General features: G+C 42.7%; 1 protein-coding gene across 2 annotated transcripts; it reads right to left on the bottom strand.

Annotated features, from left to right (window-relative positions):
- Positions 1–24301: 24301 nt before the first annotated feature.
- Positions 24302–49953, bottom strand: HS3ST1 (heparan sulfate-glucosamine 3-sulfotransferase 1). 2 transcript variants are annotated; one of them, XM_066574640.1, is made up of 3 exons: positions 49638–49953; positions 26007–26094; positions 24302–25519 (listed from the first exon to the last, which is right to left on the bottom strand). In XM_066574640.1, exon 3 carries the CDS (start codon positions 25403–25405, stop codon positions 24488–24490), a length of 918 nt encoding a protein of 305 aa, XP_066430737.1. In that variant the 5' UTR covers positions 25406–25519; positions 26007–26094; positions 49638–49953; the 3' UTR covers positions 24302–24487. The 2 variants fall into 2 exon arrangements, with proteins under 2 accessions (XP_066430737.1, XP_066430736.1); XM_066574639.1 differs by lacking the exon at positions 26007–26094.
- Between the last annotated feature and the right edge of the window lie 22136 nt (positions 49954–72089).

The raw sequence follows: 72089 nt of genomic DNA, 5'->3' as shown, positions 1-72089 counted from the left end.
AAGGCAATGTTTCTGAAATTGATAGAGCTGATTTAACCCCTTAGGCCTCAGTCATACATTGACAGTCACATGTTCTTTCCTCCGGCGCTGCAGAGAGACGGCCGTCTTCAGGTACGTACGTCTCCTTCCTGCAGTCACACGGGCGCATCAGCGCTGGTGTACGGATGCCGATGCGCCCGTGTGACTGAGGCCTTAGTGAAGAAGTCAGTTTATGCCTTATTGACCAGGCCAAGTGATTGTGACATTTTTTCATCACATATTGTACTTTATTTAGGTCATAAAAATAGACCAATAGAATTTGCGTATATTTAGTAAAAATCCCAAAATTGCCAGAATTTATTTTTTTTTTAATTGTCATTTTTTACATATTTTGAGCTGTAGTATGTCAAATATAGTAGACATACTGTACAAATGTTTGATGATATATCTATATCCATCTTGCTACTTTATTCTGGAAGCACATTTGAATTTTTTTTTTGTTTATTGAGCAATTTAGGAGTTGTGGAAATTGCAAAAAAAACCAAAAACACATAGGTGTCAGAATGATAGATACCCCCACAAATTATCCCACTTTAAACATTATACACCTTAATGTATTCATTGAGGAGTGTCATCAGTATTTTGACTCAACAGTGTTTTTCAGGAGATAATGCAATTCATCGGTGGAAAGAAAAATCATATGTCATGTTAAAGACACTTTTTTTTGTATAGTGTACATGAAAATGAGCATGGGCACCCCAAAATTATCCCAAATGTTATGTCTGGATGCACAACGGGGCCCAAAACGAAGGGAGCACTCAGTGGCTTTCTGAACTGAAATTTTGCTTGAAGGTCTTTCAGGCCCCATTGCACTGAGTTACCAAAATGATAGAAAATGCCTATAAATTACCCCATTTTGAAGACTAGACCCCTAAACGAATTCATCTAGGGGTATACTATGTAATTTGAATGAATCTAAGCAAAGCAGATTGAAAAAAAATAATTTTCTTTTTTTTGGCAAATGTGTCATTTTAAAGACAGTTTTTTTGGGACAGTACACGTATAAAAGAAGATTTGCATACCAAAATTGATACCCCTGTTTACCTATATTCAGAAATATACACATTGTGGCCCTAATCTTACATTTGAACGCATAACAAGACTCAAGAGGAAAGAAGCACCAAGGGGCTTTCAGAAGAGAAATTTTGCTTTTAAGTGTTTTGGGCCCCATTGTACATTTTTAAAGATCTTGAGCTATCAAAATGATAGAAAACACCCACAAACTACCTCATTTCAAAAACTAGAAAAGGGTTCTTTACTGTAAGAGCAGTGAGACTGTGGAACTCTCTGCCTAAGGACTTGGTGATGGCAAAATCCATAGAGGAGTTTAAGAGGGGACTAGATGTCTTTCTAGAGTGGAAGGATATTACAGGATATAAATTTTAGGTAACCAGCATGTTGTTGATCCAGGTCTTACGGACAGGTAGGAACTATTATGGGTTGATCCAGGGATTAGTCTAACTGCTATTAGGGAGTGGGGAAGAAATGTTTTGCCCCAAAAGGGCTAATTGTTTTCTGCCTCTTGGGGTTTTTTGCCTTCCTCTGGATCAACAAGGAGGTTAAAACAGGCTTAACTGGATGGACATTGTCTTCATTCAGCCTAACATAGTATGTTACTATGTGCAGTGAATTTATATAGGGGTGAACTGAGCATTTTAAATCCAGTTTTTCTCTGCAATTGATGTAAAGCAGGTTAAAAAAAATGTATCATTTGTTTTTTCACAAATATGTAATTTTTTTGTATAAAGGAGGGAAACTAAGGAGATGCACTTCAAATATTATTGCACTTGTTCTTCTGTATTCAGCAATATCCCATTATAGCCCAAATTTGTTTGGTAATTACGGAGGCCCGCTTGGGATGGGCACATGAGGCAATAAAACTGGATAGCCCCCCTCCTCCCATGTTTGCTGCAAAAAGGAACCTTTTTGGGGGGTATTTATCAACCTCAGTGGCAGGGATGGGGTGTAGAAAGTGGCGCTCTGTAAACCCTAGCACCTCCTCAGACTCATAAGCTTGTTGAGGTGCGGTGGTCTCACACAGAAGTTTCTCAACAAGTTGCTCCTGGAACTGCAGGAAGGTGAGTGTTCCCGGGACATCTTGTAGAGCTTGTGGGCATTACAGGTAGCGATCTGAATAAGATACTGTAGAGCGCTACCTTTTTGTACCAGATCCTGGTCTTTCACTTCACCAGGTATGGCTGGTGCACCTGGTCGGACAAGTCTACACCCCTTATAAATTTGGTGAAGTCTGTGATGCAGTCTGTGCCTGTAGTAGTTCCTGCTGTCCCTTACTACTACTGAGGTGTTTGCATGCACAGTCGAGAACACATAGAAATCCGTTTTGTCATATCTTTTGACTGCAAACAGTGAATCACTTTGAAGTGCGTATGACACCCCCCTTTCCACGTTTCTGGACGCCAGGGGTTGTGGGAATCCCGCTGTGTTTTTTCTTACTGTCCCGCAGGCCCCTGCATTTGCGGCTTATAGTGATTTTAATAGTGGGACACTAGTATAGTAGTTGTCCATATATACATGGTACCCCTTGTGCAAGTACAGCACCATTAGCTCCCAAACAATTTTACAGAGTAGTAGAATGTCACTCCACACTGCTCGGTGGGAACTCGCACTACTTGCGGCTTGTCACACTTCTAGCTCTCCATACAGGGAAGAAGAATGGGTTTACCGCACCAGTAGACTATCAGCCTCTTCCATCACCTCTACACACAGACTAAAGGTGTCTGTGTGCAGGCCAACATCTGTCTCTTGCTCTTCTCTTCCAGCATTCATTCCTCATGCACCTTACATCCACATATATAAAACAAGGTTAAATGACAAACAAATAGATACATTTTCAGGCATAACCCAGACTGTAACCCATCCAGTGCTGCAGCTATGCAATACACATCAAATTCACTCACATGGAACACATTGACAATACACCTAAGCACAAGACTACATAGATCATCCAGTAACATCCACATATCAACTTCTGTACACTACACAAATATCATACAAAAAATATAGGTGTTTATTTTGGCAATGCAACCCAGTATGAGTGTATAATTTGAAATGACAAAGCAGATGACTGCATAGTGATAACCAGGTTGAGTCACGTTTGCAGTAGGTACTAAGTGAATATAAGTTAAATTAGTCATTTAATTCCTGCAGCATTGTGACCACAATGAGTCATGTGGAAGAAAGAAGCACATGAGATTGGTGCATCTAAATTTTCTGTATGCCGGTTTAAAGAGTTGGCCCATGAAAAAATATTGTTTCTAGTTAAATTCACCACACAATGGCAAGCATTTTTTGTATTTAGATGTATTCAAAACAAGTTTCTATTCACAGACTTTGCAGCACTGTTAGAATAGTGCCACCTGCTGTTTTTATTGTGTGTCCACCTTAGTAATTGTTCCACCTGCTCAGTCTTTCTTCTCTCCCTGCTCCACTTGTTATGTAAAGGGATGAAAAGCAAAATATCCAGCTCATGAAAAATGGAATTAAAATAGCAGGTCTTTTATTTCTTAATGTCTCATTAGTTCCAATAAAATTCCATGGATACAGTCCAGATGAGACACCAAAGATTGTCTGATCTGTCCTGTTTGTGGAGGGATCCCTGGTTGGGTGAGCAGCTGCTTCTGAAGTTGCTGTATCTTCTCTGGTGTCAAAAGAGATGATACGTGATAAAAGAGTGAGACAACATTACTGCAGGTAAGTGAGACCACCCGGCAATATTTACTGTGCTGGGCTGGACATAGGAAGGCTCTTCAATAGAAAGAGCGGGTGGCACTATTCTGACATTAGTCCTGGAATATCAGGGGATCTAAACAGTTTTTGTATTTACATTCTTTAAAAAGGGTTTCGAATTATCGGCTGGATTTACCTTGAAACAATATTCTTTGTGGGACACCCCTTTAAGACAGACCTATTCTAATGTCTATACTCTGACAACAAAATCTAAACCACCCTGCAGTTCTATTGCACTGAACATTAGCACCTCATCATGATCTTAATTTGTTTAGAACTAAAGGGGGTCTGGGTCTTGCAGTTATAATCATAAGATTATTCTTTAATGTACATATCATATAATGAAACCTCCTTGAGTAAACCTCAATGAAAAAATAGTCATTTAGAGGGGTGGTCCTCCCAATAAGGAGTCTAATGTGCATATAATGTAAAGCTGGCCATACAATTCAGACATTTGTCAGCTGAATGCTCATTCCACAGATAATTTTTCCTTCAGACCACCTCCTATACAACATACACACTTGGCTTCCCTGAGCCTGTATGTAATCTAAATGGTTAGAGTAGAGTAAACTGTTTCCAGACACCTCTATCAGATGTTCAACTTGCCTAAGAACAGAAGGATCAGGCAAGATGGAATCCACTATCTTGATCCTTATCTATCCTCACACCTTCAACTGAAGGTAAATCCAGAGGTCCTCATACACATTGGATAGTTGGCTAGTCCCACCAAAATCGTCAGGTTCATCAACATGCATCTAATGTATATAGACACCTGAAGGGAATGATAAATCTATCACTAAAAAATCTCATCTAGATAAAAGGGGTGTTCTTCTAAGAGATGTCGTATTTTGGTTCAAGGGATTCTGTCACCAGGTTCATGACGTTTGACTCGTAGCTGAGCTTTGAGTCGGACATGGGCTGTGCCGGCTTCTCCACACCCTCAGAATGCTGAGTGACAGCAATGGCCCCTTGAGTGCACAGGGAGAGAGCTGTCACTCTGCAATAGGGTTGGGACATCGCCACAAAAATATCGACTATCGCTGAACAAGCAATTGATTATTGTAAAATATTGGTGGGAAACTATTGATCTTTCGATATATCGACTTTTTTTTTTAAATGCTCTATAAAAATAAAACAGGTCTAGGGCTAATGAAGCAACACAATCAACAAAAAAATTATAGTTTTCTTTTAATACTTTAAACTGTTGAATTCATTATTAAGTTCTAACTGTTAATAACTAGGGATGAGCGAGTATACTTGCTAAGGCACTACTGGCTCGAGTAATGGGCCTTAGCCGAGTATCTCCCCGCTCGTCCCAAAAGATTCGGGGGCCAGCGCGGGGTGGGGAGCTGCAGGGGAGAGCAGGGAGGAACGGAGGGGAGATCTCTCTCTCCCGCCAGCTCTCCCCTGCTTCCCGCCGCAACTCGCCTGTCAGCTGCGGCGGCCCCCGAATCTTTAGGGACGAGCAGCGAGATACTCGGCTAAGGCACATTACTCGAGCGAGTAGTGCCTTAGCGAGTATACTCGCTCATCCCTATTAAATAACATCATGAAAATATATTAAAGTTACAAATGAAAATAAAAGATTACAGATGAAACATATAATTAAAATTAGGTAAATGAAAAGAGGTATTTTATCATTGGCCCCAATAATCGTTATCTAATGAGCAAAGAAGTAGCAATGCTCTCCCTTCAAAATGCTCCTTCGAGCCGACATGACCGGGAGTGCAGAGAGATGATTGGAGGTAAACACACTGAAACAAGGTCCTGCCCGCTACAAGGAAGCCAGAAGATGGCCGCTGGACCTGACGGGATGTGAGCATGATCTCTGTGTGTTTGTAGGGCTGTGTGCCCTGCCTTATTTCAACTTGCCGCTGAGGGACCAAAGGTCTCCATAGCAATTTACATACAATGCAGAGCCTAATAACGCGAACACAGTGCACCGAACGCAATTGTAATTGTATTAGATGGGTCTCCTGTCTTTTCTATGGGCACTGCGTTCGCATTAGACTATAAACACACGACATGTCACGTTTTTTTTTTTTCTGGACGCGACCTTCACGCTTTCAGCGTAGCCCTCCATCTGCATGTGGAAATGCTATCATTCAGAAAGCATCGCCCACAGCCATCGTGTTGGACGCAAGTGTTCAGAGCCTGCGTCTAACATGATGAACAAACGCATGTGGAGAAGGGGCCGAAGACCCCACTTTTTCTGAGAGTCGCTTTGCCTGGAGCAAACCTTATTGGTGACAAAGAGTCGCCTCACACTTTCCAAAAGTTTCTAGAACTTGTTTATAAGTTCATTAGTGCCGAGAGCAAAACTACATCCTGTGTCAACACCAAGGAAAGGGCAGAATGTAAAGAAAGAAAATACGGTCACTGGACCACAAGACACGGTTCTCCTTTACAAAAATCGATATTATATTGACTTATACTATTGATGTTACCGATATATCGGACATAACAATATCAATGAAAAGTATCGCCAAAGCATTAGCGACATATCGATATTTCTATCGGTTTTCGATGTCCCAACCTTACTATGCAAGCTGTGGGCTGGTGAAGGCAGCATGGCCCTTCTATGTGACTTGGAGCTCATCTCCGAGTCAAACTTCGTAAACCTACTGACAGATTACCTTTAAGTCTCCCTGTAGCACCAACATATTGCACAGAACGTCTCTACAAGCAACCAGCTCCAGGGTAATGGTGCCCTTTATTCCTACAAGGAAAACCCTCTTTTCCAAAGTTTGAACATTAAGGTCTAAATTGGCAAACACCCCCCCCCCCCCATCCTACCACCCATCATAATTGTGAATATGTTCCATTTCAAAATACACAAGAAATTTGAAAGACTAATCCGCAAAATATACAAAAAGAAGGCAATCAAAATAAAGGAGTCTGTTAGATAGACCTGTCGAATTGTACAAGAGATCCAGACAATCTTACAGAATAGATGAACTTCTAGATTTTATAAACTAGGAAGAACATTGCTTCCACCATCATATCATCACAGTTCCTATGCAGCGTATGTCCTTAGCTAAGGCTGCAGTCACCCAGGACCTTCTAAGAAAGGATCACACCACTAATTACAGTAGTTTTTATGACACTATCAGATGCTATAAATAAATTCACGCATTCAGACACCTTCATTTTCTGCTCAACCTTAACTTTGTACTTGACGATCGCAGCGACAAGACAAATAGAAAGTGTGAATTGCTTTGTGCCTTAAGGCACAGATGTAGCAGATGCTATTAGACCAATTAATGGCATGTGTTGATTATCCGTAATGTGACATGTAATGCAAGACATGCACTTAATGCTTGGAATAACTCCTATTGTCTATATTCTCCAGGACACCTGCAAGAAATTCCCAATTGCTGAGGTGACAATTTATATATCGCAGCATGAACCGTCTTCTGCACCTGCTGCATATCATTAGCCCCCTGCTGGCAGAGAGAGGCAACGAGAAAGTGACTGACTTATTAAAAGTCAGTATCACTGAACCATAGAAATGTCAGTAAATGTTATGTAATGTAGCCAGGGTGCTCAGGGACTGTAACTCCCTTCTGACGTAACTAAGGGACCGGCATACGCAATATCACTAGTTTTATGTAGCAGCAGGTTGAGGCTTTTAACATAAGGAACTTATGCAATGTTCTTCAAAAATTACAGTAATCCTCCAAAGCCAAAAATATCCCTGAGAGTTCATGATGTTTGTTTGAGTTCTGTATGATTGTTGGGACGTATAGAACTGTAATATACCATCTGGCGAAAAAAAGTCACAATCTTCTTCCATGTTTCTAAGTATAAAATCGGAGGCATACAAATATAACACAGTACACCTATAGAGGTGTGATGATTACTTGGGCTCCAGTTTAACCCTTTGCAATCCAATTTTGGATTCAGGGTTTCCTAGTTTTTTTTTTCCTCCTGCCATTTTACAATGGCACCATCTGCTGGCTACAGCCAGTACTGCAGTATGTGGCATGCCGGAGAGACCCCCGACAACAAAGCGGCCAGTAATATACAGTAAGAATACCCTGCCAGACTTCTTCCGACATCGGAGCTGTACAGGCTTCAATCAGAATGTTGCAAGACGTCAGACAGTGGATTGGAAAGGGTTAAGAGATGCTCTGTCTGCATAAATCGTAAGACAAGGACAGGGTGTCTCATCAGGAAGTAGTAGGATGAATTAGATTTCTGAAGGCTAAAATGTCAATGGATATTTACAGCATGTATCCTTCACCTGACTTAACCCTTTCATGACCAAGGGTCATTGATGCGCCTGCGTCCCGGTCACATTCTGCCGTTCTGATAAGGACATACGCTGCATAGGAACTGTGATGATATGATGGTGGAAACAATCTTCTTTCTAGTTAGTAAAATGTAGAAGTTGATCTATTCTGTAAGATTGTCTTGATCTCTTGTACAATTCTACAGGTCTAACATACTCCTTTATTTTGATTGCCTTCTTTTTGTATATTTTGCTGATTAGTCTTTCGAATTTCTTGTGTATTTGAAAATGGAACATATTCACAATTATGATGGGTGGTAGGGGGGCACTTTCAAAAAAATCATAAGTTTTTGATTTTGCTGGTGACATATCTACACGAGGGCGTGTTTTTTGCAGGACGAGATATATTTTGTAATGATATCATTTAAAGTATTATATAATGTATTAAAAGACTTTTAAAAAATTCTAAGTGGTACAGAATGAGCATGAAACCAGAATTTCATCTTTTTTTTTTTTGGGGGGGGGGGGGGGGGTTATAAAGTTTCACATGCTACTTTTGTTCAGTGGGTCAGTAGGATTACAGTGATACCACATTTATATAGCTTTTCTATACAGTAATACTTTTAAAAAAAAATGAAATACCCTTAGAAAATTATAGAATTGCACTTTATCACCATATCACCCCTTTAACTTTTTAGATTTTTCCATTGATGGGACTGTGTGAGGACTCGTTTTTTGCGTAGTGACCTACAGTTTGTATTTTTACCAATTTGGGGAACATATGACTTTTGGATCGCTTTTTATTCAATTTTTTTCTTGGGGATGGAGTGACTCAAAAAGTGAGTTTCTGCAATTTTTCTGACAGAATTAATCATGCAGTATTAATAACGTGATATTTTAATAAATTTGACCGTTATGGATGAACAACTAGGTTGTTTTTTTTTAGTTTTTTGCTTTGATGACTTTAACTTTTAATATTTCAATTTTTATAATAATTAAAATAAACAAATTTTTACTTTTTTTTTTTACTCTCCATAGGTGATTTGTGATTCTTTGATTGCTTATATAGTATGATGCGATACTATGATATTTCATTTTGCTGTATTTTAACAGTCTTCATATTAAAAATATGCTTCGGGGACATCCCTAATAGGCAAATGGACAGCCCTCCAGCAATCTTATTTGGGACATTTAAATGTCGCTGTTAAAACTGACAGTGACATTTAAAGGGTTAACTGCTGCAAGCAGAGTTATCTGATGCAGGTGGGTATCAGTTCTCACAGACAGCGGATACCCACTGTGTATGGTGTGGATTTGGCTCCTGAGCCTACTCCATATACATGCTATGTATATGTTGTGGATGGCTATAGATGCCCTAACTGCATGGGTTATATGCAAATAGGATATATATATATATATATATATATATATATATATATATATATATATATATATAGGGTGCACTGCTCAAGATTCCCGTCCAATAGCTGATCATTCAGCGTGCAGTCCTGTGCAAACGGGCCAGATGTTTTCATCAGCTGACGGGAAGAAAATGCAGGTTCTGGCTTCACTTCTATTGAAATGGAAGAGCCATGCTGCTTCTCCAGTTTTTACTCTTTGGGCTCTTTCACACGAGCGTATATCGGCTATGCTTTCACGCCCGACCGATATATACTGCCCATCTGATGGTTGGTTTACAATGCATCAATTAAGATGGGCATATTCCTGCGGCGTAAAAGCGCCCGGCCGGCCAAGATAGCGCATATTTCCGGTCTGGCGTTTTTATGCTGGCCAGAAAAGGTAGTTCAGGAACTCTCTTTCCCGTCCAGAATACGTCAGCCGCTGCATAGACTCCTATGGGAGCCTATAAGATCTGCTAAACTCCCACCCCCTTCTCTTCTCCTCTCCGCCCCTTGCTAGCTGTTTGCAATAACAGGGGTGAGGTGGGAGCTAGTTGCTAAGCTCCCACCCCCTCCCATTGTTGGCAGCCAACAAGGGGCAGAGAGGGGGCGGGAGCTTAGCAGACTAGCTCCTATCCCGTCCCGCCCCTTCCCCTTGCCGAGAGCCGGCAGGAGGGCAGAAAGGGGGAGGCAGTTTAGCAGAGCTAAACGATCTCCCCTCGCCCGACGGTATACCGGGCTCAGCATATATGCGCCGCACCTGGGTGGTCTGAACGAGCGTATAGACGGGACATTTGTGCGCCCGTTAACACAATTTTCAGTCACACTGTGGCCGTGACCGTAAGTCGCCTACGCCTGTGTGAAAGAGCCCTTTTTCTGGTCAGGACTGGATGTGATATCCCGACCAGGAGAGATGCAGAAAGTGGAGGAACAGCACGGCTCTTCCATTGATTTCAATGGAAGTGAAGCCAATAAAACCTATCAAGAGAATAGGTCATCACTGGAAAAGAGGGGACACAACCCACTTAAAGGGGTTGTCCCGCGAAAGAAAGTGGGGTTCAGCACTTCTGTATGGCCATATTAATGCACTTTGTAATGTACATCGTGCATTAATTATGAGCCATACAGAAGTTATTCACTTACCTGCTCCGTTGCTGGCGTCCCCGTCGCCATGGTGCCGTCTAATTTCAGCATCTAATCACCCGATTAGACGCGCTTGTGCAGTCCGGTCTTCTCCCTGGTGAATGGGGCCGCTCGTGCCGGAGAGCTGGTCCTTGTAGCTCCGCCCCGTCACGTGTGCCGATTCCAGCCAATCAGGAGGCTGGAATCGGCAATGGACCGCACAGAGCCCACGGTGCACCATGGGAGAAGACCCGCGGTGCATCGTGGGTGAAGATCCCGGCGGCCATCTTGGTAAGGTAAGTAAGAAGTCGCCGCAGCGCAAGGATTCGGGTAAGTACTAAACCTTTTTTTTTTTTTAACCCATCCCTTGGGTTTGTCTCGCGCCGAACGGGAGGCCTATTGAATAAAAAAAAAACCCCCGTTTCGGCGCGGGACAACCCCTTTAAAGAACTTTGTAAGGTTCATTTACTGCATATAATTTATATATATTATGGCAGGCTTAGATACAGTGGTTCAGTTCTAGTGTAAATTGAAATATTACAAGTACCATATATAACTTAGATACCAACTCTACACAGTGATATATATATATATATATATATATATATATGTATATATATATATATATATATATATATATATATATAAATAATTATTTTATAGGGGGGGTGGAGGAGGCGGCAATTCCAAGTTTTGCTATGGGGCCCTATGAGTTCTATGTATGTCCCTTGCAGTCAAAAATATTAGAGCCCCAAAGTAAACCTGCCAACCCATTAAATGAATACTAAGCATAGAAGATATACAGAAAATAAAAAATAACTATCCTAGAAATTCCTCGAATAATCACCTCCTGTCCTTTGATGCCATTTGAACTCATATTAAAATGAGACCCTTTTCATTGAGAAGTACATAAAGAACTCATCTTCATGTGTCCCAGAAGATAAGTAATTTCCCCCTCCTCTCTCTCTTCGCTGTGCTGTGTCTGGCCGGTAGGAGCCGGAACCTCAGCTCAATAGGTTCCATTAGAATTAGCCAATGTGTGTTCAAAAATGGCTTTGGCACCCGAACCTTTTGAGATGAGCGGGCAGGTACTCGCATAAGGCACTACTCGCTCGAGTAGTTTGCCTTAGCGAGTACGCTCGCACATCTCTACTTATGTGTATTCAATGCAATCTATTGCATGTAAGCTAAATTTATGTAGACTGCAGTGTTTCTCAATGCACAATTCCTGCTTAATGATCAAATATCACCAGTTACATAATCCTAATTTTAATAAGCTGTGATATTTAGTGTTACTTTCCTTTTTCCAAGGAAATGACTCAGAGACCGTTGTCGTAGTTTAATAGGCTCTGGGGCATGTCATACTTAAAGGGACATTCCTTTATTATCCCTTGACATTTCAACAATTTGACTCACAAGTGTAAGAATTAGCCATAAGCTTTGTGCCGTATTATGTAGAAGAAAGCAGAAGGCATAAATATTTAAGTGCAATGGAATTTACAAATGGTCTTCTAAAGGTCTATTATTTTCATGTCCTTCAGGCAGTGTCTAAATATGACAATTGTCTACAACTCACAATGGACAAACTACATAGTTTGGCTATACCGAAAACAGGTGAGCTGGCTATTTCTCTCTTTCTGTCTGCTTATGGATTGGATGTACTGTGCTTATTAAAACCAAAGAGAATGTATTGGTTATTACATTGCATATTGATTATCATTTCCTTTAAAGTTACTTGATGGTAGCTTGGTCCCTTCTAAGTGATCAGACTCATTGTCAAATAACTATCTGATTTATTACCTGTCCCCTGCCTCAGTGGAGCAGAGGATGATCGTAAATTAGATGTAACCTTTGCTCTGAACACTAAAAGGAAAAAACGGAGGGGAGGTAACTACAGTAAATATCACAGTTCTAAAAGTGAAGAGTTCTACAACACAAGACATTTATCATTGTCTGAAGGGGAAGCCAAAATGCCAAAAGAATGAAAATCTTGGCAAATAAAGTAAGAAAAAATTAAATATGTATGGCTGACGTTTGTTCCTTGCCTCACACTGTACAGATGCAACATCTTAAAACGGAACAATTACACTTTGTGTAGTTAAAAAGGCAGTATTACATGCTGACCATTCAAATGAATAGCCTGCCAATACATTAAAAAACAAAAACATCCCACTGTACATGTATGGTGCATGTCAGGTGTCATAGTATGGAGCAGGCTGTGGAACAGAGCCTATTCCATATACTTAGCTGTTGCAGGTAGGTGTCAACTGTCAAAGACAGCCAACACCTATGAACAGTGGCAAGTATGATCATGGTTTGGAAAGCCCCCAGAGATGCATTGACTGTTGGCCCATAAAGACGTGCTTGTGGAGCATCTTAATGTGGCGCATAATTGTTAAAAAAAAAAATAACAATTCCGAGCAGTTGTTGGAAACGAATGAAACTTTCTCTGTGCGATTGTAATCTTGATATAAGTAAGCGATTAGAAAATCAGAGCAAAAGACAGGAATTAGGTCCTACCTGTTAATTCCTTTTCTTGAAGACATCCTGACAGCATACACCTGGAGGTTGTCCGCTGGACACCTGTTGGGACAGGAAGCGGAAAACACAAAAGGCAACTCCCACCATCGGCTCACCAGTGTGTACCAAATGACTACAGTGACCCGGCTTTGCTCAACCAATATTTTTTAATACAGAAATCATAATACAGTACGTTACTTCATGTAAACTTAACTCAAGGGGAGGGAAAAGCCCTTATGCTGTCAGGATGACTTCAAGAAAAGGAATTTACAGGTAGGACCTAATTCCTGTCTTCCCCTCGTCATCCTGACAGCATACACCTGGAGAAGTGCCAACAACCTGAGGGCTTTTTTAGGGGGGGGGGACCACCGCTTGTAGCACCTTACACCCAAAGCCCATATCACGGCTGGCCCCTAAGTCCAGGCGGTAGTGTTTGGTGAATGTGTGGGTATTCGACCATGTGGCGGCCCTGCAGATTTGGTCAGTTGTCGTCTGGGCTCTTTCCGCCCAGTAACAGGCGACCGCCCTGGTGGAATGGGCCTTAAGGTTGCCCGGGAGGGAAATCCCCTGGGATCGGTATGCTTCTTCTATAGCCCGTCTGACCCATCGTGCTAAGGAGTCTTTAGTAGCGGCCCCTCCTCTGCCCGGACCCTGAAATTGAATTAAAAGGTTACTTTCTGAGGGAATGCGTGACTTCCAAGTACTTCAAGACTGCTAGATTATGGAACCTCTGTTCCGTGGTGTTACGGGGTTCCTGGCAGAAAGAGGGAAGGACTATGCTCTGGTCCCTGTGAAAATCCGTGAGGACTTTAGGCTGAAAGAAGGGGTCAGGTTTGAACTCTATTTTATCTGGGAAGACGGTCATATATGGAGTCCTGATTGAGAGGGACTGGATTTCCCCAATCCGTCTGGCGGATGTGATGGCGACTAAGAAGGCTACCTTATAGGAAAGAATCCTGATTGATAGGTCTTCCAGGGGCTCGAAGGGGTGTGCCTGTAAAACTAGGTTAAGATCCCAGGGAGGCATGGTTTCCCTCACAAAGGGGTGAAGTCTGACTGCCCCTTTGAGATATTTTCTAATTAATCTATGGTCACCCAAAGGGGAGTCAAAGAAGGCTCCAAGGGCGGCCACCTGGACCTTAAGGGTACTAGGTCTTAGTCCCATATCTAGCCCATCTTGCAGGAACTCCAATATCTGGCTAATGTTAGATTGTTGGAGGTCATGGATACTATGACCCAACCACCTAGAAAAGGTCTCCAAAACCCTAATGTATATGTCTCTAGTAGATTTTTTGAGGCTCTCGCTTAAGGTAGTTATTAACCTTCCTGATAGACCCTGGCTCAGGTATTTTATCCGCTCAGCTTCCAGGCCGCCAGCCTGAACTTCCAGACCCCGGGACATATCAGAGGACCTTGTTGTAGGAGGTCGTCTCTCTGTGGAAGATGTAGAGGGTCCTGGGTCGAGAGAGCGGCCAGGAGCGGAAATCAGGGTCTTTTGGACCAGAATGGAGCCACCAGGATGACAGAGCCTGGTGACCCCTGAATCTTCCTCAGGACTAGTGGGATTAGGGGTATAGGTGGGAAGGCATAAGCGAGGTCCCAATCCCAGACCTGGGACAGAGCGTCCGTTCCCAGGGAACCCCCGTCTGCTCCCCTGGAGAAAAAATGGGAACATTTGGTGTTCTCTTGAGAGGCGAACAAGTCCACCTGCGGTGTCCCCCATTTTTCTATAATCAGCCAAAATGCGTGCGGGTAGGGAGTCCACCCCCCCGGATCTATCTTCCTGCGGCTGAGGAGATCCGCCATGGAGTTCTCTGGGCCCCTTACGTGAAATGCTGTGACGGAAGGGGTCCGCTGTTCTATTCATCCGAGAATTTTTGCCGCTAGGCCTTGGAGCCGGGGTTCCGCGTGGATCCCTGGTGACGAATGAGGGACACAGTTGTCACATTATCTGAAAAGATTTTTATGTGTCTACCTCTGACCTCTGCCTCGAAGCCATGAACGGCCTTCCATACAGCACAAAGTTCCTTATAGTTGGAGGACTGGATAGCTTCCTCCCGGTTCCAACCCCCTTGGACTTAATAACGGCCTGAATGGGCTCCCCAGCCAGTTGCACTTGCATCAGTAAAAAGGGATACTGGGGATGTAGGGTACCAAACTGTGGTTCTGGCGAGATTGGTAGCGGACATCCACCACTCCAAAGATCTCTTTATCTTGGGGGTAAGGAGAACTGGCTGATCCAGGGAAGCGGGTAACTTATCCCAGCTACTCAGGATGAAGTCCTAGAGGGTTCTGCAGTGCAATTGGGCCCAAAGGACTACCCCGATACAGGATGTCATGAGGCCGAGGACCCTCATGCCCCTCCTAAGGGAGACTTTAGTGGAGAGAGAAAGTGCCTGACACTCATCCAGTATCGCCTTCTGCCTCTCTAGGGGGAGGAACGAGCACTGGCGGTGAGAGTCTAGGATAACCCCAAGGAATTTTTTCTTCTGTTTGGGAAGGAGGCTAGACTTGACAGTGTTGACGATCTAGCCCAAAGATTCAAACAGGCGGAGAGCGAGATCAATATGAGACCGAAGCTCTGTAGTTGATCCTGCTATGATTAGGAAATCATCTAGGTACGGGACGATCAACACTTTGTTTGTCCTTAGTGCCGCCACCATCTCCAACACTAGCTTGGAAAACACCCGAGGTGCGGAAGAAATCCCGAACGGCAGGCACGTAAACTGAAAGTGTGAGACTGATCCATCAACCACCAGAGCGAACCGCAGGAACTGCTGGAAATCTGCGTAAATGGGGACGAGGTAGTAGGCGTCCTTTAAGTCTATGGTGGCCATGGCGCTATCCGGTGCGATTAAGGGGATTGCTGACGGTACCGATTCCATTTTAAATCTTTTGTATGAGATGGATCTGTTTAGAAACTTCAAATTAATAATGGTTCTATAAGACCCATTGGGCTTTTTAACAAGGAACAGGGGGGAGTAGCAACCCCTGAACTGCTCTTCTATGGGAACCTGAGTCATGGCCCCTAAGGATAACAGCTCCTGCACCCCCAGCTGGAGGGCCTGAGCAGACGAGGGAAGCTGGCAGGGGGTGACCATGAACCTCTGAGGAGGGGAGGAGGAGAATTCGATTTTGTAGCCCTCCGTAACTAAGCGTAGGGCCCAGGGATTGGAGGTCACCTCCTTCCATTTGCGGGCGAACCTCATCAGTCTACCCCCGAGTTGTAGGTTTTTTGAGGGCGGTATCTCACCCTTTCCTCCCTTGGGGTAGGACCAGCGTCCAGTCTTTCATTTCCCCTTGTCCCCTTGTATGTCCTGGGGGGAATGAAGGATGGAGGGTAGGAGGAGGGAGGCCGCTTGAAGGACTTCTCCGTGGGTAGCCCCTGGCTCTTGACTGATGCCTTTTCTAAAAGGGTATCCAGAGAAGGCCCAAAGATCCTATGTCCTTGGAAAGGCAGAGCGCAGAGCCTGTTCTTTGATGTGTTATCGCCCGCCCAAGCCTTGACCCAGATGGCTCTACTGGCTGTATTAAAGAGGGCCGCTGAACGGGTTCTGAACTTCACTGACTCCATAGAAGCATCCGCCAGAAAACCGGTTGCTTGTTGGAGGAGGGGAAGGCAGCTGGAGATGTCTTCCCTGGAACCCCTCTGGGTGATCAACATCTGGAGCTGGTCCAGCCAGACTGTCATGGACCTTGCCACCGACGTGGCCGTAATATTAGCCTTAATGATCAGGGCTGTGATCTCCTAGGCTTTTTTCATATCTGAATCCACCTTGGTGTCAAGTGGGTCCCGCAATTGTGAGACGTCTTCAAAGGGGAGGGCTGCTTTTTTCGAAACCCTGGCCACGGTCAGGTCCACCTTGGGGGTGGTTTCTAGGAAATTGACGTCGTCAGGTGCAAAGACCATACGGTCCCTGAATTTCTTTGATAGAAAGAATTTTTGCTCCGCTTGCTTCCATTCTGTCAGAATTAATTGTTTCAGAATGTCATTTACTGGGAATGTGGGTTTTGGTTGAGGTTAGAGCCCCCGAAACAGACTATCTTGAAATGATGGCTGCTGCGGAACCTCTTCCTCCACCTGCATGGTGCGTCTGACTGCATTTAACAGATGGCCCAGATCTGCCGATGAGAAGTATTTTTTCACGTCTTTCATTGGTGGCATAGATTCTGAGGGGGAATCTTCCAAGAGTCCTTCCTCGGAGTCAGATTCCTACGTATGCATCCGCCTTGCCCTTTTCATGGGGGGGGGGGGTCGAAAGAGGAAGAGAGGAGAGAGAGGCTTCAATTTCCTCACGAATCACGGACCGGATATCCGCCATGGCAGAGGAGCCCTCTTCACGGATCACTTTCGCCGTACAATCTGTACACAGCGCTTTTGTATGGCTCTCCTCTAGCCGACGTAAGCAGACCGGGCATGTACGCATGCTTGTTTTGGCCTCTCTATTCTTTTGCACATCTTTGTCCTAAGAAATGGAGATAGCAAAGAAAACTTCCAGCACCTTAACATCTTTCCTTCATCCCTGCAAAAAAACCCACATAAGGAGGTCTACTTACAGGTAGACCGCTCTCTGTGTCCTCCCTGGCTGACATCTTGATAGTCACAGCAAGCTTCCAGCATAAGGTGTAGACAGGTGACATGCAGGGGAAATTTCAGCCTTTTAAATTTGATTTTGGCGCCAACATGCCCCCGAGTGAGGCTCCGCCCCCCATGACGCGGCAGCGCTGACGTCACGCCACTGCGCCGGACCTGGGGGATACGCTGCATACATCGGACGCATGCCAGGGAGGAACACAGCACGCTGTGACCGCGCGCACGGCTGTCCCCTCGCCGGAACCCCTCCTACTGCCATACCTTCCGCCCGGATCGGGCCTGCTGGATCCGGAGGGAGCGCATACCCGGCTGGGAGGAACATCCCTGTTAGGAGCAGATAAGATGTCCGCTTTCCACCTCCGCATTCCGCCAGGTACCGGGGTCGTTCCGCCAGCCAGCTACCCTCTGTGCAGTGTGCTGGGGAGTTTTTTCCTCATAGAAAAAATAGGTGGTGGGCAATATCCTGCGGGTGAGGGTTCCCTCATAGGGTCTCATCTGCGCAGACCCTGTCAGGCTCCGCTTGGACTGTCCTGTAGGGACAGGAAGACACTGGTGAGCCGGTGGTGGGAGTTGCCTTTTGTGTTTTCCGCTTCCTGTCCCAACAGGTGTCCAGCGGACAACCTCCAGGTGTATGCTGTCAGGATGACGAGGGGAAAGGAGAATTTATTGCGGAAAACTCAACACTTGAAGGGAGGCTGTAGTACCCTGTTGTAATGTCTCTAACTTGGATACAAGCTGTGATACAGGCCGGCATGGAGGTTATAGTACCCTGGTGTACCGCCTCCAGCTTGGCTACAAGATGTGATACAGGCAGGCATGGAGGCTCTAGTACCCTGTTGTATCCAAGCTAGAGGCGGTACAAGATGTGATACAGGTGGGTATAGAGGCTCCAGTACCCTGTTGTACTGCCTCTAGCTTGGCTGTTCGATGTGATGCGGATGGGCATGGAGGCATACGTAAAAACAGATGCCCCCTTCCCCAAAATGGTGCAATGTTTTTTTTCAATTTCGGTTAGAAATTTTTAAAAGTTTCCCAATACATTATAAGGTGTATTTTAATGGCATCATTTAAAAATACAACTTGGCCCACAAAAACATGTAGTTATGTTGCAGGAAAAAAATTGTTATGATTTTTTGAATGTGGGGTGGGAAATTAAGAGAAAAAAAAAAAGCAGAGGGTTGCGGCAGGAGGGGTTAATATTGGCTAACTAATCAACTTAAAACCAGGTATCAAAGTTATACCCCATTTATCTCTACTTTTCAGTGCAATTTTTAATTTCCTTTAGCATGGTTAGGCCTCATGCACACGGGCGGATTTGCATTGTGGAATCTAGAGCAGGAAGTCCACCTCCATATTCCCCAGCAAATGCCAATGGAAGGGTGATTCTTCATGCACAGGAATGAAGGGACAACAAAACAAAACCGCAGCATGCTCCATTTCTTTGCGGGCTCCACACGGACATCTTTCATTGAAGTAAATGGAAGCTATTGAGAACTGCAGCCTATCTGGAATGTCAATTCTGGATTGGCTGCCGGTACCCACGTCATCTCCTAGCAACAGGAGAAGCTGGAAATTCTGCACTGCGCATGTGCGACAGCCTGCAGTACAGAAAAACAAAAACACAGGTATTCAGGGTCGCTGGCCACGGTCAGGGCCAGATTCCACTGTGAGATTCCGCTGTCAGAATTCAAACCTGCCATGTGCATTCAGCCTTAAAGGGGTTGTCCCGCGCCGAAACGGGTTTTTTTTTTTTTCAACCCCCCCCCCGTTCGGCGCGAGACAACCCCGATGCAGGGAAGTAAAGAAAGTTTACCGGAGCGCTTACCTTAATCCCCGCGCTCCGGTGACTTCAATACTTACCGCTGAAGATGGCCGCCGGGATCCTCTGTCTTCGTGGACCGCAGCTCTTCTGTGCGGTCCACTGCCGATTCCAGCCTCCTGATTGGCTGGAATCGGCACGTGACGGGGCGGAGCTACACGGAGCCGCTCTCTGGCACGAGCGGCTCCATAGAAGACTGCTGAAGACCCGGACTGCGCAAGCGCGGCTAATTTGGCCATCGGAGGCCAAAAATTAGTCGGCACCATGGAGACGAGGACGCTAGCAACGGAGCAGGTAAGTATAAAACTTTTTATAACTTCTGTATGGCTCATAATTAATGCACAATGTATATTACAAAGTGCATTATTATGGCCATACAGAAGTGTATAGACCCACTTGCTGCCTCGGGACAACCCCTTTAAGATCTTATAATGTAATGTTACATGTGCATGAATAGAAAAAATATATAAAAAAGCTAGGTTTACTGAAGATGCAGTCTTTGTTTCATTGAAGACAGTATGCAGAAACCAATGACAAAAACCTCAAAGAAAAGACTTCATGTTAAAAAAGTAAAAGTTTCTTATGCAATTTTTTGCTTTCAAAATGCAAATACTGTAGAGGAAAGAGACCTCACAAGTAATGAAATGTAGTTTTTATTTCATTTATTTTGAAATGGTCACTTTGAGACATGTCCTTATGTGACAGCCACTTTGCTAATTAGCAAAAGTACAAATAATGTTATTTACTTAAAATTATGTTTTTGCGTTGAAAAGTCACTCAAGTGCTGGTCACTATAACTGAGCCTTCCTTCTCATTTGCTGCCCGCTATTGTGTGGAATCAGTCTTGTTACCTATGTTACTAGAAAGAGCAGTGGAAGTGAAAGAGGGTGAGGAATCCTGATGCCTATAGAAAGAAGAGGGGAAGGAGAGGTGCGCGCACACACAAGGCGAACTGCTGAGTTGCTGAACTACTGAATACTATTGTAGAACTAGTGAAATCATATATACTCTGCTCAGTCCTGTTGAATTATATGAACTTCATCCATGAGGATATGCCTGTGTGCTATTGAGACACGAGAAAAATCCTACTCTTCTCTGTGCACAGTGTATAGAACACACCATACAATCTAGACTCTTCCAACCAGCTCAGAGAGAAGTGAAAATAACAGTGTGCTGAAGGGAAAATTGTGAAAGCTGAAGGATAAAAGAAATAAATGGTAAGATACTGTTATTCCTCACATACGGCAGCTTATTCTGAAAGTCATCTGAAAGGACAAGTACGCTAAAAAAAAGAAAAAGAAGGTACAGGTCACATTCTATAGGCCCCATAAACTAAGTTTATAGGCTCATAGGATAGGGGGAGCCGAGTCCAAGGATTTGCCCTTCATACTCATCTTGTTCTCTCACTGTCCACCTCCAAGGCTGGGGCTTGGTCTACTGAGCAGACTCCTTTTTGGCATTGCATTTGCACAAACACATGGTCCTCATTATGCAATTAAGAGAAGGAGACTGCTGGCAAGACCAAGCACCAGCTTTGAGGGTGGACAGTAAGGAAACTTAGTCCTTGGACTCAGTTTCCCGTCCTGTAGGGCTCAAATAAATGTAGAAAATTCTCTTTAAATGGTCAACTTGAATTCACCCTGTGAAAGAGAAACATTAGGGCACATTTACTTAAACAGGGTTTCATACAACAAATGTATTAAGCAGCGCCACATGGAAACCAGTTATGAGCTGGAGTAGGTTTCTGATATAATTTACACCAGTTTCTGCCATACATTAGAATACATTTTATGGGGCTGTTGCGAGGCCCCGACCACCTTTTTTTTTTAAACTGTGGAGGGCCTGGTGTAAAGGTCCAAAGATTTTCAATTTTGGTGCACGTGTCAAATTAGTGCTTTTTTACACCATTATTAAGAAAAGAAAAAAAATCTTATACAATTGAAACGAGTTTCAAATTTACCATGGCTGTAGGGTCATCGACCATGTGACGTTTAGTAACTATATGTGTTTAAGAAATTGTTTTCCTTGATAGCTTTAGACCCATGAACTTTTCTGCAAGTACTATAGTTGTAATGCTGGGTCTTCTGGGTCTTCTGAACTTGCTTTAGACTTTTATGCGTTGGGTTGGATAACAAACAAGTGTATTCTGGCTGCAATTATGCAACCGTAATAGGGATGAGTGATCTTGCCTGACAGCGAGTATTCTGACCCAAACTCAGAGCATCTCCAGTCCATATTATAGACGCATAAATGCGACCAGAATACACTTGTGTGTTACTGATCGTTGGGTGAGAAAATGGGCACCGGTCTTACTAAATGTATATACTGCAATGTAGAGTATACCTTTTTTGCTTGTGAAAGTCTAGCAGGAACACAATTTTGATGAAAAAAAAAAATGCATACAATGACAGCTGTGCTAAAAAGGCTTATCCAGGGCTTTAAAGGAATTACCCAAATATGCTAAAAAAAATAAAAAATAAAAAAAAAAGCTTACTTTTTTAAAATTGGGTAGAAAGGAGAGCAATAGGTTAGGCTTTGTTAATTTCTTTGTGCTTTCCGTTTATAACAGAAACGACAGCAGAGCTACAGATACATGGTATTATGACCACCACCAGTACCGAACTGGCACCAGTGATTTATAATGGGATCTGTCAGGTTCAATCATATTCTCATCAAATGTCAGACTTGTGGATGAAGCTTCTGATGGCACACTTACAACTGGAACCAGACAATACAAATTGTAGGAAGCCAGCTGATGGCATTAAAAAGACCTCATTAATGGAAATGTTTAACAAAAAAGAATAACTAATAGACCCTTAGTGCTGTAGATAACAGATACAGGACAAGTCTGATAAAACACACAGAGCAAAGGAGAACTTCAAATTCCAAGCTCTGAACTCCTGTGCGGGAGCTGCCAGTGGAATGCATTATTATCTCGATGCACTGCAGACCTAGACAGTCGTGATGTGTTGACAGAGATCATGACAGCTTATTTCTGCAGAGGAATGAAGAATACACAGGATAAATGTCAGTAGTGTCTGCAGGTGGCTCCAGTGGGCCATCCCTTGGGAACCTGAAATTCCTTAAAAATCTGCATATGCATTATCAAAGTGTTTTGTGAAGAGAGCAATTACGCTATATCGCAATTATATGAGAGAGTTGTTTTTTTGCCATTTCCTAATGTCTTTAAAGTGAGTCGAGGTTGAAGCTTCATGACAAATGTGCTGATTTTCTTATCTTTTCTATAGACTACCTTCAACTCAATGAGGTTCTATGACTTTATTATAGACGATCTATCTAGTACATATCATTCTTTACTTGCTGCTTTCTTTTTGTATTATTTTCTATCCCATTCTTCTCTAGATATCTCTCAACGCCTGATTTATCTATTAAGGGTTTTATGAGGTAAAACAATTTCTTGGGGGAGAATGGAGTTCTGTGATAGTTAATATTTTAATCTTAGATTAGAATATTGCTACAAAATTGCAAAATGACTTTTCAAGCATCCTTTTGACAGTTCTCACATTAAAGGGAACCGGATATCAGGTTTCAAACTGCAAACACACTGCTTATATTTAATCTAATACCATCTTCATTATATTCTCAAACTGCTTTTGAGCACATAAGGAAATAAACAGTTTTAGGCCTTAGTCACACGGGCGTTTTTTCGCGCGATTTGCGGATCGCATGACGGATGCGCATCCGCAAATCGCGTGACCGGGGCAAAAAAAAAACGCCCGAAAAATCTGCTCCTAGCCGCGTTTCATCAGAAACGGGCTGGAGCTGTCCAGCGCATTGAATTCAATAGAGCCGGCAATACAGCCCATTCATGAATGGGTGTGAGTGAGACCTGCCTCTGATTGGCTCAGCGCTGAGCCAATCAGGGGCATGTCTGACTCACACCCCCTTCACACCCACTGCAGGCCGGCCGCTCTGAACTCCGTCTGCCGGGACAAGGTGAGTGTATATATATTTTTAATTTTTACACATTTCTGGATGAATTGCAGGGAAGGGCTTATATATTTAAGCCCTTCCCGACAATTCATCCTGCGCTCGCCGGCAGCCCATTGCTTTCAATGGAGCTGGCTGTATTGCCGGCTCCATTGAATTCAATGGGCAAACATCGTTCTTCTCTGTCACAGCTGTTACAGCTGTGGCAGAGAAGAATGATTTGTCTCCTATATGTTCTCAATGGGGTCGGCGCTGCTGCCGCCGGCACCATTGAGCGCATATAGAGAAGAGAACAGGAATCGCAGATCGCAGATAGGTGCGATCTGCGATTTCTGTTCTATAATTTATCGGACGAGCGCATAAAAAGCGCTCATGTGCCCGATACCATTGCAGCGCATGCGCAAATCGTGCAAAAAAACGCCCGTCTGACTAAGGCCTTAGGGCGCGTTCAGACGACCGTATATTGGCCGACTATTCACGCCGGTTGATATACGGCATCTCGCTCTGCAGGGGGAGGAGGCTGGAAGAGCCAGGAGCAGTGCTCTGAGCTCCCACCCCCTTTGCCTCCTCTCTGCCCTATTTTCAATGAGGAGAGGTGGGACGGGGGCAGAGCTAATTCCTGGAACAGAGCCATGCCCCTGCCCCGCCTCCTCTCATGGCAAATAGTCCAGAGGGGCGGAGAGGGGGTGGAGAGGAGGCAGAGAGGGGGCAGGAGCTCAGTGCACTGCTCCCGGCTCTTCCACCCTCCTCCCCCTGCAGAGAGACGCCGTATATCGGCCAGCGTGAATACCCAGCCGATATACGGTCGTCTGAATGCACCCTTACAATTAGAAACATAAAATCAAGAGTAATTTGCTATATTCCAAAATGATTGTTTATTATCCATGAAAATCTTTACAAAGTGTATTCAGTTATACAGTATAAAAATAAAACCAGCTTATTTCTTCATATTCTAGACTTTTAGAGAAGATTCCATTAATAAATAATTAATAGTTTAAATATCCTCATTAAATACAATGTAACATTCCAAAAAGTTCATGTTACCACCTTTTTCTCCTTAATTACAGCCAGTCGAATGTCCTCCCAACAAGCTCAAAGAATTTCTTATTGGGTTCATAGAAGTAGTCATGTAGTTTCTCTAAGAGAAAGGAGCTTATGTGTGGGTGAGCCCGCCCCTTGGACTCGTGTAAACAACGCTCCCGGCCACTGTCCCGTAAGCAGTAAAACCCTTTGGTCTTGTTGAAGTAAAAATTTGATGCATTGATTTGAGGAGAAAGACTCAGAAACCTTTCTACCTTCTGTATTTCAGGGAATGGATCCTTAATTAGATAGTCACCATCAACAATGTGAATGTTTTGGAGTGGGAAGTATCTTAGCCAGTTTTCCATATAGGTGTAATATAAACTCCTGTTTATTGCTTTGTAGTCAGTATTGAGTTTACCGTTTTGTAGAAGTAGGCTATCCACTGGAGGATAGGTCTTATTTTTCTGCAAGTGATTATAATAGATTTGGGTGTAGTCTGACAAGACTCTTTCAATAGGATCCCTTAAGATAAGCAAGATCTTGATTGTACTGTTCATATTGTAGATGCGTTCAGGAACTTGAAATGATGTGAAATATGCTGGTGTTTTCTCTACTGTAAGTTGGTGAGAATAGGCAAAAGGCATTTGGTTTAAGTACCAAGGTAGACCTTTCTCATACTGGTTTTCCCAGTCAAAGAAATGTATTTCACTCTCAGCCACAGCAATATCAGAATGGAGACTGAGCATTTCTAACAGAGCCCTAGTTCCACCTTTACGTACTCCAATAATAATGGTGTGTGGCAGATGCTGGTAGGTACCATTAGGATGAGGGATGTTGTTCGGCTCATAAATCGGAGAGGGAGATGTGAAAATCCTTGTATCACCTGGGGTTGGCCGAGAAGGCACACCTTGAGGCTGAAGAAAGAAAAAGCACATTCCAAAAAGTAGCAAGGCCATGACTAATTTCAAGAGCTTAGCTTCAGCTAGAAAGATGGTGCTCCATAGGTCTGGAACTGTAGAAGGAGTAACGTCTCTCAGCTTGGTTGTGCCTAAAATCTCTTTAGAAATAACCTAAAAAAAAAGGAAATAAAATATTAGAAAAGTATTGCTATGTAAACATTTAAAAAAACAAACAAGGGAAATATTGACACACTATTACTTTACGAATACGTGTATAATTATGAAGTCAAATCTAGGTCTTGCTAATTCTACTGTTCTCTAAACCCAAATGATTACTTTAATTTCTTCGGAATTCAAAGGGTCTCTGACGGTCACAAAAAGTAAAATGGTTAATGGGATGGAGAACTAAGAGAAGCAGGCATCATGTTAATTTTTCAACAACATCAGCATTAAGTTTAGAACAAGAGTTAGCAGAAGACAGCCACGTATTTGTCAGGGTCACTTTATAGGAGTGCCGATTCTGTAAGTTGCTAGTACTTGCAGTTACAGTTTACAATTGTTTTTTTTTTTTTCCCCGCTACTGTGATCTTTAATACACTTGATTTTCTTTCCTCCTCTCAGAGATTGCAGTGCAAATGGCCAAAAGAAGCCTGCTTACATGTGGGGATGTGCAGTCGACAAACGATTTTTAGGCCAGTTGTACACGGTCATATTTGCATTGCGGAATCCTGTCGTGTGCAGCCAGCCTAAAAGATGAAAAATGAGTGAATTGTTGGGTGTTGGATCAGTACATATGTTTACACTGAACAATATTTTGAATGATCATACAAGCTATTATTGCTCCATGTGACTCTACAACCTGTTGCCTCTATTATTCTTCCTTGTAATTAAATATTTTTCTTTATGTAGACCTGTAACATGGCTAGAATTTTTTCTTTGGCATGTAGAATGGCCATACGACTAGGCTTTTCTAAATTCATTGCCCATATTGGGTATGCTATCCTGACTTAGGCAAACCCAAGTCTGATTGGGCACAACTTGAGATATCAAGCATTAACATAATACAGAGGTTTTATGGTCAGAAACTACCAATAGTTGGGTGGAGGACAGCTGCAAAGAGCATCTTGCAGCAGCATATCGATTTCAATAATCACTGTGTAATGTTTTATTTCCCCAGTAGTGGCGCTGCACTGAAATTGAACTCTTCCTGACGTGTCTATTTACATATTAGTTTATTGATGAGGGATCTTGTGTTATGGCCAATGGTGTGTTTTGGCCAATGGTGGCAATGCCTCTCCTCATCTCCACCTGTCTTGGCCATCAGCATCCTCAGTGGCTTCTATGTAGCAAATGCTACACTGTTCCCCTGGGTGTTACTTCTGCCCTTACGGTGCATGTTAGGTCTGCCTTTTAAAAGGCCAGTGTGCACAGATTGTTTCTGTTCCCCAACCTTCCAGGTTATTAAAGGCACCAATCTCAAAATCGGGGGGGGGGGGGGGGGGGGGGTTACAAGAGCAACATTTTCCAAATGGTTTTGGGAAGGTGTTACTGTTTCATGTTCGACTCTTGGTTTTGACCCTTGCTTGCATTCCCAACTTTCTGCAATTCTGCATGTCCTGACCTTGGCCTGTCCCCTGACAAGGATTTTCCATGATTGCTGCCTGCCATGACCCTCTGTCTTTCTTACTGTACTGGATGCTCACTGCCTGTCCTGACCTCAGTCTGTTATACTGTGTGTGTCCTTGCCTGTCCCTTGGGTACCTTTGACCCACCCATGTCAGCTGTCGCTGCACTGAGACTACACCCAGAAAAATCATCTGTAGGCCACTGCAGTAAAGACCATGTCGAACAAAAAGAGGGTAAAAGGTTGAAAACCAAGAAACCCATTGTTGCATCCCTAAGGAGTAGCCCAAATTAAAAATCGGTCAGTGACACAGTGGGTCCACACCTGCTGCAGGACACTCTGATTGTCCAAAGCAAACAGACAAGTCTTTTTAAGCTATATTTGTACCCAATAAGAAAATATTTTCTGTATTCGATTAAAGTAAGCCATTAGGAATTATTTTTAAACTGTTCTATTCTAAAAGAATTTGCTCAATACAACAGTCACTAACCATGAGCAATGTAGGAATCCCGTATGGGGCTGTATTCCATGAACCCTAAATAAACTTCTGTTGTCAGAATAAATTTCCCTTTTCCAAGATACCTGAAATTCTTTCATTACTCAGAGCTTTACATAAACATGAATCACTGTATTCATAAGTTGGCCTAAAGTACAAAGCAATTCATATTTTTCATCATAAACTGTCTTAGTAAGTTTAATCCACAACTGCTTACAGACAAAAAAAAGTCCTACAAGGAAATGTGCAAGTACTAGGTTTACTATGTCCCAACTTTAACCCTTTTTGAAGAAATGCCATCATCCCTATGTATTACAGAAAAACGCCTAAACGTTTATAACTTTTTAGCCATGCAAACATTTTAACTTCTGCCTTTCCAAAAGTGGTTCCAGAAATTGTTCTCTACTTGCTGTAACGTTTAACTGACTTGAAAGTTAGTTTTTGCAACGCAATTTATTTCACCAAATCAACAGACTGTTGTATAAATCAGCAAGGCTTTGGTTGTCAGCTGATCGGCTCATTTATGAGAGCATGCAGAGCTGACAAATGGTGCAGGGAATAAAGGATCATGTTAACCTGTAAAAGCATTTTTAGAAGGGTCCATTGACAATAAAGCGATCACAAATTATTCCCTTGCTGTGACCCCCAGCAATTGGCTGTTATATGCCACCACAGGGGAAATTAAGCACTACACAATGAATTGTCTGTAATACAGAACAGGTTGATGTTTTTTGTAACTGCTCGCCACTCAAAAGAGGAGGATAATGAACAGAGACTGCATATATATATATATATATATATATATATATATATGCGCGGGAACATAACTACAGCTAGAGCCCATCAACACATGGCACATAAGACAACGTTATTAAATATGGCACATGAGAACCCAGTTATAGATCATGCAGTAGTTCCAGATGCTTCAAGTTATGTCTGTTGACATGCGAAATCTGTTGGCTCAATGACTTTGGTCATCCACCAATGCAGCTTGTTTGTATTAGCTGTACATATATGTTTTTTTCAATAGGGAAGATGTAGATCACTCTGGCACTACTTATCTTGGGGGAAACAGGAAATCCAAGCTGTTCAATCCCGTTTTCCCCAAACATGAAACCTTTGAGGCAGGGGTGTAACTATCGGGGATGCAGAGGATGCGGTTGTACCCGGGCCCAGGAGCCTTTGGGGGCCCATAAGGCCTCTCTTCTCATAGGTGGGGGCCCTGTTACAGATTTCGCATTGGGGCCCAGAAGCTTTAAGTTACAATTCTGATTTATCACTTTTTTCCACCATTTATAGTATTTATTTTTCAGTCATTATCAATATCATACGCAATAAGCTGCCTGTGTTACGCCGTGATGAAGCAATAGCTCATATCTTGGAGTCAGGTATGAAATTTGTTGCTATAAGAGCCCGCACCGAAAGTAATATGATTTCTTCAAGTACCCATGTTTCCCCTGCAGGCAATTCAAACTGGCTTACATGCCAGGGTTGTTATTGATGTGGTTGTACCAGGAGCAATTCATGCCCACGTATGACAAATGCAGGTTTTGCAGTCAACTAATAGTGATACAGAATTTCAAATGTGCTTTTACTGATTGCAATTCAAGTTACATTGTATATTTATTTGCATTGTCAACTCTATTATGTTGCTTGTACATCCCACAAACTTAACCAGAATATATTTTATCTATTTCGACTGATAATTCCAATAAATGAGCCTCATCTGGGACCATTTGCTATTTGTAGAAGTTCATGATTCGGGTACAACATAACGCAAGGTTATGTGCATTGAACAAGTATTGCCACCAGCCTTTGGTGGAGATTGGGTTCATAAACTCTTTTGCAAGAAAAGCTTTTTGCATTTTAAAGTTAATACCCCTGTTTCCCTGAAAATAAGACATAGCATGATTTTCCAGAATTTGAGGATGCAAAATGATTTTTCAGGCTTTTTGAGGATGCTTGAAATATAAGCCCTACTCCAAAATTAAGCCCTGCTAACAGTTAATTAAAAAAGTCAATTTATATAGTGTCCAGGCAGCTATACATGTAAAAAAGTTAAACCTTTTTGAACAAAAAAATAATATAAGACACTGTCTTATTTTGGGGGAAACAGGGTAGGAGATTCCTTGCTGCTCTTAATTATTAGACAGATTTACTATACTTTTTTAAAAGTATATTTCCTCTGATTTTCCATATTCAGTAAGTTTGGCTATGGGATTTCTGGTATTGGTTTATTTGTATTTTCTTGGGAGATGCTTTGAGAGGTGTACACATCATATCCTTATACATCATCTATACCTGTTTAACGCTATATACTATATTAAGGCTCTATTTGAGCTAATATACGCAAGCAGCATTTTTTTTTTACCTTTGTGCACAATCATTTTTTAATGTGGTTCCAATAAAGTATTGGTTTTTTATATGCTGGTGCTGGAATCCATCTTCTGCACTTCTAGTTTCCCCAAGACCTGGCTTGGCGTCCTACATTCACACACCTTGCTATATGGATAACATGGGCTGACTATTGCTACTGGATTGTGCTGTAAATCGAGAGCTGAACTTTTTTGGGGTTAACATTATTGTGCATTTTAGAACTATTTAGTCTGTTTGCACGGACTAACTTTTAGACAGTACTGCAGAATAAATCACATTGAATTTAAATAGAACTACCACCCCAATGCAGAGGCTTGTCAGAAAGTGAATCTCAAACACAGGCGGTCAGTAAGAATCGCCTACCATCATACTATCATGACTAGTATAGAAATCTTAGTATATCTGAGAACGAGATTAAACAGACACTGATGCAGAAATAGTTGACGAGTAGCAATATTATAAGGTCTAGTTTCCATTTTTTTATTTATTTATTTTTTTTATACAAAACACCTTAGACTTAAACCTACACAGACGCTGATTTGAAGAAAGATTTTTACACATATTGTGTACAAAAAGAACCATAAATACTAAGGAGAAAATATAGCATTTCTGACCCACATCACAGGACTCTCGCTAGCAAAGCCAGAAACCAGCTGCTCACTGATGAGGGGCAAACACCCCAAAACAGCTATTTGTGCATGGAGTCTGGCTTTGCTTTCAAATTCCCAGTCATTGTTACAAGGCTTGTACAAAAAGTCTAACATTGTCTTGCAGGAAGCTGCCTTCCAATAGGTGGCGCTGCAAAGGTATTGTTCCATCTCCCATATTTAAAAAAAAAATTTGACTTCAAATTTCTCAAATTCAGTCCAAGTTGGGTTGTATAGTTATTGCACTGAGCCCCTCAATTGCCTCGAAAAAAAAAAAAAAAGTTAGGTTGGTAACCCTGTATGCTGCTTTTAGTAATAGAGCGTAAAGTCTACAACTTCCAATGTCAATATTCCCTGTCAAGTTTTTACTAGCTCTTCCCTCGTTATTTCCTTATTACTAAGAAACCAGTTTTTTAGTCTGTAAAACATGATCAGGGTCTAACAGTAAAAACACCTCGCATATTTACCAGCACTATTACATAGATGTAAAAAAAAATATTGTTTAACAGTGTGACCACTAATTCTAGTTTCCTGGGCTGTCTATGAATGGCTTTAATTTCTTCATCAAAGAAAAAATAAATAATGCACTTAACTAGTTCAAATATTATGTAATATGCCACAGTGGTGTGGGCTCAAGTGTACTTTGGCATTTCACCAAAAAAAAAAAAAAAAAAAATTTTGGTTTCTAGACAGAGGATTTTTCTATCACTTTTTCTTTCTTAATTGAACTGTATTAAAAAGCCCTTCAAATCATGGAGGTTAAGTTGATCAAGTCCCGTGATACCTTGCAGAGCTGCCAGAAACAAAGTGCCATCAGCACTCCTAATATTTTATATTGTAACTCCAAATATAAAAAAAAATTGGAATTCACATAATTTTCTAACCAGTGAAAGCTCTTGAATCCAGTGATCTAGACATGTGGCTCTCCTAACCAGTTATGCTTAGAGCCATGATTTTCAATCTGTAGTTCTACCATTCTTACAAAAGTACAATTTCCATCACGCTACAACACCTGCAATGTTTGCAACACTAAAAGCTACAATTAGAGACCACTTCTCTGGAGCCTAGGTTCTCAAAAGCAGATATGTATACCCCAGGGCCCATATGCCACGTCTCTAAAGGGGTACGCTCCCATTGTGATTTTCAGAGGCTGACTGCATGGTATATGATCATAGTCTTGAGGATACTTGGGTGTAATCTGTTTGAGCAGGGGGTAGTTAGTTGTAGTAATGTTGAGGACCGCTGTTCTCGAGCATAGATACTAGAGAGGATCATCATTATCAGCCCTGCTATGCCTAGATTGTCTGATTTCTGCCACATTCTAACTTGTTGACCCCATTTTCAAAATATATAGATGGGTATTAAAGGGGTTGTCCCGCGGCAGCAAGTGGGTCTATACACTTCTGTATGGCCATATTAATGCACTTTGTAATATACATTGTGCATTAATTATGAGCCATACAGAAGTTATAAAAAGTTTTATACTTACCTGCTCGTTGCTAGCGTCCTCGTCTCCATGGTGCCGACTAATTTTCGCCCTCCGATGGCCAAATTAGCCGCGCTTGCGCAGTCCAGGTCTTCTCCTGTTCTCTATGGGGCTCCGTGTAGCTCTGTGTAGCTCCGCCCCGTCACGTGCCGATTCCAGCCAATCAGGAGGCTGGAATCGGCAATGGACCGCACAGAAGAGCTGCGGTCCACGGAGGCAGAGGATCCCGGCGGCCATCTTCACAGGTAAGTATAGAAGTCACCGGAGCGCGGGGATTAAGGTAAGCGCTCCGGTGAGCTTTCTGTACGTCCCTGCATCGGGGTTGTCTCGCGCCGAACGGGGGGGGGGGGGGGTTGAAAAAAAAAAAAACCCGTTTCGGCGCGGGACATCTCCTTTAATGATAAGCATTGCAATGAGCCCAACAGCTATAAAGAGTTCTGAAAAGACTACAAAATTGTAGATTTACGTAATAAGCGGGCCACAGTTGTTTCACATTCTACATAACCAGGAAATACTTGAATGAATTAGAACTATTTGGATCTCTGACTATCTAATACCGTACCTCCTTCCTAGGTCTTAAGTTTCATTTAACATGTAGACAATCAATACTGAAGAAATTTTGCCAGTGCTTTACTGGATTGAATTTCGAATTGATTGACAAATGACTCCATTATAAATCAAGGTACCGCTAATCTTCATATACATTAGTGAGTTACCTGTTAACTAGGTTTTCTAGATTTACAAAACAAATAGGATAATCTATTATAAGGCCATAAATTACATTTTACCTAAAAAGAAAAATCCCAATTTTTGGAATTTACTTAGAGATGTTTTGTTCATACACATTTATGTCATAGCCACAGGCTAGTTCTCATATATTTCATTAGAGAGGCTGCTCACAAGAACAGCAAATTTCTCTTTCCCTTGCAGTCTTTGGAGAGTGCTGCCTCCATGCAATGTCAAATAGGTGAGGTTCCCATAGACGGCTTTGTACCCATTACACATTTATGCCATACTTTGTGTATATATACCTTGCATAGGATAGGAAAACTCTTTAATGACTTATGAAGTGCATCACAGTCAGGCGCTAGTTCCTGTGTTTACCAGCAAGATAAGCAGGAGTGGATTGTATTACACAGCCCTGCTCCGGCTGCAATTGGAGAGGACACCAAAAATATGACGAAACCCATTGGAGTTGAGAAGTCACAAAGTTTTGCACAAGCCATTGTGTGCAAAAAGGTGCAGCATTTTATATTTTTTTATTATATAAGTGAATGTGACTCAGTAGGGGTGGGGCCACATGTATATATCGAAATATACTATGATTTACGCCAGAAACCAGCATAAATTATAGCTCATCTCTACGCCAGCTTGTTCCTAGTGGAGATTTCACAGTCACAGGAGACATTCACCTCATAATAAATTTGGCGTATAAAATGCTGATCTAAGCAAGTTACCTCCAAATGTATTTCTATTGTGCAAAAGTGGTAAAACAAATTAAAAAAAAAAAAAAAAAAATTGTATATGGCATCCCTCCATTTGTTGTGACCCAGGCCATAGCATACAGTTAACCTGTCTTATGCCGCACAGTGAACTCCATAAAAGGGAGACCCAAAAAAAAAAAAGATTATGAGGCAATTTTTTTTTTTTGCGATTAGATAATCAAGTCAATGAAAAATTAACATTGTGGCTCTTGGAATTCAAAAAATAAATAAATTAATAAATAAAAAAAAAGTGATGCCAAATCTTTAAGGTCCAGATTAGTGGGCTGTTAAGCGGATTTAAGACAATTCATTGTAGATTTACTTTCTTTTGAAATAAGGCTTCCCGGAGTTCTTTTTATAGTTCTACTTTATCTCATGATTATCAGAGTCTCCTGTATTTTGAAGTGGATTGGGCTATAATGGCCCTTTCCCTGGAAGATTATGGATAGTCTCACAGTAACAAATTCAAGTTCCTATACACATTAGGTAAATGTCTGTAAGTAGCCATTAGCAAGAACGTGTTAATTACTCACAGTAAATTCCTGCCTCCACTCTTTAGCTCAGATATTTCCAGTTATACTAACCTCCAGAAATTGTAGCACACAGTATATAGAAATTACGTTAAAGAACCCCCCCCCCCCCCCCCCTTTAAAAACAGCAGACCCAGCAAGAAATTGCCATCTGAGAAAAGATGTGTTCAGTCAAACATTTACATTGTTAGTAAATTTGAAAAAAAAAAAAAGAAAAGTCCATTCGGTTTAGTTTATTGAAAAATTCTGCAGTGTTGATTCCGAAAGAAGAAAAGAAAAAAAAAACCCTATGCGGCAGAAACCAATGTTATTCCAACTATAGCAAGCAGAATAAATCCCAGGGGTCTGAATAAGCCAGATTTGCATAGTTTTAAATGAATAGCTGATTATGTAATCAATGGCAAGTTTGGACCAGTAGGAGCTGATGATACTTCGTGGCTTCCAGCTTTGGATCATAGATGACCCTCTACAATTTCAATTTGCCCTAACAAAGACATGTGGGTAGGAGTGGTCTTGATGATATAATCCCTTTAACAACTCAGCTTAGAAACCAGTGAGGTCACGTTTGGAGTCTTCTTATGGAGGTATATATTGAGTGGACTCCCAATGCATACCTCTGATAGAAGGCTGCAATGTATATTACGGTAAACAGTAGGGCATTTTTACAGCTTTCTCCACCTCATCTGTCGCTAACTGGAGAAGTATCAATGCTCTGCAGGGTTGAATTGCAGAGGCAAGAAGACCCAGCTTTGGAGGGGTGAGCACAGAGGACAGACTTCCTCCACATCCTCTGGGAAGCTCTAGCAAAGCAACTATTAATATATTTTAGAGGGGGTCCGATTTCTCTTTTTGTTATGCTGGTGCTTCTTGTGTAATACGAGTTGATGTGATATGGAGACTGTTGCTTTAAGAGGAAGAGGGTGCGAGGAGCATCTGACTGAGCGTGAAGTCACTGACTGGAAACCAGAAGGTGGTCAGAGCAAGGACTATGGGCTATGACAACTGCTATGGAGGGTCTCCTGCACAGCTGGTGACTGGTCAAAAGAGTTGTCCTGTGGGTGCAAAATGTGAGCCTAGTCAGCAAAAGCAAAGTCTTTAGAGCTTGCCACCTCGCTTCTCTGGTTTGACCTGCTTAAACTCACTACCTTCCAAGAAAACAGTTACCGGGTAAGCTTTTTCTATACCCTGTTGCATGGGAGTTTGTTAAAGACAGCTGCATAGGCCCAATTGATGGGTAAAAGGACTTCTGCTAACCAGCCTGTTAACTGCCAATTACGAAGTTTCTCATTAATGTGCTCTTTAGGCCTACTGTTAGTTGTGTAACATTCATTGTCGTTCCCATGTTTTCAGCAAAATGTCCAGTTCCAGTTAATTTATTACATTCCCCATAAGCCTCTGCATGATCACAAAATCTCAAGCCTACTATAGGATGAGGCCCTTACGGAACTGGTTAGGCTGGAATCAGGCCACGAGGCTCTGCTGTAGTCACTCCCCACTCATGTTGGCTGAGAAACAATGGTGACCCTGCAGGAGCTAGGCCTCACTCACTCCTGGAGGTACCTCCTGATGCCCACCCAGTCCAACACAATCCTGTGATGGGCAGGGGAGAACTTCAACCTGAGCACAGTGCCAATTTGCATCTGGGTAGTTGCTATTCAAAGCAAAAAAAACCAAAAAAAAACAAACAAAACACAATTCGCGACCAGCTCAATGCAAGGAGGACAGGTACTTCTTTACCTTTGGGAAGTATTACTTGAAAAGATGGAGTCTCTAGCACTCGATCATGAATATGGACCGTAAAAGGTGGGTCTGCAATGTGCAAGAGCGTTCTGGTCACTTTACACTTCTGTACCTTCGTTTTTAATATATATGGAATATATAATTTTTAATCTGAGATATTAGTGCTGTAGACTCAATCTTTTAAAAGGGGAAGTTACTATGCATCAACAGTTATATCACCCAGCTCCTCCAGAGACACTTCAGTGAGGCAACTAGAAGTTTGGCACACCTGAACAAGGAGCCCCCCTACCACAAGGCTGCTGGGCGATAAATAGGCAGCCCGCATGTCCTGCTAACAGGCAAAAATGTCTAAGGTATGGTCACACAGGAGGATAACGCCAAAGGCCTTCCTGCTGTCTCCTTATGGGTTCCAAGTCTGGGGTCTTTACACCAAGAAAGAGGAAGGCAACCTAGGAGAAAGTTGTCTCTTCTGGCCAGTGACTCTGACCTCTAAAGACTTCAGTGCAAGTAGCCTTCCAGGGCATCAGGCCTGCATCCAGGGTTCCCTCTTTGTTGAAAGAAACTTTAGAGATATGCCCATATATGGACAGTGACATCACTATAGCTCCCAAAGGTAACCATTTTATGAAGACCTGCGAAGGATGCCATAGCGTGGAATCCATCACCCATAAGCTATTATGGTCTTCATTAAACAGAACCTGTCACCTGCCTAAAGCAACTTATGGTGCAGTTAAGGCAGGTGATAGAGTGGAGTACTGCATTTTTCATACTCACCCGCTTCCTGGTTCTCATGATGCCTGCCTGCTCTTCTATACAAGTCATGAGATCGCATCAGACTCTGAAAGTCAGATTTTTGACCGGGGCATGGACTTCACAGGCAGGCACTGCAGGAACCAAGAGAGTATGAAAAATACAGCACACATCTCCAGGTCACCTATCCTAAAGCACGATAAACTAACTTATGGTGCTTTAGGTAGGTGACAGGTTCTCTTTAAACATATACTTTTCTTTTTCCCCTTTATGTGGGATAGAATAGTGTAGTCTACAATACTTTTCAATAACCTTTGTTTTTTGTAGTGCATTGATGTATACTCCAAAAGAACACTCTTCTGACCTCTGTCTAACTAATGGAGCTCTATAGACATGTTTAGCGAGTGTCAGGAGCTTTCCTGACTTCTACACTGAACCCAAAAACGTGATGTGAACAGGCCCTTAGATGTACTTTTATAAGCTGTGAGCGTCAGGTTTAATGTGGCTTTCAAACCGTCTTTACCTTGTAAAGGAATTCTTAAAAATCAAAGCAAATACAGAAGAATCCATTTCCCCGAACTTATTGTAGAGTGAAAGAAGATGACACTTCTAAGAATAAGTACATGATACAATAAGAGAGGATCTCCTTTAAATCCAAGGTCATGAATTCTACTGAACAAACATGCATTTTAACAACCGAAGAATTCAGAGACTCACTAAATTGTTACAGACAAGGGAAAAAACAAAAATCAATATTTCCCACAATACTTCCCACATCAATACTTACACCCCGGTACGCTGATGAAGTACACAGTGCTGACTTACATGAAAAATCACACAAATACACCCTAGAGCATTGTATACAAAAATATATTACCTTGGAAATTCGTCTTATCGCCAGTTGTGTTCATTCTCAAAACTGAATGCATAAAATGTTGACTATGCAATTTGTTGAGAACAGAACACCTTGTATTAAGCTATGATACTGAAATAATAGCCAAAGCAGCATGGAATATTTAAACCTGCCTTGCTATTATGTACTGTATTTGTATCAGCATCACCAGTAATGGCACCAGAAGTGATTGGAAAGGTAGGAGCCACATATATGCTCAATGTAAAAAATAATAAAAAACAAGCCCTATAAACAAACAAGGAATATAAAGCTCTCCACACCAGCTGATAGGTAGAGCAGCTAGCAACCTCTGCACAACATGCATTAACCCTTGCCCTGCATAGTAACAGGGTAACGGGTCAGACCCTGTGTCGTGGCCACCATGCTACGAAGCCGTCGCGACAAGCTGCGACAGCTAGGAGATGTTTGGATGAGTGAATGTGTGAGGTCACACATGGCAGACAGGCTTAGGATGCCCTCAACAGACAACTAGTAAAGTGGATTGTCTGATCATCTGACAAGCACGGGACGCTCCAACAGTTTAGTTGCTGGCCATCTAGAGTCAGGTGGCACCATTGTTACTGCTTTTGCCACCAACCGTTGCCTCCATTTGTAATGGTGTCATGAACGAAAGTGGACACTACGGAGTGGAATCCAGTTATCTTCAGCGATGAATCCAGGTTTAGTTTGGGGACTGACAACATTCATGTTCAGGTCTGGAGACTTAAGGGTGAGCACCTCAATTCTGCCTTTGCTACTGAGCAGCACACTGGCCCCAATGCAGGTGTGATGGTCTGGGGCCATCAATTACAACAGTCGGACACCCCTAGTAGTGGTACGAGGGACAATGACAGCTCAGCGATATGTTCAGGACATCCTGCAGCCACATGCGTTCTTCTCATGGCGGCTTTCAAGAGGCATTTTCCAGAAGGATAATGCTTCGCCGTACACAGCAAGGGTTTCACAGGAATGTCTCCACAACATTGTCGCACTTCTGTGGCTGCCCGGTAGCCAGATTTGTCACCAATAGAACATGTAGGAGACCATCTGGAATGCCAACTTCAGCAGCCTATGAGTTTGCATGATCCAGAGGGGTTCAGTTATGGCAAATGTGGTCCAATATGCTGCAGGATACCATACAGAACCTGTAGGCCTCCATGCCTGCCCGCATCATATCTTCTATCCAAGCAAGAGGCAGTACAACAGAATTCAGTTTTTCACAATGAATTATCCTTTTGCTCTAATATTGTAATCACATATCAATGTTACAATCAAAAGTAGAAAGTTTCATTTGATTCCAACTTCTTCTGGGTGCTTGATACATTTTGATAATGAGTATATACGGCTCAAAATTATTATCTGCCCGATTTTTGGGACAAGAGTTGCCGACACAATACAGTGCATTAAGAAGGATCTGTCACTTCTCCTAATATGTCTGTTTTAGTAAATCCTTATAAATATAGTGGATCAGGTTTACAGAATCCTCTATTATGCTGTTTGTCTGTTACTCCTCCTATAAACGTAGGAATAAAACCGTTTCCAGAAGGAGATATGCCCATACACTGACAGCACCAACTGGGCAGTGTCAGACCCTACAGGGACATAAAAGTTAAGAAATTTGTGTGTCCCTAATATAATCCATTTATAGAATTCCAGAAGGAATGACAGGAATATCACAATGCAAGTTCTAAGAAAAGATACTCTAGAAGTGTTATTTAAGGGGAAATATAGATATTTACTAGAAAAAAAAATGCCAGGTGAGGTGAGTTTTGAATGGTCTTAGTTGCAGCGGTTTACAGTTAGTTGTCACAATCCCTACAGAGCCCATATGCATGTATAGGGGAAAAAAAAGTTAAGATGTTACAGAAGATACCTTGAACTTTCCTGCAAGCAGTATTTACTGTAAGCAACATTCCGAGATACTAAGAAATAACACACCAAAATGTTAACTATAAAACAGATAGTTGGAATAAATTTTAACACTGGGAAAACTTGGCACAGAGGCCGTACACTGGGCACAAGCCACCTGCAGGTGTGCAATTACCATTCCAGAAAGAAATAAAGTATACAGATTGATTTATGGGAATATTTTTGTAAGTGACTTGTGTGTACATGGGCTGTTTTTTTTTCATAGGATAAATGAATGTAATGAATTCTTCATCTTGAAATTAGTAGAGGGAATGAGAAGAAGGTGGTCATCCAAAGCGATTGCCATGGAAGGAGGTATGTAATCCTGGCCTACTGCACAACAAGAAACACATTGAAAATAAAGAGCCTTGCCAAAAAAGATCAGTGCTGGTAAGAAATTGAAGCTGCCAATACTCAGACTGGTTTTCATAATGAGGTCATGTGGAATTCAGGAGTAGTCGAGCTCAGATTGACAGGCGGCCAACACTTTGCAATATCCAAACAAACAAGAAAAGGTATCTGACCAGACCAAAAAAAAACTATAATGCTTTATTCATAGTGCTGGGCTCCCTATATGGAAGAAGAGAGGCCTTATGGGCCCCCTAAGGCTTCTGGGCCCAGGTGCAACCGCGTCCCCTGCAGTTATGCCAGTAGCTGGAAACAAGTAGTCAATGCACCTAGAACTCTGCAGGTATTGTAGGTTATTTTCTATTGATGTCTATAGGAATTATTTTTAGCCATTAATAAAGAGCGTCTCATGGAGTGGCCCATCCAGCTCTTAATGTCTACATCAATATATCCATCTCTACATTTTTCTTGCATTATATCCCCCTTTCCTTAATTATTTTATAACCTCAAACTACTCACAATACCTTCCCATGCTTCAATCCAAGACAAATGTAGGACAAGAGGGATACTGAGAGTAGATGATCTTGTTTCTAAACTTTTCGAACAGCTTCAAGTAGAATATCATGTGAAAAAAAAAAGACAAATTTAAATACCTTAGGATCAAATCCTTTCTAAGGAGATTCCCCATGCATACAATGAAAATCCCCAACGAAATCATAAACAAGTTAAACACAATGCCAGGACTGAGACGACACGGTTTTAGGACACACTGACTGGCAACTACAAACTGACGAATAGATCATAGATGGTTAATTGAGAAAGAAATGGGGGGGGGGGGGGGGCGGGGGATTTCTCCCTGGATACATGGGGCAAGGCTTGTAAAGGGGCAATACAATCAACAAAAGGGGCAGCTATTTAGAGACTTAATTAAAAATCCAGATGAGATGGTATTACTCCCCTCAGCTTACAGCATGAAGAGAGGAGATGGCCTATGCTGGAGAGAATGTGGCCAGACAGGCTCTTAACACACATATTATGGACATGTCCTAAATTGCTCACATTTTCGGGGAAGGGGGGGGGGGGGGGAATACTTAAAAGAAATAGACCGATGAACCCTAAACTGGCTATGCTGTTGATAAACCTGGATGATTTAACTTGGCCAATCAGATATCTAATCGGTCACGCTCTCCTGATGGATAAGACAATTATTGCAAAATATTGGTAGTCCTCTCTACCTCCAAAATTTTCCAAGCCAAAAAGAGAAAAAAATTCCGCGCTCATTTCGTCCGGAGTGGAGGTCACCACCAATAGTTAAATAGTTTAATTTTATTCAACATATAGTAGAACAAAAGCCAAAATGCAACGTGTTTCAATGCTATTGGTGGTGACCTCCACTCCCAGACTAAATGAGAGCAGACATTTTTTTCTTCTTGATTTTGGATTTTTGGTTTATGCCTACTATTATTAGTGGGCATATATCTTCCAGCGGCTCCTGGATTCTCAGGATACGGACGGGCACAAGGACTCTTACCTATTTAAAGTGGATCGCGACTCCAAGGTGCTAGTGGGGTGCCCCCTAGCTGGGACCCCACTGGGCAAGTCCCTTTATGATATTCACATGCAAATCGCATAGAATCATTCATTACGAGGAGCTGTCCAAATTATCTATTTCTACCTCCAGATTTGGAGGAGTTTGTGAACCGTATGGCGGGACACTGTCTATTTGAAAAATGGATGGCTTATCGTACAACTAATCAGAAATATTTAGAGAGATGGAATTTGTGGATAATATACTACAAAAAATGAAGTGCATTTTCATCAGATATGGATGCCAAGTTAATGTTAATACTTGTTGACATTATTGTCCATCTGCCTGAAACAACAAGATTCTTTTTTCAGAAGGAGAATGATTAAACTGATTATACTACACTGTAAGTGTAGCATTTCTTATGCATAGATCATCATATCACGGGACCTGTAGAAACAGATGTAGGACCTGCATTGTCTCCTATGTCTCTTAAATAAAAACAAAGCTTTCAAAATCTAAGACAAATGTGTGTAGCATGCAGAGGCAAAAAAGATAATAACGTTGACTTTACTGTAACACACAAGACTGAGTATAAACAAATACAATCAAAACTGATATATTTGTGCATTGGGGCCATATGGTTATTGGGCAAATGCTGCGGGTCTCTCTGCAGCGTTTTACTGAGGTTTGTAATATTGGGTCGGCTGGCAGAGAGCCGCCAGAGACTGCGTATAAATGCGGGTGCACTACGAATGTCCACATGTCACATGCACACGGACATGGTCAGGGTGACTTTTTTTACTTCCCCATTGTTTCATAGTGGGGTTGCGAATGAATCGCCACACATACACAATGTATTGCAGATGGACAGAATTTGCATACTCTGCATATACAAATGCATAGGGCTCACGCTTCATGGTATACAGTAAAATATAGCATGCTGCAATCTATTTCTTGTGCGTATCTATACGCAGGGTCTACACACACGGATCAATGAGAGTTCATTGACGCCATGCACAGCAAATCACAAGGCTATGCAATGCACGTATAATACAAGGTGAAAACATGCTCTATAAAGAATATATTATTTAACTTCGATGTCGGACCCGTCTACTGAATAGTGTTAGAAACGTGTCTGACCTCACCCAAAATGGGAGCTATCTCAATATCGGACGAGGTCTGACACTGGATTGGAAAGTGTTAAGGGCTCGTTTACTTGAGCGTATTCATGCAGTGCATTATACACAATACGCAAGGAATAGAAGCCATTGATTTCGATGGGTTCACACACATGAGCATTATTTTTTCACGAGATGCTCAATAGCATAAAGAAATATGCTACATGACCCATCTCGAAGTCAATGGGCTTGCGGAAATGCACATGACATACGCCGAAAATCTGCATGTTTGCTGTGCATAGACCCACAAAAGCAATGTGATTTTGTACATATTTTGGTGTGTGTGGAAACAAGTGGTGCATTTGTGCCCACAAATATACACGACAGCAATACGCAGGCAGAAGCGCATTTCAGTTGAGCAAACGCGTCTTATATTTACACAGTCGAAGTGTGCTTACACCTGTGTAAGCCCGGCCTAAAGCCTGTGTACCTGGGTTTGGGGATTTGTTACACTGTTAACACCAAATATGTATCAGAAAGTCATTTCAGCCGGGTCAATTGTCCCTGCACCATAACAAAGTGACCAAGTATAGGGATCAGATACAACTAAAACTTCCTCTGTCCTGTAGTTTCCAATGTTCTATTCCGTATTGAACTGCATTACCATCACGGTGGGTCATGTTTGAAGGTCACGGTAGAAAAATCAGGACAAAAAGGTCTTGCATTACACAAGAGCAAAGATGCTACTTCTAAAGTACAGTTATTGATTTGTGCTCCAGTCTATAACAGTTTTCTTTTCTATTTCCCACACTATGAAATGGATGTTCTGCAAATAAATTTCCAATTTTCAACTGTGGTTATTTCATTGTGCAGGATGTATACTATACTCATAGATTTTGGATAGAGGACAGTTTGATGTTTGCAATATTTTGCTTACAGAAAATCAGCTATTTGTTCCAAACGGCATAGTGAGGAAGATAACGGACTTTCCTGAAGGGCAACATCTGACTGGGGTTCCTTGGGCCCATCAGGGGGGACAATTCTGAAGGTCACCTCCCAACTTTTTACAACGTATCATATCCACTTTTCATTATATAATACACTTTGGCATCATGACAGGACATATCTACAATGAGGTCTAGCAGGGTACTTGTGAATCTTTCCATAAGGGCTTAAACACATTCTTTTTTACTAGTGGGATTCTCGCCTGTTAATTCCCGCACGTGAAAAATTACATGTTGTTCCAAAGGTAAAAAACAGAAGAAAATATCTCAATCCCATGAAAGTTGCATTTACATGCGAGTGTGTTGGAATTTTTTTTTTTACTCCCAAAGAAGTTAATGGGTGATTCTTACAGCGGAATCGCCCCAAAATAGGACATGCTGTAATTTTCAATCTAGCACTATTGCAGCAAGAGAAAAATCACTGATGTAAATTAAAGCATTGAAATCAATGAGTTACTTTGCCGTGCGACTTCTGTCCATATCGCACTCAGATGGAACTCGAACAGAAAAATCGTTCACATAAATACACCTTAATAAATTGATCTTAGTGGAAAATGTTCAACTCTACAATCCAAATGGGGTTGTCTTCTACTGGAACATTGGGCTCCATTAGCTGCCAGTGACTGCGCCTACCAGATTTCCTCTGGTACTTTGGTGGGACAGTCCAACCTTGCTAAAAGCTGTAATAATTCATCTAATCTGCTTCTTACAATATTTATGATTTAACCTGATTTTATATTAAGGAGTATAAAAATACTCCAAGACAAGCAAAAAGAAAAAAGCGCAGAATACAACCTACAACAACATGACAAGTCTACTTGACCCACTGAACAAGTAAGAACATCTACGGTAAGTCAGATCCATAATTCAATGTGTGGTCAACAGGCACAAATAAAGTTTTCGCTCAGTGATCATTCAGTGTATGCAATACAGATAGTGAAATCAGGGACAATATTTCACACGTGCAAAAAAGGCAAAAAAAAATAGAGAATGCTGAGTTTTTTCGTGCAACAGAATTGCGCATGCCAAATACGTGCATGCGAACGAACCTATTGAAATCAATGGGTTCTATTCTCTGCGTATTGCACACGCAAATACAAGGTTTTTTTGCTTTAAGGAGATCGTCAAGTATTGAAATTAAAAGGTGCCCACTAAGATTTTAATGCATTTTTCTACTTTTCAGCACTACAAGGAAAATAAGCTTGTACTTTGCTGACGAGATCCCCCTGGGGCTCATGCTATCTAAAAAACAAGGTCAATCCCCTTTTACAGCTACCGCAATTACAACAAGGTCCCGCAACCTCACAATCTAAATATACAGATGGATATAAAATACAGAGATTACCTATCAAATGTAATCGGTTCAAGCTGTCAGCTGAAAATTAAAATCACATTTCCTTTCTTAAGCCTGTGTCACACAAAGGTATTTGTGCGCAGAATAAAATACGCAGCACGCATAGCACATATTGAACTAATTAGCTTAATTCCCCATTTCAATAAACGAGAGTGGGTGGTTTTTTTGCATGTTTAAATGCGCATGATTTGTGTGTGCAAAAAGTACAGTAAGCCCACTTTCACAAATGCGCTTTTTACCATGATTACCGCGGCATTTTGAACACAGCACTACTCGCGGTACAATGTGCTGATTGATTTCAATGGGGCCTCGCAGACCTGTGCTCAAACACCGTGAATTTTGGGCGCCGTCTGCTCTATTTTGGTGCTTTTTAATGCACTTCATCACCTATCACAATGATGGGGTGCTCAAAAAAAAAAATGCTATAAAACACAGTAACCTTCCTTTGAAAACACCAATAAAAATCACGGTAATACCGTGCAATTAGAATTGTGGGGTTTTACAGATGCTGTGTGTGAGAGAGTGGCCCCAAAACACGCATGTGCAATGTCCATTGTGCAAATATGCAGCGCAAATGCGCTTCAGCCTGCGTGATGCTTGCCTTCTGCAAGAAAGAAATCTGATAAGTGCTACCAATATAGTAGAATACAAAACAAAAAATATCACTACACAGGCTTCATTTAGCACTGAAATATTCCAACCATGTTTTTTGCAATTCCCTTTTTGTGTTCGTAAAAAAAATAAAATATAATAAACACAGCAAAAGCCATCGGGAATGTTGTCAATGTAGGAATGTCACATGCATTCCAGCCTTGAGCTTGTAAAACCTATATAATCCCTGGTTACAATGTATCCAAACCACACTGACATGTTTACTTACTGGACATGTTATTGTGCATTTTATATTGCTTTATAGAAGTTACAGGGAAGCTGTTACCTGCCTAAAGCGCCATAAACTAACTTATGGTACTGTTAGGGATCCATTGTCTGGGGACCCCAACAATCAACTGAGCTGTCAGTGCAGACAGAGACAGAAACTGACAGGTCTGACTGCATTGCAGTGGCCCAGTTTTTCGGAATTGCAACAGAGCTCCCACTAAATTCAATGGGAGCTCTGCCTGCAATTACCAACCCGGGCCACTGCAATACAGACGGAGCTGTCAGATTCCAGCTCCATCCACATAGACCGCTAGCCCTAGATCAGCGGAGGTTCCCTGAACAATGGTCCAACTATTGACGCATACAAGTCATCAAAAGTAAAGTAATGAAAAACCCCTTTAGGAACTTTTCACAAGGGTGGAATTATTCTGCCAGGATGCTGCTTAAGCTGCCGCTGTGGAATGCCATGCCAAAAATTGCAGGTGGATTTAAGCAATTTTCGACTACGTATCAAAATCCACAGGTGGCCCTGTGGATTCTGGTGCAAAATATACTGCATGTTGCGGTGCTTTTGCAGGCTAATTCTGTCCACATGAAGGTCCCTTAATTGGACTCAAATTGTTGATGATCATAGGAGAAACTAAACCTAACGTTGGCCAAACATTTGTAATTTCAGATATTTTTTGAATGTCTTTTTTTATGCTTGCTATGTGAAAGTTGCCAATGCCATATGTTAAAAGGACTAATCTCTACTATGATCTGTGACCTGGTCTGGGCTTCCATTGATGGGATGCAGCGCTATCATTTGGAATGAATAACTTTTCATCTACAGCACTCAACAATGAATAAAAAAACACAGCATTAGAGATGAGCGAGCACCAAAATGCTCGGGTCCTCGTTATTCGAGTCGAGCTTTTCGTAAAGTTCGAGAGCTCTATTCGAGTAACAAACCCCATTGACTTCAATGGGAGACTCGAGCACTTTTGTATGGGACCCGCTGGTTGCCGAGCACTGGGTCTCTCTCGCCACAAACTACTGTTGACGTGCGCAGCAGGGAGGGGTCAAATCTGACACGTCAGCAGCGGGGAGGGGCCCAAAATGGGGCGGAGTCGAACACAGCGTGATGCTTGCTCCAGTAGCAAGCACCATGGAGTATGCCAATACTCGAACAAGCATCAAGCTCGGAAGAATACGTTCGCTCAACTCTACACAGCAAACTTTGACAGATATCTTGATCAGCTCCTGCCACATAAAGGGGCGAATGGCCAGCAGAAAATGTATTTTTGTTTATTCTAGCTTATCTGTATTTGTTAAATAATCTTTTGTTCCTGTTATTGGACAGATTTGACTGTGGAGGGGAGAACGGTCTATCTACTTTATTTCACATATCCCTACCCCTGGAAACATTTTTCATATATATGAGTTACATTAGCAGCTTCTTCAGAGTTTACTGTTCCTTTAATGAATCGATTGGTTGCCGCCTTCATGTCAGTGGAGATAACGAAGGTCCACTTCACCATGAATTAGATCGGTATTACTACACAAGGATTAAGACTCCTTTTTACAGCCTTTGTAGGGTTGCTTATTAACTGGCATGTGTTTGTATTAGATGATAAGTCCCATATAGGGAATGAAAAGACAAGTACGGTAAAGAAATCTGCATTAGTGAAGTGGTTGGAGGAGTTCTAAGCTTCTGAAAATCCCAGCTTATTAAATCTTATCTTCAGGAGCATTGATATGTATTTTTTTTCCTCTATACAGACTTCAGCACCCTATACACTTAATACATCAAGTCTCAGTCCCCAACAAAACACAGTGCTCACCTCCACCAAATGCTGCATGAAATAAGTAGCTGCTGCAACTAATTCCACAGGTGCACAGAGAAATTACTGTTGGCTTGTAGACGGAAAGGAGTTAGCCACTTTCTGTTGAAATTGCTAAAATGCAATAGATGTGTACCAGCAGAAGAAATGCTAAAATGCCTTACTTCTTACCACAGCACCCAAGTAGAAGGCCACTGCTACCCATCAGTATGGTGAGGGCAGAACAAGCATTCAGCTATCTCCAGCAGTCCTATAGAGTTGACTGGAGTGGTAGCATGCATGCTGAACTGCTTCTACAGTCAGTTTTCTCACTGAGAGGACTGCAGTTGGAGGAAGGAGAATACCAGACGCCCCTGCATCTTGGTCGGTGAGGGTCCCAACAGTGAGGCCCTAGCAATAAGGCTTATCATCCATCCTATAATATGGGATAAATGTTGATTCTAGAAATAGCCCTTTAAATATTTTATTACCTTTCTTCTTTGCACTAGTTAAAACCTAATTCTTGGCTTTTTCCACTGAAGTCTATAGGACTAACGGAAACAACCATAAGTAGGCACTACCCATCTCTCCATTCAATATATCCCAGGGTGCAGTGTTCAAGCAACCCCCATTCACCTGATGGATGAGGATTCCTGACACATCTACATGTCAATCACTGATCGTACATTTTGTGGCTATCTCTGGTAGTCCTATAGATTTGACTAGAGCGTCATCTCCATTCAAGCTCCTCCTCACTCCAGGTGGTCTAGTTTAGAGCAAAGAGGGATACCAAATTGTTCATACTCATGATCATGATCAGTTGGGTTCCCAGTGGCGAGATCCCATTAATAAGACTTATTAACTATTCTGTGGAGAGGGGATAAATATTGATTCTAGGAATATTCCTTAAAGGTCGTATTTACATGAGCGACAATGAGTTACGCCCCCGAATATTGGGCGCAACGTGCATCTTACAGCACAATGACGCTTCATGCAATGTGCAAGACACTGCAAATTAGAAGTCCGGTTCTCGTGTGAGACTTGCATAGAAATAGCGAGACCAAAAAAAACTCATGTAAATTAACTCAATGAAGATAATGAGTTATTACAACATGCAGATTCTGTGCGTCTCACAATCACAGAATCTCACCTGTGTAAAGAAGTATGATTTTGTTTCCCTTTCAACATCCCCCTTCTTTGCACTGGTTTAGCATGAGTTTTGGCCCTTTCCATTGAAGTCTATATGAATAATGGAAATAAGAATGACCTTGCAGTACCACCTCTCCATTCAATACATCCAAGGGTGCGATGTTCAAAGGACCCCATTCACCTGATGGGTGAGAGTCCCAAAGGTGACACCTCCACTTGTCAGACTTTTATGGAATATTCCGTGGATGGATTGCATTACGAAGAAAAAAAACAAAAAACTTTAGTAGTTAAATATTAGTTAAAAGTCCTAATCTGCATTGGAAATTCCACCTTTTGAAGCATCCCCTGTGCATAGTACGGACTTCACAATGGTTAAATACACTCTTTACTCTACGCCTCAATCACACACACACTAAACCAACAATGGGATTAGTCCATTGCTCAGTCAGCGTAGTTTGTAAGGAATGGACATTATAAAAGCCATACAACTAGGAAAACACTGCTAGAATTCATCTTTCCCATAGTAAAGATGCAGAAATGTAAACTCCGAGGCAGAACTAGAGCCGTCAGTCATCGGAGCAGAGACTGTCAGATGTATTAACCAGTGCAGGTCCTACATAGAAAACAGCATCAATACTATAAACTCTGGATAATTTCTAAATTATTGAGTGTCTTATTAGCAAAATGATCACTGGCAATTATGAAATAATCAGTTTGTGACGTGCATCAAGTGAATTAGCATTAATGAATCACCCAGCTGCCAAATACACCTTATTATTACACAATCACTTCCTAATTTATGCCCTGCTGCTTTAATACTAGGTTTGTAAGAGAAAGTCTAATTAAGCTATATTATATTAATGCTCACAGTTATTGTTAGAGCATATGATATTGCATATCAATGTGATATATATCTCACACACACACGGCAAAAAATGAGTTACACACATATGGTTTATACTCTGGCAAGGCTTGAATGGACAATAAGTATTGTCTGAACTAAGTGCAGTCACATGTGAGCAAGTAGCTCTGCAAAGATGTTCTGCAGCAGCCATGTAATCCCCCCTGGCATTCCTTCAGAAGTGTACAGCATGGATGTCACAGTGAATAAGGTGGTTGATGAAGATTTAGTTAGTGAACTAGCCCCCTATACTCACTAAGCAAAAAAACTTACTTGAAGTCCTTGTATGCTGCGATCGGTCTACACAGGATAAGCATTCATGGCTGGAGCCTGGCACCGCTGCCCATCCAGGTGCCCTTGTAAGAAGCGATCAGATGTTTGCACTCTTGTAAGTCTCTGTACTGTGACGTGCTCAGGTTTCCCCTCCCATAACCCAGTAACCCTAGGACCTCATTGCCAACACCTCTGGGAGGCTGCCCAGCCCTCTCCTGCTAGGAGTGCCGCATATGCTGACGAAATGCTGGTGTTGCAATGTACACAGGTGACAGCGGCTGGTGGCCGGGGAAGTCGTGTGTTCAGCCCCGTGCTCTGCTGCGAACTCCAGGCTTACTTCCAGCACTAAGGCACTAGTATGTTGTAGCAGGGGAGCCTCCTCTACTGCCGTAATATACCCAGTATACGGGCACTCCAGCCTCAGCACGGGGCCAGAAACACCTGTGTGCGCGAAGGAATCTCGGATCAGCAGCTACACAAAATAGGTTACAGTATCATTAATGTATAATAATATTCATGTATGTTATGTTACTTCTAGAACTAGAAACAATTACTAATACAGTTCCCCATCAAACACCGAGACTATCTATCTATCTATCTATCTATCTATCTATCTATCTATCTATCTATCTATCTATCTATCTATCTATCTATCTATCTATCATATCTATCTATCTATCTCATATCTATCTATCTATCTATCTATCTATCTATCTATCTATCTATCTATCTATCTATCTATCTATCTATCTCGTATCTATCTATCTATCTATCTATCTATCTATCTATCTATCTATCTATATATCTATCTATCTATCTATCTCATATCTATCTATCTCATATCTATCTATCTATCTATCTATCTATCTATCTATCTCATATCTATCTATCTCATATCTATCTATCTATCTATCTATCTATCTATCTATCTATCTATCTATCTATCTATCTATCTATCTATCTATCTCATATCTATCTATCTATCTATCTCATATCTATCTATCTCATATCTATCTATCTATCTATCTATCTATCTATCTATCTATCTCATATCTATCTATCTATCTATCTATCTCATATCTATCTATCTATCAATCATCTATCTATCTATCTCATATCTATCTATCTATCTATCTATCTATCTATCTATCTATCTATCTCATATCTATCTATCTATCTATCTATCTATCTATCTATCTATCTCATATCTATCTATCTATCTCATATCTATCTATCTATCTCATATCTATCTATCTATCTCATATCTATCTATCTGTCTCATATCTATCTATCTATCTATCTATCTATCTATCTATCTATCTATCTATCTATCTATCTCATATCTATCTATCTATCTCATATCTATCTATCTATCTATCTATCTATCTATCTATCTCATATCTATCTATCTCATATCTATCTATCTATCTCATATCTGTCTATCTCATATCTATCTATCTATCTATCTATCTATCTATCTATCTATCTATCTATCTATCTATCTATCTATCATCTATCTATCTATCTCATATCTATCTATCTATCTATCTCATATCTATCTATCTATCTATCTATCTATCTATCTCATATCTATCTATCTATCTATCTATCTATCTATCTATCTATCTCATATCTATCCCATATCTATCTATCTATCTATCTATCTATCTATCTATCTATCTATCTCATATCTATCTCATATCTATCTATCTATCTATCTATCTATCTATCTATCTATCTATCTATCTATCTATCTATCTATCTCATATCTATCTATCTCATATCTATCTATCTCATATCTATCTATCTATCTATCTATCTATCTATCTATCTATCTATCTATCTATCTATCTCATATCTAACTATCTATCTCATATCTATCTATCTATCTATCTATCTCATATCTATCTATCTATATATCTCATATCTATCTATCTATCTCATATCTATCTATCTATCTCATATCTATCTATCTATCTATCTATCTATCTATCTATCTATCTATCTATCTATCTATCTCATATCTATCTATCCCATATCTATCTATCTATCTATCTATCTATCTATCTATCTATCTATCTATCTCATATCTATCTATCTATCTCATATCTATCTATCTCATATCTATCTATCTATCTATCTATCTATCTCATATCTATCTATCTATCTGATATCTATCTATCTCATATCTATCCATCTCTCTATCTCATATCTATCTCATAGCTATCTCATAGCTATCTATCTATCTATCTATCTATCTATCTATCTATCTATAATTACTATATTATGTCTGTCTGCCTATCTGACCATCTATAGTCTATCAATCTATCTACTTATATCTATTACATTCTATCTATTTATAACTACTATATTCTATCAATCTATTAACTATAATCTATCTATCTAGATATTATATCTATGTATGTATCTATCTATCTATCTATCTATCTATCTATCTCATATCTATCTATCTATCTATCTATCTATCTATCTATCTATCTATCTATCTATCTATCTATCACCTATCCTCTCTCTCTTATATCTATCTGTCGCATATCTATTAGTTTATCTAAGGCTGGATTCACATGGGTGTATATCGGCCAGGTTTTCACATCCAGCCGATATACACTGCCCCTCTGATGCATTAGTTTACAATACATCGATTCACATGGGCGTATTTCTGCGACGTAAAAGCGCCCGGCCGGCCAAGATAGTGCAATTCGGCCAGGCGCCTTTACGCCGGCCGCTGCATAGACTCCTATGGGAGCCTATGACAGCTGCCAGAGAAGGGAGGTGGGAGGGAGTTTAGTGGCATGACAGCCCATTGCCGGCTGCAACAAGGGGCGGGACCTTAGCACACTAGCTCCCACCCCATCCCACCTCCTCCCCTTGCTGAGACGGCGAGAGGGAGGGAAGGGGGAGACAGCTTAGCAGAGCTAAACTGTCTTCTCCCGCCCCAGCGGCATTGTGGTCTCGGCATTAGATTTGTGCGCCCGTTCACGCATTTTTACGTCGCCGGCGGGTGAATGTAAAAACGCTGATGCCTGTGTGAATCCAGCCTAAGACTGGATGATGTGACCAAAAATCAAAATCTCCTTTTTTTTCAATCTCTTCTATTTTTTGCCTTATGGACCTAACAATTTTCATAGTGGCATTGCAAGAGCCATAACACAGCCATAAGAGAGCGTGTTTTTGGGGGGAGAAATCGTATGTTGTAATGGCCCCACTCTGGGATACATATAGCGTGTTGTATAACTTTTATAATTTATTTTAGCTTTTTTTTTTGGGAGGGGGGGGGGGGGGGAGGAAACCCCAGAATTCCGCCATTGTTTTGGGATTTTGTTTTTACAGCATTCACCATTCCGTAAAAATAACATGGTAACTTTCTTATCTGGACCAACATGATAGCAAGTTTATATAGATTTTGTTATTGCTTACTACTTTAGCTCAAAAACATGTTTATAGAAAAACAACAGAATCTGCATCGCCACATTCTAAGACCCATTAAATTTATAAAATTTAGATCTAAAAATTAAAAAAAATCTTAAGCTTTTTACCCCAGTAAAATTTAAAAAGTAATTATAAATAGATATAAAAAATAGCCCTACATATCACAAAAAAAATGCAGCACAAATAATTTTGGTACCTAAATAAAAAAAAATAGGACAGTAAAACCACCACATGGGTAAAATCCATGAAAAGTGTCTGGTCCTTTAGGACCAAAGCACAATGGTCCTTAAGGGGTTAAAGGGTTTTACATGACAAACATATTATCCTTAGGCTAGGTCATCAATATTAGATCTATGAGTCCATTGTTTGGGACACCTGCAATTATCAGACTGAAGTGGCTGTGGTGCTTGACTGAGCAGTATGACCACTTCACTACTTTCCAGGCACTGCGCTATACATTTCATAGTGGCTGTGCCTGGTATAGCAGCTCAATCCTATTCACTTGAATAGAACTCAGCTATACTCAGGCTTTTTGACCAATGAATATGATGTCACATGTGTAAGATGGGACTGTAGTGTTAATTCAGCTGATTAGGAATTAGCAGACTCACACCAATCAGATATGGATAACCTATGCTAACCTAGACCCCTTCAATGCAAAAAAAAGAAAAAAGATGTTCTTCATACTATTTATTCCATGGCATTCATACCTTAAAGGAGATGTCTCGAGGAAGCAGTGAATTTTTTTTTTGCCCAGTCCCCCTAATTAAACATACATTACTAATTACCCCTGTAAATGACTTTCCTAGCTGGTTTCTACTTACCGTTCCAGCGTTTCAGCAACTTATAAAAATTTTCCCAAGATGGCCACCAGCTCTTTTCGCATAGCTTGCTGTAGCCCGACGTGCGCGCTCCCGAGACGCTACCAGCTGTGTCTCCATGGCAACCAGACGCCCCGCAGCCGCCGACCGGACCCCTGGAGTGAACACGGCCGACCAGTCACCCACCGCCAGGCAGAAGGTAACCGGCGCAGCCCCCCCCCCCCGATCACAGCGGCAGCCCCCCCGGCCCAGCGACAGCCCCCCCCCGGTCCAGCACTAGTTACCCCGGCCTAGCGACAGCCCCCTCCGGCCTAGCGACAGTTCCCCCGGCCTAGCGACAGCCCCCCCCGGCCCAGCGCTAGTTCCCCCGGCCTAGCGACAGCCCCCCCCCAGCCCAGCGCTAGTTCCCCCGGCCTAGCGACAGCCCCCCCGGCCTAGCGACAGCCCCCCCCCCCCCGGCCCATCGCTAGTTCCACCGGCCTAGCGACAGCCCCCCCGGCCTAGCGACAGCCCCCCCCGGCCTAGCGACAGTTCCCCCGGCCTAGCGACAGTTCCCCCGGCCTAGCGACAGCCCCCACTGGCCCAGCGCTAGTTCCCCCGGCCTAGCGACAGCCCCCCCGGCCTAGCGACAGCCCCCCGGCCTAGCGACAGCCCCCCCCCCCGGCCTAGCGACAGCCCCCCCCCCGGCCCAGCGACAGTTCCCCCGGCCCATCACTTACCTGGACGGCTGGGCGGCTTCTCTGCTGGGCTGCTGGGCTGCTGGGCTGCTGGGCTGGGCTGGGCGGCTCTGCACCTTCCTCTAACAGAGGATGGTACAGAATGGCCGCTCCAGCGCGCTCCCGAGCAGTGACAGCTCGTCTGCGCATGCGCAGAAGAGCTGTAGCGGGGAGCACACTGAAGCGGCTCGTGCTGAAAGGAGAAGACCGGACTGCGCAAGCGCGTCTAAAAAAGCAAGCTGCCAGCGAATTTAGACGGAACCATGGAGACGAGGACGCTAGCAACGGAGCAGGTAAGTGAATAACTTCTGTATGGCTCATATTTAATGCACGATGTATATTACAAAGTGCATTAATATGGCCATACAGAAGTGTATAACCCCACTTGATTTCGCGAGACAACCCCTTTAAATGGTAGAAAAGATCTAAAAATCAGAATGGTACAGTGTTGGTGAAACCATATATATATATATATATATATATATATATATATATATATATATATATATATAGTACTCATTGTTTTGTAGCTGTTATATATTAAAATGTAAACATGCTGTTTGTGTGGGGTTTTACATTCATTTTTATTATTTGGAATCCCAAATATGGTTGATATTGGTTATTCATGATTTCACATAATAATGTACTTATATATACATATACACAAGTACATTACCCTGCATACGTACACAGGCATGCCTAAAAACAGCCATACTACACAGACAGCCAATTGACCCTGGGCTGTCTATCATACAAAGTATGTCTGGAGATCACACCACAAGAATTCCCTGTGATGCAATCTAAGGGGATCCTTAGTACGCTTTTTGCTTGTATGCTGCAATCTGTTTTCATAATGGCATACAAGAAGTTAAACAACAGAAAGCAGACGTTTCTCTGACCTCCTATTAGAGCAGGTCCTGCTCTCGATCCTGTAAGTACAGTGGTAGTGCCCAGGCAATCAGAGCTCCATAATAGTATGGCAGAAGTCTTCTGTGGACTACTGCTTGTACTGTACTATTACTGTGTGGGTTGTCAAGAGATTAAAGCTAAAATCACCAATAAACCACAATAGCTAGAACTGTAAGAAAAGTGAAGGATTGTAACTGGAAGTATATTGAGAAGTTCATAATTTTAGCATTTCGGGCAGAATCTTTTTGGTTTATTGTTGTAGCTTTCACTTTATGTTTTAACTTCTGAAAAGTTTTTTTCTTTAGTTTTAAAAGTTTCACTCTGAACAGACAAAAGAAAAATCCTTCTGTTTAATCAAAATGATCAAGAGCCGTGTACAAAGATGGAGTGCAACAGGTATCTTCTGTCTGCTGTCAAGCATCAAGCCCAGACCTAATTATAGCCACAAGTAACATTCACAGACCTTGTGACTTTTTTGAATTAGGTAAGCTACAGACTGACTCCATTCAGGCACCGCACGTTTAAGTCTTAGTAATTAAAAGGATGATTTGGTATGATTTATAATAACATCCTTCCTGAAATCCGAAGAACAATACAATGCTCTCCAGTAGAGACGCTCCGTGCAAAGTTTTCCTGCTGATAATTTTGTTTTCTGTAACTTAAAATTCAATTTCAGTCTAAAGAACCATTATCTGAGTGTGCAGGCTGGAATATGTTCCTTCCAGGTTGATGCTTTATTTATACACCATTGATGTTTTTGCAGGTTCAAACCAAGGACACCATGAAATCTTTAGTCAGTTCTAAAAAGAAGTTCATTTTTCCAAAAATCCACAAAAATATAGATAATGTTTACGTTTGTTGATTTTCGTCTCTATTTGTTGTAAATTGTCACTTTTGCTGAAATAATGCCTTTTGGTCATCAATATATGAAAAGCTTATTGAAAGGTAACAATCATTATGGCTGCAATTCCTGTTATCGGTTTTTCAAAAATGTCCATCAAACCCAAAACAGAATGCAAAACTACTAAAAGGGCAAAAAGCCCCATCGGTGACTCTGGCTTCCACTAATAGGCTGTTAAAATAATCAAATTATTCAAATCATATTAAAATATGTGCCCAGGGAAATTTAATAAACTGACATATGTCTTGAAAATTCACAGTTCTATTTTTCATGTTTGGCTTATTTTAATTACAAAGCCAGCCCCCTCCTCTATTATGGCCGATGCAGAGATAGAAAATGGGGTTGACTTAGTTATTAAACTGAGCCTAACAGCTAGCACTCTACAATGATACAACAGAAGGACCATAGCACATGACCTGGGGTTGGAGCCGGGCCTGAAGTGGAGTTTCCCACAGTGCTGGTCCAGGTAAATATTTACCCTCCCTAAACACCTCCTTCAACACTGAACAATAATGTTCACAGTGGCAACAAAACAAAGTCCTAACAAACTGAAATTAATAGACAGGTGCAAATCCGATGTGACTACAATGCATAAGCAAATGAACACAAAGCATTCTGTGGGGAACTAAGACTTATGCAAACATTGACAATTTCAATATTTTAATAGTGTTATCATATTTTAAGTTTGAGATCCTCAGTGAACCTTTTTATCACACTGTGTGAGTCCATCTGTACCAAATGTACTCAGTATAGGAAAGAGCTAGCATTAGGCTGGATTCACATTCGGCATTCTACATGGTCTTTTTATAGGTCTTTTTTTTGTTGCAAAAACACTGCTGTTATATTTCTTTAGTCTATAGAGAATTCTAAAAAACATACATTTTTTTTGTTTTCTGTCCTTTTTGTGGTGCTTTTGGTGCCTATTTTTCTTTCAAATCGCAACACGAGGGGAGGATGCCCGTTTTTTCCCATAGGCTTCCCCATAGTACTTTGGAAGTGCAAGGAAAAAAAACTTATGGACAAAATGTAACTAAATATAAAAAAAAGATACCAAAAACGCTTGAAAAGCACTTTTTTTTAATACAAGAGCTTAAAAAAGCTAAATTTTGAATTAATCAAAAAAATGTCTAGAATGAACTTCACATTTAGGCCATATTCAGACAGCTGAGTGTGAGTTGCATCCGAGATTCTGAGTGCTGTTCAACGTGCATGTTCTACTCTCATCCGTGAATTTGACCAGAATGGGCTGCTCTGCAATTTTTTTCATACAGACAATCTATCTGTTAAAACAAAAGATCTCATGTCTGAATCGCCCCACTGATTGCAATAGGTCCAAGTTCTGTCCGAATTTAGTCAGTTATGAACTTGGACGGAACTCAGGTAAAAAAAAAAGGTGCCTGTGTGAATTGGGCCTTAAAGGGAATTTCCAAGTTATTTCTTTTATATAATTTTCAGCCCCCGCATGGCCAAACCTATATAAAGTAATATGCTCATCATGGCACTGGACAACCATGGCATCTGACAGGTGACGTCACCAGGTCAGAAGGCATAATGAGATCTCGCAAAGCTGTCATGTAGGCTTCTAATGTAGTAGCCCCAAGGCAGGCTTACAGGACATTACTGATGATGACCCTGTCTGGCCTCCTATTGGCTGCAGCAATCTTGTGGGTAGACAGCCACTACAGCGCAAGTAAACAAGGCACCAGAGGACAGGAATGTTGGGGGGGAAGGGGGGGGGAACAGCGAAACAGTGGGGAGGGGAGTATTTTTTTCTTTATAATTGTGTCACCGGCTCTAATGCCAACAATGTGTAAATATATTGAAAACCCCCTTTAAAGTTCAGAGGGTAAAGATATATGCAATCACTAAATACCTGAATAATTCTACATTGCACATATAACAGTGACGTAATGTAGAATTATTCAGGTATTTGGTGATGGCATATATCTTAGTGCCTGCAGTGTGCTGCTCCATGTTTAGTTTTTTCTTTCATTTTCACAGTTTATGTTGCACTCCGGTATTCCAGTACTTGAGATATTGTTAGGAGTGACCCAGTAAGCAGATTACAGGCTGCAGATAATTGCAAGGTATTGACAGTCACCCTGCATTTAATTTTAGACTCTTACAATGCTCAGTCATTCTGTTATAGAATCCTTTAAGGCCAAAGCTAAGAATATCTTAAGGAGAAAGTGTCTTCACAAAATGACCAAGTTTATACATTAACTCTTTCTCTGCCAGGAGTTTTTAATATTTTGCACCTCCAGTAGCCAGGACAATTTTTATGCATTTGACATCTACAGATAAATCTTAACTTACAAAATAAAAAAATCATAGTAACCCACCGTACCCATATGCATATTTTTTGAATGGAGATACCCGATACATTGTCACACTGCCACTTTACACACACAGACAGCTTTATACAATTTTGCATCAAAGTGTAATTTAAAATAAAATTAAAAAAAATAATAAAATTGATATTAGTGGCTGTAAGTGTAACATAAGCAGAAAATTAGGTGCACAGGTACTGTTGTATCTTGTCTCCCCCAACAATAATGGGTGGAGATATGCTTTGGCAGTGGTGAGTTGAAGGACACGCCCCCAGCAGCTCATTGGCTGCCACAGATGTGCCCTCCTCAGCTGGACCTCCTGCCTCATCCTCCTGGGCCCCACACGGACATATGCTGCTGGAAGCGGGCCGACCCTGAAGCTGCGGCCACTACTGTTCCTAGAATGACAGCAGTCCCCCTCTGCAGCAACCGCAGGGAGAACAGGGAGGGCGACAGCGCCGATAAGCCAGCACAGCAGTGCCCTGAACAGCGCAATTCGGAGGCCGCTCAGCGCGCACAGCATGGGACCATATGAGATGGTGTACATCTTAAAACAGCTTAAACATATATACACAACCACCTTCATGCTACTTTGCATCACACAGTAACTATAAGCAAAAATTGCATGACAACTAAAATGCGTATTCAAATGGGCTCCTCATGCAGACTAAATGTACACTGCAAAAAACTGTAAGATGTGAGGCGTTTATACACGCCACATATGTCTATGTTCACAGGTGTGTGCGTTAGGGTGGCTTCACACAGGTGAGAAAATCATGCGATTTTTGTGTGATGCGAGAATCAGTAAAAAAGCAGAATATGAAACCAATGATTTTCAATGGTTTCCTTCACCTTTGCGATGCTTTCATTGATGTGATGTTGAAAGAACAAAAAAAAACAAAAACGCTGCATGCTCTATCTTTCTGCGATGTGCTTTTTAAAATCGCTCATGTTTCCCTATGGAGCCTAATTTTTATAGCATCGCAACGCAACAAACTTGCGATTTTAAGATTAGAAAGTCCTATTGACTGTTGCAATTAAAAAGCATGCGTTTTTACCGCGCTGTTTTATGGCAGGTGGCAGCAATGTATTGCAAGTTTATTCTAAGAACAATTATTCTAAAAATCGTGGTCGCCTGTGTGAAACTAGCCTTAAAGAAATGCTAAAACCACAGGAATGTCCTAATCAAGTTTTGCATGCAAATTAAATAATTAAATTGGGGATTTTATAAAGTATATCATTTTCTATTCCCCGATACAAACTGTAATCCTGTAGTCCCCAAACCTAATGTAATCTGCTATTAAAGTCTGTTTTAAAACGGGGGTAAAGTTGGCGCTTTTTTGCTCCCATATTATGGACGTAACTCCTCAATTTCCTGCATTTCATCAGAACCATAGCTCCAGTTCTGATAAACTGTGGGAGATGTCTGAGCCATGGAGTCATTAAACAGCCTAATTAGGTTCAGAGGGGTGATAAAATGTGCAAACTAGAGATGAGCGAGTATACTCGCTAAGGCACATTACTCGAGCGAGTAGTGCCTTAGCCGAGTATCTCCCGGCTCGTCTCTAAAGATTCAGGCCGGTGGGGGGCGGGGAGCAGCGGGGGAGAGCGGGGAGGAATGGAGGGTAGATCTCTCTCTCCCTCTCTCCCCCCCCCCCGCTCCCCCCTGCTCCCCGCCGCAACTCACCTGTCACCGGCGCTGGCCCCCGAATCTTCAGAAACGAGCGGGGAGATACTCGGCTAAGGCACTACTCGCTCGAGTAATGTGCCTAAGCGAGTATGCTCGCTCATCTCTAGTGCAAACGCTTATCTTTTCATGACTTTTCTGAAGGGGAAAAAGACTCCCATATGCAACAGTTAATATACTCCCCATCCCTCCGGTCACAGGACAGAATTCTGTCTCTAAACTGGAGGGTCACTGTCATAATATTGGTCACTCATAGCTGGGCACAGAGTTTACTTGTACTAGTGTGTGAAATGCCAGCCTTAAGCCCTATTTACACTGGACGATTATTACTCAAAATTCGCTCATATGATGTCTTTTGAGCAATAATCATTGAGTGTAAATGCTACCATCGTTTGCCTTTTGGCTAAATGATGATTTTTAGTTCAGCTTAAAATCCATCCTTCGGCCAGCCAGCTGATAGCAGGGACTGCATGCTGTGATTCTCTATGGGAGCACTGATAACATTGTTTTCAGTTGCAGTCCCACAACAGAACAAAGGGGCTGTATGCAGAGAACAGACCACCTGCTGTTATCTGCATACAGTTAAGGGAGGCTCATTTACAAGCTAATAAGCTACTAATGAGCATTAGTACCCATTAGCAGCTTATGCAAAATGAACACGCAGACTGTCAATCATCCTATCTTTTGAACAAATTTTGAGCAATCATCTTTGCTTGTAAATGTGGCTTAAGTAAATAAGTCCCATTCCATAAAAATGGAAAATTTGAAAAAGAAGAATGTTATATAAATACTGTAGATTGAGAAGTGTAACTTTATTCTGAATGCGTGATACATTACTCACTGTACACAGTTACTTAATTAACTAGTTTGGATCTACAGGTAGCTTTTTGAAATAGCACGTAAGCCAGAGACTCATTCATGGATCACATGGGAACGCAATTTATAAATGCTGATTTCCCACATAGTTTATAAGTGAAACATGATATAGATGTTTCCTCACATTATCACATGTGAACAAACATGACTGTAACACCTTTATATACAGACAATGACTCATTGAGCCACTTATTAGACTGGTTGCCCTCAAGGTATTTCAACGGATTATAGTTGTGCCTCAATATTTGAAGAATTCATAAAAAAGACTAAAAATGACAATTTTAGATATTTTATGGCCACAATTATCCTTACTTTTAACCTATTTAATAACTAAAAGGGGGTTATTTAAATAAGACAACCCGTTGCTATATGCTGTATTTTGGCATCTGAATGCCCAATCCGGGCCTCCCTCTAGGCATCATTCCAGAAAAGGGTTATTAGGAAGAGACAAACCTTCAAATCAGGCATATGCTACCATGAATCTAATGATGCTTTTACTAAGCCGATCATTCACCAAATAATCATGTCATGTAAAGGGATAAACAATCTGCCAACGAATGTGCAGACACTTGTTTGTTGGCTGATCAGCTCAAGTAAGCATAAAAATGCGCTGCTTGGTGGCACATCTCCAAGTGTGAACAGGGAGATGTACAGCCAGCTTATGGGACAAACATTTATTTCCATAGGTCTATTCTCAGCCAGTCTGAAAAATAAAAATAAAACAATACAATGAGCACTGATTGACATGCATGGTGATCAGCGCTTGTTACATTGACACGAAATCTTGGCCCATGTAAAAAGACCATTAGTTTTAAGATCAGGAATATTTTTTTATATTTTCAATCCCACAGAAGAGGTCCTGTAGCAGAAGTTGCTGAAAAAGTTACTGCCCGCTATGAAAGAAGGAATCAGAACACAAAGAAAATCACTGTGTATGGGTTGTGTAGACACAGACTGGTCACAGTGTCCATGCTGACCCCTGACCACTGGTGACAGTACCTACAAAGGGCATGTGGGCATCAGAACCGGACCATGGAGCAATAGAGAAAGGCGGCCCTTTTCCTTTTATTATGTTGGCGGATGGCTGTGTTTGTGTCACCAACCTGGAGAAGAGGCAGCACTAGGAGAAGAAGACAAGGAGGCAGTGTGATGCATAGGGGAATATTCTGCTTGGAAGCCTTGGGTCCTGGCATTTAGAAGAATATTACTTTTACACCTCCTATCTAAACATTTTTGGAGACCAAATATACCTCATCATGGGAACAGAATTTTGAACAGCATAATGTACTCTGCCACAATGCAAAAATTGTTGAGGAATGGTTTGAAGAATAGAAAAAAGAGTTCAAGGGGATGACTTGTCCTTCAAATTCATCCAAATATAGATTTCAATTCAATTGAACACTTGTGAGATGTGCTGGAAAACAAGTTCAATCCACAGAGGCCACACCTTGCAGCTCACAGGACCTAACCCCTTTCCATTCTGAGCTGTAAATTTACAATACTGGTTGTTGGTAGTTTGCTGCTAAGCGCAATAAATGTAATGCAGCATCTAAGCAGTTAAAAAGAGAGATGGAGTTCCCTCTGTCATCCATTCAGCACCCCTTTGGTGCAGTCGCTAAATGCCAATGGTTAGTCATGGTAGTTGGAGGCCAAACTAAGGCCCCAGTACTTGGCTTGGATTCCAATACATCAGATCACATGAGCGTAGTTGCGAGACGTAAAAATGCCCGGCTGGCCAATATAGCACCGGGCGTTTTTATGTCGAGCCCAAAGCATAGTTCTGGAGCTATGTTTTGGGCCGGAATACGTCGGGCCGCTGCATGGGTTCCTATGGGAGCCTATGGCAGCGACTGTAGGTGGGAGGGAGTTTAGCAGCAGGGCTGCTAAATTACCTCCCTCTGTTCTCCTCCCCTTCCCTAAGTGCAGATCCACCCCTACCTGCTCCCATTGATGGCTATGGACAAGGGGCAGGATGTGGGTGGAGCTAAGCACCCACCTTGTTTCCGCCCCTTGTTCATAGTGATCAATGGGAGGAGGTGGGGTGGACCGGCACTTAGCTCCGCCCCATCCCACCCTCTTACATTGCGCAAACCGAGTAGGGAGGAAGATAGGTAAGTCTGCGATGGGGAGGGAGTGGAAATGGGGGATGGCCTGGTGAGGGTCGGTGCATTTGCGCCGGCCTCACCAGGCCATATGAACGGGTGCACAAACATTTGATTTGTGTGCCTGTTCACCAGTTTTTTTGCCCCCAATGTAGCGTTTATCGGCCAGACGTGAAAACGGCTGATATGCACTCGGGTGAAAGAAGCCTAAGTCAGATGTTTGCTGTACATTTGTATTTCTGAGGATTTACATGGGGGGGCATATGATAAAGCATGTATTATACACAGTAAGTCCATATGTGTGTCACAACAGTGGGTTGTAATTACTGAGTTATGCGGCTCAATGAAAACTGTAAAAAAAATAATAAAACAGCGCAATAGCGGAATTGCTGTTTTTCCAATCAATCCCCATTTCCAAAATAATAAATGGTAATCAATATTATGTGTATCCCAAAATGATACCATTAAAAATTATATCTGCTGGGGAGCTCAAGGTGTCAATGCCAGTGTGGTTCGCTTCTGGGTTACAGGGAAACCCACTGGCCTGAAATGTGGTGTCATTAATAGGTTGTAAGTCTACATGGTGCACTACTTTGCACCTGTACGGTTGCTCCTCCATATAGCAATTTGGCTGTCTGCATGCTGATGGATGTGGTGTTTCTACCTGTCCTTGTATTTTGTATTAGTATTTTGGTAAGTATATGGCTGCTTTCTGCAAAGTTTTCTTTTTGTTTATCCCTTTTTTCTGTGATTTGCAATGGGTAATTGTTTAGGAAGCGCTATATTGCTACGTTCACGACATGAGCCAGGCAAGGTACGTGTGTGAGATTGCTGAGGCAAATGGCTGCCAGCAGGTTGGCCCTATTGTCACACTCGGCCTTACCTGGCTTCAGATTGTGCGGGGCCATACACATGTCAGCCTGGGCTTGCAAAGCTCTTCGGCCCTATGGTTGCGCCCCCCTAGGCATTTGTGTTCTAGAACAGCATATTGGTCTTTATCGAGTGCAACCTTGTATGGAGACTGGGTTTTGTCACATACGGATATCTGTGCCGATATGCGCGGTGTTAAAAAGTGGTTCAAAGAGGTAGAAGAAGAGAAGGAGGATGGCGTGAGGAGAAGACAGACAAGGATGAATGTCCCACAAGTCTTGGGGGTACCATGAAACATGAACCACCACTTTTGGCTTCATGCCCTACCTGCAGGACATTGCCCAGCGTGCTGTTAAGGATATGTAATGCCCATGGCCATGCTTGCTGGACCACGTGTCTGTCATTAGATGCACCCTGACACTGACAGCGTTCTTGACTGCCAGGGACACATTATCACTAACTGAAGGTCAGGGACAGCTTTTTGGGCAAACAAATGGCAGTAGGGCAACTGGTACTGTGAGTTAACATTACGCATCATGTTGTGGAAGGTAACTGTCTCCACTAGCCTGAAGGTCAGCATTTCCATTGCAAGCAGTTGTCCAGTGCTTGCAATGGAAAGCGATCAGGCTCTGAGCTCGTGAATAGTTGCGGTGGTATTTTTTTAAACTTCCCATAGCAGGGGATGGAGGGCTGACTGCTGACCTGGGGCATGCTGGAATAGTATGTCAGTATCGACAAAAGTGGTGGTGATAGTGGCAGCTTAACTTCTGCTCTCCTTTACCAATTCCTGGCTCTGAAGCATGCAGCGTGGTCGCCAATTGCGAAGGAGAGGCCTGAGGATGGGGTGCTATTGTCCCTACACAAAACTGCCTCTCTGTGCTCAGAAGCTACTCCATGACCAGGGATGTACATGGTGGAAGAGGCAGCTACAGCAGCAGAAGAGGGAGCAGGATGAGGATGATTTTGTGCAGCGGATACAGAATCAGCCTCATCCTGCTCCATTTCTGCTGCTGTACCTGCCTCTTCCTCCATGTACATGGCAGGTAGCAAGTGGTGAGAGTTCATGTGACTGTTTGTACATATTATGTTGGGGTTGTTTACATTTTTATCGTACTGTTCTGCCATCATGTGCGATTTCCAGCCTGCACAAGTCTTGTGAGCAGTCCTAGCTGTGAGCCTGATATTGTGATATTGTGACTAATAGTCGCTGATGGTGATGATACAGCCCTTATGTTTGTCCGCAACACCATGTTTCCTGTCTTAGCATGGTGCTGCCCCACAATGTCAACTTCTTCCTCCTCCCCATGCAAGCTGCTATTGAAACTCTCCCTGTCTGTCCATGTTTGGTCAAGCACCTCATCATCTTCCACCTCCTCTTACTCTTCATTGTCTTTCTCTTCCTGAGTGGACCCTGTCACAGTGAACATCAGGAGCTGGCACCTCAGTTTCTACTTCCTCTTGAGGAAAGACTGACCACATGCACTGGCCCACCTTCATCTTCCTCCACAGAGAAAAAAATGGTTGGGCATTAGTGCATTTAACCCTTTCCAATCTACTGTCTGACATCTTAAGACATTATGATTTAAGGCTGTACAGCTCCGATGTTGGAAGACATCCGTCAGAGTTCTCTTACTGTACATTGCCAGCCTCTTTACTGTCAGAGCCTATCCAACATTTCACCTAATGCAATACTGGCTTTAGCCAGTAGATAGCACCATTGTATAACGGCAGAAAGAGAGTAAGCCCCCTAGGAAAACCAGGATACAAATTGAATTGGAAAGGGTTAATGTCTTGGTCTTCTCCCTCTGGTTGTTTTGACTGCCCCATTAACATCCATGACACTGAATGATCAAATGGCTCCTAATGATTAATCCATGTGGACTGCTTCGGACATTGTGGTGGATTTGGCACAAGGTGAAGTAGAGGGGGGATGCACACGGCCAACTGGTGCAGACTAACTGCTGTGTGCCTGCGACTGGGAAGAAGAGGAATGGTTTATTAGTAAATAAGCCCCATTGTGTATGCATTGTTTCACACACACTGACCAAAAAAAGAGTCATGTTCACAGGCCGAGCACCAACTTCCAGAGATGACAGCACGTGAATGTGTAAGTGACCCCCCCAGACTCCACGTTCTCTGCCCTATAAGCACCATAACTGTATTTATGTTGCTTATCGGGTGTGACAGGGTCCTTTTAAGGGGTTAAAGGATCTGCTGAGAACAAACACACATTTCATTATTTTAAGCAATACAAATAGTTAACAAACAGCAAAGTAAAGAAATTCACCAGATAAGAAAAGCTACAAAAATTAAGAGGTAAATCAGGTATAGAGGCGAATGTGTGGATGATAATTGTCAATGCATGGAATGTTTTTAGAGAAGTTGATGAGATGTTTGTGTATAATTATCTATGATGTTGATTACTATTTTACAGGTCTGTTTTTCTTTTTATCTGCAATCACGGAATTATAGAGATGATAGTGCCGTGGTTCCTTCCTGAAACAGATGTATAGAAAGATATGTCTTCAAAGCAATCATTTTTTTTTCGCTGAGATTCAATGGCAGTTGCATTACAACATGATAGAAACATCTTTATTGAGAGAGATGATATAAAAACTGTCTGAGAGATAACAAATGGCTCTTCTAGGTAGCCCTGCATATCTCAGAAACAAGTCCAGAATTGGTTAATGATGATGCTCACATAAAAAAACTCTGATTAAAATAAAACTGTCACATTGAACAAGTATGCTTTGCCAGCAGTATGGCATAAAGAAGGAGCCCAGTAGATTCATGTATAGCTTTAGGGGTTCTGTCATAAAAAAAAAAATCTATACTTACCTATTCCTCCCCCATCAGTCTTCTTACCGCATCTTCTTCTCGACGATCTTCTCCTGTCTCCTGCAGTCCCCCGGGTCACTTCACCTCCAGCCGGTCGATTCTTCTTCTTCTTCCGGTGATGAAGCGTCCATTCGATGCAGTCTCCTTCCTGCAGGTCAATGTATGCTACATCACTAGTGCAGTATATGGTCAATGTACGTTGCACACTATTGACAGGACTGCGCATGCGCGCTGTCTCGCGACAATAGTATATGTACACGCATATGCAGTCTCGGCAATAGCTCAGCATTCCCTACTAGGCAGTGAATGTTACATCACTAGTGACGTAACATACACTGATCTGCTGGAAGGAGACTGCCGAGAATGGATGCTCCATAACAGGGAGAAGAGGATCTGGTCGGGTGGAGGTGAGGTGACCCGGGGGACTGGAGGAGCCAGGAGATGATCAGGGAGGTGAAGAGCTGGTAAGTAGACTGATGGGGGAGGAATAGGTAAGTATTGTTTTTTTTTTCTAATGACAGAACCCCTTTAAGGGAAAGATTCTGTATAATTTGTAATCTACTCATTTAAATTGCAGCACATTCTGGGTTTAAGAGTCCAGGGGGCGGTCCTACCAGTAATTGACAGCTATCTTTGTATATACACCTATTTAGGGAGGGCAGTCAATCACTGATACCAAATAAATAGATTACAAGTAGAGATGAGCGAACGTACTCGTCCGAGCTTGATATTCGTGCGAATATTAGGGTGTTCGGGATGCTCGTTACTCGTAACGAGTACCACGCAGTGTTCCGGTTACTTTCAGTTTCCTCTCTGAGACGTTAGCGCGCTTTTCTGGCCAATTGAAAGACAGGGAAGGCATTACAATTTCCCCCTGTGACGTTCAAGCCCTATACCACCCCCCTGCTGTGAGTGGCTGGAAAGATCAGATGTCACCCGAGTATAAAAATCGGCCCCTCCCGCGGCTCGCCACACATGCCTTGTGACTTAGCTGAGGGAAAGTACTATCGTGCTGGAGCTGCTGTAGGGAGAGCGTTAGGAGTTAGTGTAGGCTTCAAGAACCCCAACGGTCCTTCTTAGGGCCACATCTACTAGTGTGCAGTACTGTGTTAGCACAGTATTTTTATTTTTTTTTCCAAAATTGGATCTGCAGAGCATTGCGCCCTGCAATAGGGACAGAAGTGGGGGTTAGGCAGGGAGAGTGTTAGGAGTTAGTGTAGGCTTCAAGAACCCCAACGGTCCTTTCTAGGGCCACATCTGTGTGCAGTACTGTCCAGGCTGCTGTTAGCAGTGTTGCATTTTTTTTTTTTCTCAAAACCGGCTGTGCAGAGCATTGCACCCGGCATTAATACTACAGGGATAGAATTGTGTAGGCAGGGCCAGAAGACATACATTATTCATTGAATACACGCAGTGTGGGTGTTCCTTGTAAAAAGCAGGGAAAAAATTCTATTTGGCCTGCCTCTGACAGTACTCAGGGCTCTGGGTACGTGTGTGCTGTGCGCTGAACGTTCAGAAAAAATCAGACGCAGTCAGCTACGTTTTACCGCAGGCGTGCGGCAATTTTTTTCCTGCATGGGAAATCCCTGATCTGCTGTAGGTAGCGAATTACTTTGCATCACTGCAGTTCTGGGACAAATTGGCAGGGCCACAACACAGTTATTAAACTTAGTATTCATTGAATACACGCAGTGTGGGTGTTCCTTGTAAAAAGCAGGGAAAAAATTATATTTGGCCTGCCTCTGACAGTACTCAGGGCTCTGTGTACGTGTGTGCTGTGCGCTGAACGTTCAGAAAAAATCAGACGCAGTCAGCTACGTTTTACCGCAGGTGTGCGGCAATTTTTTTCCTGCATGGGAAATCCCTGATCTGCTGTAGGTAGCGAATTACTTTGCATCACTGCAGTTCTGGGACAAATTGGCAGGGCCACAACACAGTTATTAAACTTAGTATTCATTGAATACACGCAGTGTGGGTGTTCCTTGTAAAAAGCAGGGAAAAAATTCTATTTGGCCTGCAGGCTTGCGCCAATTTATTTCCTGGCTGTGAAATCACTGGTAATACAGCATGCTGAGGGGTAGGGGTAGGGGTAGGGCTAGAGGACGTGGACGCGGCCGAGGACTCGTAGGCCCAAGTGAGGGTGTGGGCACAGGCCGAGCTCCTGATCCAGGTGTGTCGCAGCCGACTGCTGCGCGATTAGGAGAGAGGCACGTTTCTGGCGTCCCCACATTCATCGCACAATTAATGGGTCCACGCGGGAGACCTTTATTAGAAAATTAGCAGTGTGAGCAGGTCCTGTCCTGGATGGCAGAAAGTGCTTCCAGCAAGCTATCATCCACCCAGAGTTCTGCGCCGTCCAGTGCTGCAAATCCGAATCCTCTGTCTGCTGCTCCTCCTTCCTCCCAGCCTCCTCACTCCACTACAATGACACATGCTCAGGAGCGGGAAGACTCTCAGGAACTGTTCTCGGGCCCCTGCTCAGATTGGGCAGCAGTGGTTCCTCTCCCACCAGAGGAGTTTATCGTCACTGATGCCCAACCATTGGAAAGTTCCCGGGGTCCGGGGGATGAGGCTGGGGACTTCTGCCAACTGTCTCAAGACCTTTCAGTGGGTGAGGAGGACGATGACGATGAGACACAGTTGTCTTGCAGTGAGGTAGTAGTAAGGGCAGTAAGTGCGAGGGAGGAGCGCACAGAGGATTCGGAGGAAGAGCAGCTGGACGATGAGGTGACTGACCCCACCTGGTGTGCAACGCCTACTCAGGACAGGTCTTCAGAGGGGGAGGCAGCAGCAGGGCAGGTTGCAAGAGGCAGTGCGGTGTCCAGGGGTAGAGGCAGGGCCAGACTGAATAATCCACCAACTGTTTCCCAAAGCGCCCCCTTGCGCCATGCCACCCTGCAGAGGCCGAGGTGCTCAAAGGTCTGGCAGTTTTTCACAGAGACGCCTGAGGACCGACGAACAGTGGTGTGCAACCTTTGTCGCGCCAAGATCAGCTGGGGAGCCACCACCAACAGCCTCACCACCACCAGCATGCGCAGACATATGATGGCCAAGCACCCCACAAGGTGGGACGAAGGCCGTTCACTGCCTCCGGTTTGCACCGCTGCCTCTCCCCCTGTGCCCCAACCTGCCACTGAGATCCAACCCCCCTCTCAGGACACAGGCACTACCGTCTCCTGGCCTGCACCCACACCCTCACCTCCGCTGTCCTCGGCCCCATCCACCAATGTCTCGCACCGCACAGTCCAGCCGTCGCTAGCGCAAGTGTTGGAGCGCAAGCGCAAGTATGCCGCCACGCACCTGCACGCTCAATCGTTAACTGTCCACATCGCCAAATTTATCAGCCTTGAGATGCTGCCGTATAGGGTTGTGGAAACGGAGGCTTTCAAAGCTATGATGGCGGCGGCGGCCCCGCGCTACTCAGTTCCCAGTAGCCACTACTTTTCCCGATGTGCCGTCCCAGCCCTGCACGACCACGTCTCCCGCAACATTGTACGCGCCCTCACCAATGCGGTTAGTGGCAAGGTCCACTTAACTACGGACACGTGGACAAGCACAGGCGGGCAGGGCCACTACATCTCCCTGACGGCACATTGGGTGAATTTAGTGGAGGCTGGGACAGAGTCAGAGCCTGGGACCGCTCACGTCCTACCCACCCCCAGAATTGCGGGCCCCAGCTCGGTGGTGGTATGTTCGGCGGTGTATGCTTCGTCCACTAAAGCACCCTCCTCCTCCTCCTCCTCCTCAACCTCTGTCTCGCAATCTAGATGGGTCAGCAGCAGCAGGACGTCGCCAGCAGTCGGTGTCGCGCGGCGTGGCAGCACAGCGGTGGGCAAGCGTCAGCAGGCCGTGCTGAAACTACTCAGCTTAGGAGATAGGAGGCACACGGCCCACAAACTGCTGCAGGGTCTGACAGAGCAGACCGACCGTTGGCTTGCGCCGCTGAGCCTCCAACCAGGCATGGTCGTGTGTGACAATGGCCGTAACCTGGTGGCGGCTCTGCAGCTCGGCAGCCTCACGCACGTGCCATGCCTGGCCCACGTCTTTAATTTGGTGGTTCAGCGCTTTCTGAAAAGCTACCCACGCTTGTCAGACCTGCTCGTAAAGGTGCGCCAGCTCTGCGCACATTTCCGCAAGTTCCACATGGACGCTGCCACCCTGCGCACCCTGCAACATCGCTTTAATTTGCCAGTGCACCGACTGCTGTGCGACGTGCCCACACGGTGGAACTCTACGCTCCACATGTTGGCTAGGCTCTATGAGCAGCGTAGAGCTATAGTGGAATACCAACTCCAACATGGGCGGCGCAGTGGGAGTCAGCCTCCTCAATTCTTTTCAGAAGAGTGGGCCTGGTTGGCAGACATCTGCCAGGTCCTTCGAAACTTTGAGCAGTCTACCCAGGTGGTGAGCGGCGATGCTGCAATCATTAGCGTCACCATTCCTCTGCTATGCATCTTGAGAAGTTCCCTGCAAACCATAAAGGCAGCCGCTTTGCGCTCGGAAACAGAGCCGGGGGAAGACAGTATGTCGCTGGATAGTCAGAGCACCCTCCTGTCTATATCTCAGCGCGTTCAGGAGGAGGAGGAGCATGAGGAGGATGAGGAGGAGGGGGAAGAGACAGCTTGGGCCACTGCTGACGGTACCCATGCTGCTTGCCTGTCATCATTTCAGCGTGTATGGCCTGAGGAGGAGGAGGAGGAGGAGGGGGAGGAGGAGGAGGAGGATCCTGAAAGTGATCTTCCTAGTGCGGAGAGCCATGTGTTGCGTACAGGTACCCTGGCACACATGGCTGACTTCATGTTAGGATGCCTTTCTCGTGACCCTCGCGTAACACGCATTCTGGCCACTACGGATTACTGGGTGTACACACTGCTCGACCCACGCTATAAGGAGAACCTTCCCACTCTCATTCCCGAAGAGGAAAGGGGTTCGAGAGTGTTGCTATACCACAG

The sequence above is a fragment of the Eleutherodactylus coqui genome, chromosome 7 (genome assembly GCF_035609145.1).
Source record: "Eleutherodactylus coqui strain aEleCoq1 chromosome 7, aEleCoq1.hap1, whole genome shotgun sequence".
Lineage (NCBI taxonomy): Eukaryota > Metazoa > Chordata > Amphibia > Anura > Eleutherodactylidae > Eleutherodactylus > Eleutherodactylus coqui.
Note: the sequence above shows the minus strand (reverse complement) of the source record. Positions and strands in the feature narration are given on the sequence as shown.

Coding starts and splice junctions, on each gene's coding strand:
- HS3ST1 (XM_066574640.1), bottom strand. CDS start 25,405: ATGGCCTTGCTACTTTTTGGAATGTGCTTTTTCTTTCTTCAGCCTCAA.